We start from the raw sequence: 69228 nt of genomic DNA, 5'->3' as shown, positions 1-69228 counted from the left end.
TGTTTAAACAATTACGTCCATTCTTTTAAAAACAGCAGTAACATCAGCATCCTACTTGCGGCCACGCACCCAGGGAGCAGAGAGCAGGTTCCCCAAGGGTTAGCTGTGCACCGATGTTCATAGCAGCATTCTTCACACAGCCAGAAGGAGCAGGCCACCCGAGTGCCCACTGATGGACAGACAGACAGACGTGTGCGGTCTGCACACACAATTCAGCCTTAAAGAGGAAGTGTAGGGGCGCCCGGCCGGATCCATCGGTGGACTGGGGGGGTTCAGTGCATGGGGGCTGGGCCGGGCGTGGGAGCGGGGCAGCTGGTGTTCGGTGGGGACAGAGCCTCAGCGTCGCAAGATGAGGAGAGTCCAGGGGACAGACAGCAGGGCCGGCTACAGACGGCGTCCGTGTACTTAAACCACTGAGCTCTCGAGAGTTAGGATGGCAAATTCTGCGTTTGTACATGTCTTACCACAGTTTATAAGACCTCATCAGACAACAACAAACGTATTACGTGCGGACATGTTAAAACAGAAACAAGGCCAAATCATCACCCCCGAGGCTTGACTCCCTTCCATCCTTTCCCGAGAACTTCACCTTTGGTTTTGACTTGAACAACAGAAAGGGACTGGCCCACACATTAACCCTGGAGCCCGAGCCCCAGGCGAGTCTGTTGGGTTCCAGGGACCAGGCCCTGGTGTCTTTTGGGGACCGTGACCCCGCCCCCTGCGACGTCTGTCTCCCTGGATCGCTCAAGGCGCGTGGGACCGTGCTCCCGACATATGGATGCGCCCTTGTCTTTGCTCCAGACAGATGAGCCTTATTCCAAAAAGTATTTGTCCTCATAACCTAACAACACAGCCATGCTGTTCGGACTCCTGTAACAAAGGAGCGGCTCTGACGGGACAGGCTCTCACTGGGTGGTAACACCATCTCACGGAGTGACGTCGTATGAGCCCCAGGCCAAGCGAGCGTTGGTCATCTTGTTTAGACTCAAAGGCTCTCTGTGCCGTGGTAATAAGCATCACTGAGCTTGCCATCCCGCTAACACGGCGGTGCCCTTGTACTCTAAGTCACACGGCCTGATCACACGGAACTCGAAATTTGACCTGAAACACCGTTGAGGTACAAGCCTGACCTTCACCGGCACTCGGTGCTGTTTTGTCCAAACGATGTACACTCAGAAACATTTCCCCGAACCTTCTGTTTCCACCTGGCTAAAGGAACTGAGAAATGGGGCGCCTGGGTGGCGCAGTCGGTTAAGCGTCCGACTTCAGCCAGGTCACGATCTCGCGGTCCGTGAGTTCGAGCCCCGCGTCGGGCTCTGGGCTGATGGCTCAGAGCCTGGAGCCTGTTTCCGATTCTGTGTCTCCCTCTCTCTCTGCCCCTCCCCCGTTCATGCTCTGTCTCTCTCTGTCCCAAAAATAAATAAACGTTGAAAAAAAAAAAAATTAAAAAAAAAAAAAAAAAAAAAAGGAACTGAGAAATGAACAACCCGGGGTCTAACGCTCACGTGGCACCTGGCGGGCTGCGAAACCCGGGGCGAGACGCTGGGGGTGGGGGGACAGAGAGACAGAGGCGGGGAGACATGGGTGTCCCCAGACTGTCACCAGAGCCACTGGGGGTGGGGGGACAGAGAGACAGAGGCGGGGAGACATGGGTGTGCCCAGACTGTCACCAGAGCCACTGGGGGTGGGGGGACAGAGAGACAGAGGCGGGGAGACATGGGTGTCCCCAGACTGTCACCAGAGCCACTGGGGGTGGGGGGACAGAGAGACAGAGGCGAGGAGACATGGGTGTCCCCAGACTGTCACCAGAGCCACTGGGGGTGGGGGGACAGAGAGACAGAGGCGAGGAGACATGGGTGTCCCCAGACTGTCACCAGAGCCACTGGGGGTGGGGGGACAGAGAGACAGAGGCGGGGAGACATGGGTGTCCCCAGACTGTCACCAGAGCCACTGGGGGTGGGGGGACAGAGAGACAGAGGCGAGGAGACATGGGTGTCCCCAGACTGTCACCAGAGCCACTGGGGGTGAGGGGACAGAGAGACAGAAGCGGGGAGACATGGGTGTCCCCAGACTGTCACCAGAGCCACTGGGGGTGAGGGGACAGAGAGAAGCGAGGAGACATGGGTGTCCCCAGACTGTCACCAGAGCCACTGGGGGTGGGGGGACAGAGAGACAGAAGCGGGGAGACATGGGCTGTCCCCAGACTGTCACCAGAGCCACTGGGGGTGGGGGGACAGAGAGACAGAGGCGGGGAGACATGGGTGTCCCCAGACTGTCACCAGAGCCACTGGGGAGATGGAGAGACAGAAACCGACTGCAGCACAGTGACAACCAGCTTTCTGTCAAGGGGATGCAGGCCACCTGTGGGGTGAGATTCTGGGAACACGAAATGAGGTCCAGTTTACCAGTGGGGGCAGTGGTGCCCAAAATCACCTCTGTGTCCAGGCAGGGCGGGGCCTTTCCGCATTTCTGTCCCCTCGACTCGCTTTCTTACGGGCTCACTGCTTACTTCTCAGACAAGAATGTCACCTTATAAGCGGCTGAAATTCCCAGACCAGCGCTGCGGGGGTCATGTGGGTGACCCCCTGCCAGGCCCTGGACATCCGTCCCTCCTTTGGGGACTTCCCGCCTCCTTCCTGTAAAACCTCCCACTGGGGACCACACTCTGCTTGCGGCCCTATCCGCGAATCGTTTCATAAAACCAATTCCACCTCCACATTTACTCGGTTGACTGTCGTTTCTCAACAGACATAAAGAGCTCGTTTGTTAATGAAAACTCACTGAATTTCCACCCCCCAAAATAATTCAGTGAGAAAAATGGCATTGTTTTACATTTTTGCAAATCTCTTTCGTGTCTGGCCGAAGCAAAAAACACTGGATTCCCGCGTCTGCTTCCGCGTTCGATCTGTCACACGCGACGTGGCGTCTGGAAAACTCTACGCTCGTGAAAACCAGAGAACGGCCAGTGCGCCAGCGTCTCTCCCTTCATTACACAGTGGTCAGTGTGCGAGAGGGTGGAAACGCGGTCCTGCATCAGCCACCGCCCAGCGCCGTCCGCAGGGCTGCTTGCTGAGCAAATGGACCGCATCCTGCCATTCAAAACGTGCCCCCTAAACCCGCAACGTCAGCATCGCCTGGGACCTGGTCACGAACGCGGGATCTGGGTCCGCCCTGGGCCTCCTGAATCAGGGTCGAGTTTCAGCACCCCCAGGAGGGTTGTTTCAGAAGCCGGGCCCGGGGAATAACGCGCCCAAGCCTCGCCAGGCACACGTGAGCAGAGGTCCGCCCGGCCCCTGGACACGGCCACGTTCACTTCCGTGACCTCATCACCCCCTGGCCCCGCCTGTGCCAACCGGGCCGCGCCGTTGGCCGGCCTCAGTTATGGGACGGTGGCGGGCAGATGTGCCCCCGAAGGCGTCCACGCCCCAACCCCTGGATCCTGTGACAATAGTATGTTGGCCAGAGGGGCTTTGCAGAGTTACTTAAGGTCGTAGGCTTTAAAGTGGGAAGATCAGCCTTATCACGTGGCCCGGCCTAATCCCTAAAGGTAGAGCACTTTCAGGGACAGCCGGGTGGCTCAGTCAGTCGAACGCCCACCTCTGGATTTCGACTCAGGCCATGAGCTCACAGCGCGGGGTCCAGCCCTGCGTCGGGCTCCTGGGGTTGCTCTCTGTCCCTCTCTCTCTGCCCCCCCCCCCCGCTCCTGCTGTGTTTCTCTCTCAGAATAAAAAGAAAACAAGTAGAGAGCTTTCTCCAGCTGGAGGCAGAGAGACGGTGCAGAGGTGAAGTCAGAGAGTTGGAAGTGTGAGAAGGAGGACTCCCCGCCCCCACTGGCTGGAAGACGGTGACGGAGACGCAGGTGGCCTTGTGCTGACGGCCAGCAAGGACCCGGGGCCCTCGGCCCCACAACTGCAGGAAGTAAATTCCGCCCGAGTCTGAATGAGTTGGGGGAAGATTCTCCCCCAGAACCTCTAGATAAAAGCCCAGGCCCACGGACCCCCGACTCTGGTCTTGAGACCTGCCCAGGGGGATCGGCCACGTCCCCCAGAGCCACGGACCTCCAGGATGGGAGAAGATAGGTTTGTGTTGTTTTGAGCCCCTAAGGGCGTGATAAGTTGCTACGGCAGCGACGGGAAGCTTCTACAAGCACCCGCCACGCCCGACCCGCTGTGCGAGTCCCAGGGGCGCCACCACCCCCGCTGCACAGGGAAGGAACCCCGACGGTCCCACGGCAGTGTGCCCCGGGTATACAGTGACTGCCAGCGCGGGGTCTGATGTCAGCTCTGCAGCCCTCGGCCCTGGGCCGCCTCCCGGCCCCCGTCACGCTGTCCCCTCCTCCTGGAGCACCACCCTTGCCGTCCCCTTCCTGCCTCCCCAGACCCCACCCTCTGGCAATGCCCTTCTCTCCGGGAAATCTTCCTTAATTCTCTCCAGTCCCGGGCTTCATCTGTCCCATCTCGGGGTGACCTCTTTGTCATGCCGCAGACCTGTGTCACCACCTCCCACGAGACCCCACCCGGGGTCCCCACCCAGAACCCGCTTGGGATTCTCCCTCTCCCTCTCTCTCTGCCCCTCCCCGCCCTCAAATAAAATTAAAAAAAAAAAAAAAAAAGCCGGACGGACGGCCACCAAGCACCTGAGACAATGCTCAACAGACCGAGTCGTGAAGGAAATGCAAATCACAACCGCCACGCGGCTTCACGCCCACTGCGAGGTCTTCGGTCACATCCCAAACCCCCAGAAGATCACGAGTCCCTGCGAGACAAGTGCAGACCCGCGTTCACCGCTGGTGGGACTGAAACATGACACACAGCCTCTGTGGGGAAAACGGTCTGGCGGGTCCTCGGGGAGTCAGACAGCGCTACCCCGTGATGCCCCTGCCAGGGCCTCACCCCCGGGGGGAAAAAAAAACACGTGTTCGCGCAGAAACCTGTGCGCGGATGTCGCCAGCAGCAGCCTCCACTATAACGCCGAAGCGAGGACCACGCACGTGTCCACGGGCGGGCGGTGGAACAGACGAAGCGTGGCGTCTCCACACAGGGACCGTCCCTCGGCCTTAAACAAACATCGGGGCCCCCGGCCGGCTCTTGATCTCAGGGTGGGGAGTTCCAGCCCCGCGCTGGGGGTAGAGGTGACCCGAAAAGGCATCGATCGATACGTACTACGGTTTGGATGGACCTCGAGACCATGATGCTAAGCCAAAGAAGGCAATTACGAAACGGCACCCGGTAAAGGTCACACGGCATAGAATTCCTTTTATGCCAAGTGTCCAGAGCAGGCAAATGTTTGCAGGCAGAAAACAGGTTAGTGGCTGCTGGGAATTTGGGGTGGAGGAAGCCGGGAGTGGTTACTTAATGGGCGTGGGCTGTTCCGTGGAGATAACAAAGTTTTGAAACTCGGCCCACGTGGTGGTTGGTTGCATAACCCTGTGAACTCCCAAGTGCCACCGAAATGGCTCACTTCATTTTATTTGAATTTCGGTCCAAACAAAAGAGAGAGAGACACAAAGAAACCGAGCGCCGGTGTCGGGAGAAAAGCCCTGCGGCCGAGGTCAGAAGCGGTTTAGATCTGTTCGTGGCCTGCCTCTGCGTGGTCACTCGAAAACGGTGGGTCGTGTGCTGCACAGACCTCACGGTGGTTAGAAAACGGAGCAAGAGGAAGGGGTCGGGCCAGAGAGAGCTCTCGGGGGGGCTGTGTCTCCCACGGGACCTCCAAGGGGTAGAAACCCCAGGTTTCTGGCTGAGAGAAGAGGAGGGGCCGGGTGTCAGAGGAGGAAGGGTCTGAGCGACCGCTGGCGGGACGGGGACCAGGCAGGGGCAGGAGAGGCGCCTGCCCCCCCCCCACCCCCCGTGAGGCTGGCCAGGGGTCGCCCGGGTGCACCAAGCACGGCTACCGTCTCGCCGGTCCCGGCACCCAGCCGGCTCCCTGTCGGCCCTCATCTCGCCACCTGTGACCGCGAGTGTTTGCCGCGTAACTGTCGCCCACGCTCAGGCCCAGTGACTCACGCCCCCCACGAGGCAAGGCCACTCCTCCTTGCCGGGAAGGGAGGTCAGGAATGTCCCGCTCGCACGGCAGGGCAAAGCTACTGGTCCTCTTCTGGGTCGGGGGCCCCCGCACGGCCCCACCTGCGGCTTCCTGCCCCCTGGTTCCCGATGAGCCTCGCGCCCGACCACAAACCCTGACGTCCGTGCTTGTTCCTCTCACGGCCAGGGCAAGCCGCATCGGGGGGTGGGCACAGCACCTCCAAACCCCCCTCAGCCAGACGCCCCTCAGGTGTCACCTGTAACGCCCGAGCCTGTCACCATCTGACCCCGAATAAATGAGGTCAACTATTTCTACGGCTGCATTCGTGCTGTGCTTGCTGTATGCCGGGCCCTGGGCCTGAGCTCCAACACCCCAGCATTTTTATCTTCATTTCACCGTGGAGGGCAAGATACAGGAAACCCGACTTTCAAAATATTTAGCCACCAGGACGGCTTGGGCACTGACCCTTCAGACTAACAGCCAAACAGGTGCAAAGCGGCTGAAAATCGCTCAGTTCCGCAAGGCGCTCTCACGAACGGTGAAGGATGCAGATTATTAACTGGGGGGTTCTGGAAGGGGAAGTTTCTGTAGGGGAGAGAGGACAAGCCAGGAGAGTAGGGAGGGAGCTGGGGGACGTGCGGGACGGGGAGCTCGTCTGTGCATGGTGCGGAGCGCGGTGCGGGCGGACGGACGTATCACGGGAGGTCTTGCGTGACAGGGTCGACGGTGAGAATCTGTGCACAACAGGAGACTGAAGGGGGCTCTGGAGGAGAGATGAGTGGAGGCAGACATGCTCTGGGCTCTGGCCCCCCAGCTCCTGCCTCCCCCAGACGCAAGAGCAAAACGAACTAAGCAGGAGTAAGTTGCACAGAAGTGTGGGGGCTTGCGGAAGATTCCAGAAACTGCTGGTTCCCTCAAGGGGCCAAGATGAGGGCGAATGAAGCGACACATACCCCTCAGGCACAAAATGTAACCGAGCGCCAAAAATTGGAGTAACCAAGATAAATAATATTTTAGGGCAATGTTTTTAAAAATCAAATATTAATGCAAAAAGAAAAAAAAACCCGTGAGCAAAGTGTCAAATTTTAATAACTAAAATAATGATGGATTCTAACTCTTCCCTTGTACATGACATACTGCCTTCGTCCCAGTCCTGGCGGCCTTGATGAAACGCGGCTTCCGGACTTTTCTGGAAGCCTTCGCCCTTCTTCTGGCTGCAGATGCAGCATCTTCACCAAGGGTGCTCGCCAACTCCTCGGGACACTAACTTGTGGCCTCTCTCGTAGTTGGAGGACATCTCCAGGACAACTTCTCTGATCCACAGCACAGGAAGGGACCAAGTTGACAGAGTGTCTCCTGGTGGATGACAGAACCAGCACAAGACCCGAGTTCCTATGAATCTCCCGGATGCAGACTTACTCCCTCCTGCATTCCTTACCTTTCCCGTTTGACAAGCTCTTCAGTCACTCACCTCTGTATCTATCTACCATCCACCCGTCTCCTTCCTCCCTCCCTCCCTTCCTCTCTCCCATCCATCCATCGATCCATCCATCCATCCATCCTTCCTTCCATCCACTCATCTATCCATCCATCCAACCATCCATCCACTCATCCATCCAACCATCCATCCATCCAACCATCCACCCATCTCCTCCCTCCTTCCCATCCATCCATCCATCCTTCCTTCTATCCACTCATCTATCCATCCATCCATCCATCCATCCATCCATCCATCCTTCCTTCTATCCACTCATCCATCCATCCATCCATCCATCCTTCTATCCACTCATCTATCCATCCATCCTTCCTTCTATCCATCCATCCATCCATCCATCCATCCATCCATCCATCTTTCCTTCCATCCACTCATCCATCCATCCATCCATCCTTCCTTCCATCCACTCATCTATCCATCCATCCAATCAACCATCCATCCATTCATCCATCCAACCATCCATCCATCCAACCATCCATCCATCTCCTCCCTCCCTCCCATCCTTCCTTCCTTCCTTTCTTCCTTCCTTCCTTCTATGCACTCATCTATCCATTCATCCAGTCAACCATCCATCCATTCATCCATCCATCCAACCATCCATGCATCCTTCCATACTTCCATCCCCTCCCTCCCTCCTTTCCTTCCCTCCTTCCCTCCCTCCAGCCAGCCATTGCTCCTTCTATCCACTCTACCATACAGGACCCTCTACAGACAGTCGTCCACCCGACCACTTAACCAACGCCCTATCTTCCCGCTACCCAAAGTCAGCACGTAGCTGTGGAAAAAGCTCCATCACTTGCCAGCAGGCCTACTGAACTTCCCCACGTCTCAGCTGCTTTATCTGGGAAGTGGGTACCTGTATGCTCCTACAAACCTCACAGGGTTTATGGGCATTCAATAAGCAAATCCACGTCAGTGGCAGTTACTATGTCATATTACATTGTTAATGCAGTTCCTACTATCACAAGACGCCAGAGGCGGGGTGCAAAAATGAATGTGGCGAGCCCTCAGCTTGTCTGCTAAGAGGTGGACTCTGACAGGTGACCACAGCCGGGGAGGTGGGGCAGGCTGCGGGTGATCCCCGAGGAATCGGAGCTGCGGTTTGGTTGGTGCCCGACCCCTGCTGATGGCTAATTAGAAAGGAGGGCAGGCCTGGGGCTCGCTGTCATTGACCTGCTCCCGAGGCGACCATATCTACTTCGTAGAATTGTGGGTTCAGCCGGCCAGCGGTTCGAACCCCAGCTCCATCACTTATCTGTGTGGCCTTAGGCGATCGCTTAAGTGCCTCGATCATTTCATCTGTAAAATGGGGATCAATAGCGAGGATGAGAAAGTTTGTTCACGTAAAGCCCTCGGAACTGGGTCTAACACATCCATAAAGGAGGTAACGACTCCTCTCTTAGCCCCCAGACCCCAGAAGCGCAAACGAGTGCCAGCCTCTGCATGCCTGGGAACCTGAGAACGTGCCCACCACCTGCCACCAGAGGCACCAGTTAATCTGAACGTCTCACCTGCTGGGTGAGTTTCCTCCTGCTGCGTGACGAATCACCGGCACAGGTAGGGGCTCAGGACAACACAGACATCATCTCATAGTTCTCAAGGTCAGAAGTCCATGTGGAGGTGACGGGCTCCCCTGTTCCCCATCCCACGTGGCCAACATCAAGGGGTCACCCACACGGTCTTCCTTTTTGGAGGCCCTGAGAATGAACCTGCCCCCCCCCCCAGCAAACTCAGGAGCCCCATGGGGTGGCTGTCGGCTGGGTCATTCGCACTTTCTGGAGTCCGCCACTCAAACCCAGCGACGGTGGGCCGTCTCTCTTGGGATTCAAGCTCTCTGACCTCCTCGGGCGCATCTCTCTGCCTCTTCTTCTTCTTCTTTGAAGGGCCCACATGATTGTCCTGGGGCCCTTGGACAATCCGTTAACGTCAGCTGGCTGAAAGCCTTGATTTCGTCTGCAAAGTCCCTTCACAGCAGTGCCTGGACTGTGTCTGAACAAATAACCCAGGACAGAACTTTCTGGCCGCCGCCTGAGGGCCCAGCAGGGCTGTGCTGCCAGTGCCACCTCTGTAGAGGTACAGAGGACCGGAAGCACGGAGAGGCCGTCCCAGAGGTGATTCCCAGCGGGAGCCAGACGTGCAGACAAACCCGCCATGAAAACGAGTGCGGGCAGCAAAGGACACAGGGCACACGACTGAGCCCATATCTGGGGCGAGTCACTTTTATGGTGCAAACCACTTGCCCGGCTCACACCGTGAATCCTCAGACACCGGTCCCCAGCTGACCAAGCCACCGCCTTCCTCACTGCATCTCACACCCTCCTGATCCACACCACAGGGTCACCGGGGCCCCAGCCCAGGGGGCAGGTCTGGGGTCAGAGGTCAGAGGCGCCTGGGATGGGCAGGTGTGGTGTTTCCTGCTGCGGGAGAGGCCAGCCGTACGTCCTCCCGAGGCCGGGGACTTACCAAACCTCACTTCAGGGTATTATCCGAGATCTTGGCCTCAAAGTGCACCAGAGGGACCTCCAGACGGGAGCAAAGTCACAAACTGACAAAGATCCGCTTTACCTGCCCGGACAGTCTGCGGGCACCGATGCCGGTTCTCCTGCAGAGTCGGTGTCCACACGCCGCAAGAGATCACCCTTAGGCCCCTTCCGTGCACGTTCCCGGGCCCCTACCCACCAGCCAGATCCTAGGAGACAACCCTCATCCCCCCCCCCCAACATGCTCCCCTGGGGCCTCAGAGCACAGCCTGGGCTGAGAACTTTGGGAGAGAAAAGCCCTGGGGAGAGAGGTGGGAGCTGAGACAGAACGGCCCCACAGGCCCTGACCACACCCCAAATTGCCTCTGGCTGCAAAAATGGAGAATGACAGACTGCAGTACATCAAACCTGGGTTCAGATTCCCAACACACGCTTCCTGGGACAGTTACCACAGACTCTGGGGCCTCAGTTTCCCCATCCATAAAATGGGAGTGTGGGTGGGGGGTGAACAACCTCTGGCGAGTACAAAGGTGAAGAACATGGCCCCCAACGTGGGCGGGGGCGGGGGGGTGCCTCACAAAACAAGTCCTATTAGCAGCTTCAGGGCCATTTTCTGTATTTGGGAAATCTGCAGAAAGAAGGAAGACTATATATGACTTGTAAGTTCATTCCAACGTGGTTAATGAGGACCGGAGATGGGAGTTCAGGGGGCGCGGGCGGGCGGGAGAGATGGGGGGCTGCGGGGCGGGCAGGGGAGAGGAGGGGCTGCGGGACAGGGGGGCAGGCAAGGAGATGAGGGGCTGCGGGGGGTGGGGACGGACGGTGGAGATAGGGGCATCCGAGGGTGGGGGCGGGCAGGGAGACGAGGTCACGCTGTGACCGCCCCGCAGCAACCCCTGCCCGCGAAGGCCTTCCTTGCACCCCAGGAGGAAGAGGCGGCAGAGCGCGCACCTCAGGTGCGTCTCCTCATCGGGCGCAGGGGTGTCCCGGAGCCCCGCCCCCGGTGCCCCGCCCCCGCCTGGAGCCCCGCCCCGCCGCCCCGCCCCGCCCCATCCCCGGTGCCCCTCCCCCCATGGAGCCCCGCCCCCCGGTGCCCCCGCCCCCGTCCCCGCCTGGAGCCCCGCCCCGCCCCATCCCGGTGCCCCCGCCCCCGCCCCGGAGCCGCCTCCGCCGCGCTCCTGGGCCCTCGGAGCCAGTCCGCGGGTCAAGCCGCTACGATGTGGGCCGTGTTGTCGCTGCTCTGCGCGGGCGCGGGGCTCCTGGGACCCCCGGCCTGCGGCGCCGCCGACCTCTACGTGAGCTCCTTAGGTACGGGGAGGGGGCGCCGCGGGAGAGGGCCCAGGCCGGGCCGGCTCGGGCGGGGGTGGGGAGCACCTGGCTGGGGGCGGTGAGGCAGGGCCTCTCCCCGGCCCCAGGACCCGGGAGGGGTGAACTGCGTTAGGGGAGGGGGCCGGGAGGAGGGGGAGGCTGAGAGGGCGTCTTGCGTGACCAGAGGAGCGGGTGGGCTGGGCGTCCAAGGCCCCACTGGCCCAGGCCTCTGCAGGGCCTGGAGCCCCGGAGAAGCCGCTGCCTCCACGTCCCGCGGGGGGACGTAGAGGATTGGCTGTGCCCCTGCGGGGATGAGCAGGGACTTTCCAGCCTTTCTGGCAACTTCCTGGGGATCTCCACAGTTGCCCTGAGAGTCCTGTAGAATGGGCTTTGCAGGAGCGACCTATTCTAGCCCTTGAAGCCTGAGGGCGCTGCTCCAAGCGCTTTGGTGGACGGTCAGGCCCCAGGGCTGCCCTTTAGGCCGGGGGCACTCTGTTCTTGCACCCCTTCTGCTGCTGCTGCGGCCCTGGGCACCTCCCCAGGCCGAGGGCTCTTCCCTGCGAGCCTGCCGCCCTCCCTGCTGCTGCCCTACTCGCCCTGCACCCAGAGGATTGCCAAGGGACAGCCTTGGGACGGGACAGAGATCACGGAGGCTGAATCTTGTTGGCTCAGAATCTTGCCTCGTTCCTCTGTACACATTTGTGCTAGAAAGCCCCCCCGGTCTTGCAAACCTGGGTGGGGGCGAGGGGGCCAGCTGCAGGTCAGCCCCAAGCTGAGGAGAACCCAGTTCCCCCGGGGGCCAGGGCTGTGCTCTGCCCCGGCTGTGTGGCTGTGTGGACGGTCGCACAGGCACCCGTACTAACTCCAGAGCCGGGCCCCGCAAGTTCTTTCTGTAAGGGCCAGATGGGAAATATTTTAGGCTTTGTGGGTCACACCGTGTGTAGCAACTACTTAACTCTGCTGGTGAGGGTAACCGTAGACGGTGTGTACGTGAGTGAGCGGGGCTGTGTTCCCATAAACCTTTATTTCTGGACTCCGAAATTTGAACTCAGATGATTCTCAGGTCTTACAAAATGTTGTATATGTTTTTCAATCCTTCGAAAGTGTAAAACAAACATTTTCCAGCTTGCCATAGTTGGCTGACCCCTGCTCTTGCTGTCCCGTGCACAGTCTCCCAGACAGGGCAGACGTGAAGATGCCCCCTCCAGAAGTCACAGTGGGTTTGAAATGGGTCTGTCCGAGGCTGGGACTCTGGGCTCACCACCAGCAGGTCCTTCCGGCCCAGCCCCAAGAGCATCTCTGGCTTTTTCTCCCACTGACCTCCAGCGAATGAGGAATAGGCCAGGCTCGTCACACCTGCTTGCTGATTTTGAAATCGCCCAGAGGCAAAGAGGCCAGTCAGTTGTCCTAAACTGCATCTGGCCTCAAACCCTGGTCCTGAGTTGAGGTCTGTCTTCTTCTGAAACCACCTGCTGCACAGGGCCCTAAAACCAGGACTGGGAAGCCTCTGAAACCTTTCACCGGATTGTACTGGAGAAACGGGCATTTCTTTCCCAGGGAAAGTGGCAACAGCTTGGTTTCTGAATAGGCGTGTGACCCACACAGGGAAGCCAGAACGCTGAGAAGCAGTGCTCTTTAACCGGGGGAATTTCAAGGTGGGGGTGAGGGGCGGGGAGGGGCGGGGAGGGACGGGGAGGGATGGCAGTCCCTGGAGGAACACAGAGAAATTCCCAGTGACTTGGGCACAGATAAGGGGTCAGCGTCCAGCCCCTTTACTTCCAAACATCCTCTTTGCTAACACTGATCTTCCGGGAGAGAGCGCCTCTCACTTGTCCTAAGTCTGGGCCTTGTGGTCATAAACACCTCAGAGGCAGCAAAGACAGATGGTAACAAATCCTTCTTCAAGGCTGTTGCTGGTTCTTCAAGGAAACAGAGATGGAAGAGAGGGCCTCACAGAGGTATCAGCTGATGGGGTTGTAGAGCATCATGTGATTAGGAACAGAGGAATTGAGAGCCTTTGCTCTAAAAATTGCCTTCCATTCCCAGAAGCAATCGGCAGTTAAGATCTGCTTACTTAGCAGGATTTCTTAGTCCTTTGATTTATTCCTAGAATTAATGCTGACCCGTTCAAAAAAATAGGAAATATTCACTCATGAATCTATAAATCCATGAGCAGGTGTTGTTAGTAAAGTCCTGTTTATCTCATGAGGGGGTGCACTTCTGATACAAGTTTGTTTTTCATGTTTAACAATTATTTTTCATAGCATATATTTGGAATACTTTTTAAATCTTTTTTAATGTTTATTTATTTTTGAGAGAGAGAGAGGGAGAGAGTGCAAGCGGGGGAGGGGCAGAGAGAGAGGGAGACACAGAATCCGAAGCGGGCTCCAGGCTCTGAGCTGTCGGCACAGGGCCCGACGCGGAGCTTGAACTCGTGGACCACGAGATCACGACCTGAGCTGAAGTCAGACACTTAACCGACTGAGCCGCCCAGGCGCCCCTGAAATAGTTTAATCAGTTGGGGTGTTAATGATGATTATTCAATCCAGAATACGTTCGTATAATGTTCAGGGATGTGTGAGTCACAGGAAGTAAAAATAACTTAAATGCATACTTTCCGTCCTCGTCGCCTGAAAGGACGGTCGGGCATCGAGTGTGAACACGTGCCCCGCTCCCTTCTGTTGCGGATGGCGACTTTCCCACCGCGGTGTTGTACACGGATTCCCTGGCTAACTCTGAGAGAACGATGTGGCCGTCTCATTTTAAAATGGCAGTATTTACAATAAGCTGGAATGCGTCCTTCGCAGCCACTGAAATGTAACGCGAAATTGCAGACAACACAAAACCCCGCGTACGGGCACCGCGGGGCAGCGTTTGTGACTCGCGTTTTACCGGAGCGTGGTCACATGGCAGGGGCAGAGCGGGGTGGCGGTGACGGAGACCACGGGACCCTGCAGAGACCGAGATATCTGTTATCTGTCCCTTGAAGAAGAAACCTGTTGGCCCTCGGGGTCCACATAAACACAGATGCACAGCCGGCACCCACATGGGGTAAAAGAGTACCGGCGGCCCCGAGGACACCCACCGGCCGTTTCCGCTCCCGCAGCCGCAGCAGCAGTGAGAGTTTGAGGGCTTTTTGGCATTCTGTGCGACACAACACCATTTTCGGTGCTTTGAATGTAGCCTAGTTTCCTGAGATGCAAATCAGTTCTAAAGTGCCCTGCCTGGCTGCGGGCCAGCATCATGGCCAGGACCCCGGGGCCTAATCTGTTTTGTTTTTTTTTTCCCTTTCTACAGAGAAAGTTCACTTTAAGGCATGGATGGTCCAGGTCAGTGCCCAGCTTCCTTCCGCCGCTCTTCCCCTCTCTGTTGCCTGTTCTCACGCCCTGCTGTGCCCGATTTGAGGCGACGGGGAGGGATTTTCCAGCCCCCCGCCCCCGGGGCCTTCCGGACAGGGAGCTGGCCAAAGCGGGAAAGATTCAGCGACGTGAGCGCGTTCACCTCCGAGGTGTGTGTTCCGTCCCAATCGCCGTGCGACGCCTGCCGGCCGCGGGACAGTTTGGGGGACACGAGTGCGGGTGCTTCCGAGAGACGGTGATGTGTGACAGGCACCTGACCCGGCAGCGGCTGTGCGTCCGCGGAGGACCTGCACGTGGCCCGTCTCTCCCGGGGCCTCCGGGACTCGGCCCCTCGCCTTCGCTCCGGCCACAGGTCCCCGGAGGCAGCGCCGCGCTTGGCCACCTCCTGACTTCCTCAGCAGACGCCTCAGCGGCGCCCGCCCACTAGCACAGCTCCCTCGAGGGTCGAGGCGGAAAGGAAAGCTCCAGCCCTCCTCTTAGGAAACGAACCGTCTCCTTCTGGCGAGCCGCCGCTCGTCTCCGTGACTTACGCCTGATGTGTTTTGTTTTAGCACCAAAAGAGATACAGCTCGGAGGAGTACCAGCGCAGGCTGCAGACCTTTGTCGGCAACTGGAGGAGGATAAGCGCCCACAACGCTGGGAACCACACCTTTAAAAGTACCGCGGGGCCGCCTTCCCGCCAGGCTCCCGGGGCCGCGTCTCAGGGCCGGACACACGCGCGCTAGGGGCGCCCGAGGGTGGAAGGCGCGCCGGGAGTTAGGGTGCGGCCACGTCCCGATTCCGGGACCCCAGATTCCGGCTCTGCTGGGCTCCGAGAGTCTCTGTGATGCAGGACGGTACCGGGCACCCCCCCACCCCGCGGGTCGTGAGGTCTATAGGAGACCGTGTAGGAGCCCTGCCCTCTCTTGCCCGCTCCTGCCCGCCGAGGGTCCGTCCCGATGCTGAGCCCTGCCCTTGGAGTGCTGGCCAGCAGCCCCCCCTTCGGTGCTCTGCACTCAGGAGCAGCCTCTAGGGACGTCCGCCTTCCCTCCGGGGTGGCGTCACGAGAAGTCACTAGAAGCACGTGCACACGGTATATCCAGGGCCTCAGAAACCACGGCAGGGCCAGCTGACCGTAGTGTGGGCAGCAGGCGTAATACGGGAAAGCCGTGCGTGGCTCTCGTTTCTGCCCACACTGGCCGTGCTGTCCTGGGGGAGCTCGTCGACGCCTCTGATGCTTCACTGGGCTGTGGGGGAGATGGGAGTGCTCCCCGCCCCGTGCGGCGGTGACGGCCGGTGGAAGGCTCTTCACCTAGACGGCCATCGGGCTCTCCGGCCGGGTGTCAGGCGCTGGGTGCCCAGGCCCCCCCCCCCCACACTAACCGCACCCACATCCCTGCCACGCAGCCCACGCGCGCACAGCTGAGACACTCCCCGGGCGGTTCGGAGGCACAGGCACGCCTGACCTTGGCGTGTTAGGTCACGTCACGTTCAGAACACGTGAGGGCACCGGCTGCTGCAGACTTGGGACGCAGGTTAACGTGGGTCTCTTTGTTTTTTCTGTTTCTTAGAGGCTTAGGAGCTCCTCTTTCTTTGGGTTTTTTGTTTTTCCTTCTCTTTTTCAGTGGGACTGAACCAGTTTTCGGACATGAGCTTTGCCGAAATAAAACACAAGTATCTTTGGTCGGAGCCTCAGGTAGGTGTTGTGTGTTGTCACCAGATGGGACTCCTTCCGCTCAGACCTTTGCCCTCCTTTCCCAGCAGAGCCCGCCCCACCCCCTCACCGGGGTTCTTGGGGAGTCAGAGAGGCCGCTCGGAGCAGTTCCTCCGTCCACACCTGTGGCCTCAGCCTTGTGGACCCCAGACTTAGGGTTGCCCCAGAAAATACAGATGCGCAGTTAAAACTCAGTTTCATGCAAACAGCACGTAACTTTTTGGTGTAAATATGGCGTAAACGTGCACAGGGCGTACTTAGGCTGAATAACAGACTTATTCACCGTTCACGTCAGGTTCAAATTTAACTGCAGGAACTGCATTTTTATTTGCCGAACCTGGTTCTCCGGCCGGGGCTCTGAAAGGCACGTGTCTGTTAGCGTTTGGACCCAGTCGCTGGGGGCGGGATGTTTCTTTCTCCTCTGTCAGTGATTCTGTTTTAACTGCACGCTTTTCCCCTGAAAACATTGTGTTTGGCTGTTGCAGAACTGCTCAGCCACCAGAGGTAACTACCTGCGGGGCACTGGTCCCTACCCACCGTTTGTGGACTGGCGCACAAAGGGGAAGTATGTCTCGCCAGTGAAAAATCAGGTATGCGCGGCACCCCCCCCTTCCCCTCCAAATCGCCACATTCGCAGACAGTATTCCCAGAAGAACCCAGAGCATGGCAGGTGTCCCCAGATCTGTGTCTGTCCCCCATCCCCCCGCCTCTGGGAAGCTGTGAGGTGATGCTGGGGGCTGCTCTGGAGGGAGACAAAGTCCCTCCTTGTTAGACTGAAGCTCGGCTGTGCCCCCCACGCCCAGGGTTCCCCATGCGTCCCAGGTCTCCTACAAAGTCCCTCTGAACATCGTATTCTCTGCACCCTTCGGAGATGGGACCCCAGGACCCCGTTCCTGCCGCCCCATGTTGTTTCTTCCCACCCTCCATCCGCCCAGCGAGGCCCGGCCAGCCTCTCCCGCTGGGTGGCTGCAGGCGGTCAGCTCGCGGCGTGGAGCCCGCCCACCAGGCACACTCTGGCCGGCCGCCCCCTGCAGTGGCCTGGCCTCCTGCCCTCACAAAGCTGTGAGGCAGCCGGCCGTGTTCCGGGGAGTCTGCCCCTGCCCCCTGCTGTCCCCTCTGCCCACGATGTCCCTCCCCCAGAAGTCACAGTGCAGCGGCCTTCGGTGGCCTTCTCCAGAACGACACCATCCCCTCACCTCCAGAGAGTATGAGGGGAAGTCCCCACCCCCCGAGGAACACTGGCCTTCCGTTGAGACTCTCGCTGAGAAACATTTTCTCCTTGTCCGTGATAAGGTCTTCTTGACCGGACGGGGTCCTCCCCGAACGGAGGGAGGAAGAGGCCAGCAGGAAGGCCCTCTGCGGGACGGCAGGGCCGGAGGACTGACCCCTGGGCGGTGAGGGGTGATGAGAGGGGCGCTCAGGGGCCGACCAGTCAGGGAGGAAGAGGCATGAGGCCTGAGCCACAGGACCCTGTCTGCGCCTCTCACAGCCCCGCGAGGCAGGCGCGCCGGCCCCGTTTTACAGTTGACGGGATGGAGGTGACCCCCGGCTGGCACAGCGGTGACACACAGGCAGCCAAGCTGTGGCGCCTGACCCGCATGGCGCCCCGAGGCGGGCCGTGACTGTGGCAGGTGGGCGAGGTGGGGTGGGACCATCTGGGCCCCGACGGAGGTCAGGGCCGACACAGGGTTTGGGGAGTTGTTAGTTTGCTCGTGAGGACAGTGGGTGGAGTGAGGTTGGAGGTGGAGAGGTGACAGAGAAGGTTCTGGAAACAAGACTTGGGCGAGTCCTGCTGAGAAACCATGGGGAGTGGAGGAGGAGCATAAGATTCAGAAGGAGGAGGAGATCCAGAGACGGGGGCTCCGGCCCTCGCGGGGCCGTGGGGCCTGGTCAGCGAGGGGCCGGGGCTAGGAGGCACCCGTGGCTGGCAGCCGGTCCTGCTCCTCTGCAGGCCTCGGGCACCCCACCTGTAACAGGAGGGACCCCGCAAGGGCCCGAGGGCACGGGAGCCTGCCGCCTGGGGTCCCTGTGACTGACCCCCGCCCCGGCCTCTCTAGGGCGGCTGTGGCAGTTGCTGGACCTTCTCCACCACGGGGGCCCTGGAGTCCGCCATCGCCATCAAAACCGGGAAACTGCTGTCTTTGGTAAGCAGCCCGCCCCTGGGGCCACCCACGGAGGTCGTGGCTTGGCCCCAGGGCCTGGCAGGAGGGCCGGGTGGGCCTTCAGGCTCCTTCGGGGCTCGGTGGCGATGCTGCCCCAGCTGGCACCGGGCCCCCAGCCTTGTGGACGTTCGGCCTGGGAGTCTCCACGGACATTTTGCCGGAAAGGAATGAGGTTTCCCCAGGACACGGCCAAGGGCCCGTTCCGGGCGGTGCCCAGGTGGCGCTGGTCTTGGCGGCCCGAGGGGACTTCAGAAGGCAGCGCCTGCGGGGTGGGGCACGTCTGGGAGCCATGCTCTTCCGACTGCCACGGCTGTCAACAGGAGGGAAGAGCGGGGCCTGTGTGTGCGACTGCTGACCCCGTGACCCCAGGGCAAGCGGGGCGAGGGGCAGGGCCCGGAGGGCGGAGCGGGGTCTCCAGTGAGGCCTGCCACCGTGGGCACACGAGCCTCGCCGTGCACACCTACGGGCAGCACCCGGCGGCCACCCGCCCTCGCCCGCCGGCCCTGGCGTGCCCCCGCACACCTGCTGTCCCCACCCCGGGTGCTTGTAACCGGCCTCGACACAGTGCCGATGAGGCCACAGGGGTGTGCGCCAGCCCTCGCTCACCGCGCTCGCTCCCCGCGCTCGCCCCTTCCTGCAGGCGGAACAGCAGCTGGTCGACTGTGCCCAGAACTTCAACAATCGTGGCTGCCAAGGGTGCGTCCCTGCCCGGGGGCCCAGAGCCCCCCTCGTTTCCCACGACCGCTTCTGTTGGGTCAGCGGTGGGAGGAGAGTCGTCCCGGCTTCACGGAGGGGACGGTCACATGCCCAAGGTCCCTTAGCCGGAATTCGGCAGAGCTGGGATCCGAGCCCAGGCCTGTCTGGTTCCACCACCCGCCCTCTTTCCATGGCTGTGGCTGAGGGGTCCCTGGGAGGTTGCTCAGCGTCTTTGAGCCCCAAGAAATAACGGTATGGGCCACACGGGGTTCACGGGAGGAGCCGGGCGGTCCTGTTGGCAAAGCGCCTTGCGCTTGGGGGCCCAGCGGGCACGGCGGCGGCCAGAGCAGGCCGTGGGCGGGTCCCTTCTGCCGTCCGGTGGGACTGCTTGCTCTTCCTGGCAGAAGGGCCTGGGCCCGGGGTCCCTGAGACCCCCAAGGGCTCTCTGTGCCCCTGACACATGTTTGACCGTCCTCGGACTCCGGGTGTCTGTCCCGGGGCCAGGGAGCTGGGGCGGGCCTGCCAGCCCCTCCCGCGCCCAGAGAGCTCCCCTGCGCCTGGGCCCTGCCCCGGTCGAGGTCCAGCGCCTGCCGGGGCCGCCGGGGGCGGGGCCGGCTCAGGTAGACCCCTCCGCTCGTGCTTCTCACAGGGGCCTCCCCAGCCAGGCGTTCGAGTACATCCGGTACAACAAAGGCATCATGGGCGAAGACACCTACCCCTACAAGGGCCAGGTAACCCTGGGTGGCACGGCCTCGCGGCCTGGGCTGCACGCCGCCGACCCCTCAGCCTCGGGGAGCGCCTCGTCCTCCCCTCCAGGCTGCAGCACTGCCCTCCCGCCGCTCCGGGTCCCCCCCCACCCGGCGCCAGCCTCGGCTGCTCCCCCCGTCTGCCGTGGGTGCCAGAGCACGCCCTCCAGCACCCGCACCCTCTTTGCCCAAGGCCTGCTGAACACGCCACGGGTCACCGGGCCACGTCCTCCCCGTCCACAGCCCTGTCCTTCCCCCAGACCTGTGGCTCCGCCTGCCACCGGTGTCCCCTCACCGGTGAGCGGCACCAGCCCCCTGAAAACCTGCCGGCCACCGGTGGGCTGTCTGGGGACCGTCCCCACCCTAGACCCTCACTCGAGTCCGCCTTCCAGCCGTCGGAGGTCACACAGCTGCTCCTTCGGCCCACCCGCTGAGTCGTCCCTCCCTTCCCCGGCCGGGCAGGCTCGCGCTCACCTCCGTCCCGCCGAGTGCCCGTGAGCCCACCTCTGCCGAAGCCAGTGCCGGCCCGTCCCGCCCCTGTGAGCTCCTTGAGAACAAGGATGCCTCTGACTCCCTTTTAAGTGACCCCATCACCCGGCCCCGGCGCACGGGGCGTTGGCTCCGCAGACGTCATCAGCCGGCTTGGGGGAGGCCTGAAGTCCCAGCCTGGGGCCGAGCCTCCCTCACCCGTGTTCCACACCGTTTGCCTGAACAGGACGGGGACTGCAAATTCCAGCCCAGCAAGGCCATTGCCTTCGTGAAGGACGTAGCCAACATCACAATCGTGAGTAGCGGATCCTTCCCTCCGACGGGGACTGTGTTCTCACGAGGGGGCCGGGGCACAGCGCGCAGCCTCCTCTCCTAGCACTTTGACTAGAAGGTCTTATCGTTGTGCCCAGTCACCGCGGCGGCAGAGGGTGGGAGGGAGGCGGGAGGGGCAGAGCGTGGGACTGGCATCAGGCGCGGGGGCTCTGACCTGGGTCTGTGCAGGGCTCCAGCCTTGTCTCCGTGTCCTCCTCCGTAAGTTGCAGGCAGCGACTCCCATCCCGCAACACGGGGTGTGCGTGCGTGAGTGCCATCAGCGTGTGCGCGAGAGACTGAATGCAGATTCACCGAGTATGAATGTGCATCGGTCAGGATAGACCAGGTTATGCTGCCGTAACAAACAACCCCACAACGTGAAGTGCCCGCGGCTGGCTTCACGCCAGGACGCAGGCAGAGGGAGAGGTGGTTGATTTTGCTGGCTTTGTGAGGGCAGGGGCCCCGTGGGCAGGGGAGGGGGAGTCATGGAGGGACTGTAGGGGGACCGCAGTGACAGAACGAGCCGGCCCGCCTGCACCCATGGCCCCCACCCTGAGGGTTTCCTTTTTTTTTTTTTTTTTTAATTTTTTTTTCAACGTTTTTTATTTATATTTGGGACAGAGAGAGACAGAGCATGAACGGGGGAGGGGCAGAGAGAGAGGGAGACACAGAATCGGAAACAGGCTCCAGGCTCTGAGCCATCAGCCCAGAGCCTGACGCGGGACTCGAACTCCCGGACCGCGAGATCGTGACCTGGCTGAAGTCGGACGCTTAACCGACGAGGGTTTCCTTATTAGGAAGAGAGATCGCCGGCAGACCGGCCCAGCGGAGGGAAGGAGGGTCACAGGGGAGCCGAGGTTTCAGGGGAGCAGCCCGTAAGCCAAATAAAAAAGGGCAGGAACCGGGCCATTCAGGCAAAACCCCCACCGTCTGCTGGGTGGAGGGTGCAGCCTCCGCCCCTTAGTGGCTTTTTGGCCCGACGCAGTCCTCTCTTCCTTCCTCGTGCACCCACCCAGCCCCCAGCCTCCGTCCCTACCCTGGGACGAAGGAGCACGTTTTGAACGGGGTCAGAGGTGACAGAGGCCGTGTGTCCACAGAATGACGAGGAGGCGATGGTGGAGGCGGTGGCCCTGTACAACCCCGTGAGCTTTGCCTTCGAGGTCACCGACGACTTCATGATGTACAGAAAGGGCGTCTACTCCAGGTGAGCGGGCCCGCGGCCACAGGGCCGGGGCCGGGCGGGCGTCCCCGACTCCTGGCCAGGCCGTTGCTTGAGGGCGCCGCGGGCTTGGCGTTTCCCGCGGCCCACTCGGGCCCCGCGGCTCCGGGCGTGGAGTCTGGCGTGGCGAGGAGTGGGGAGAAGGACAGACTGGGCCGCTCGGCGACAGTGCTTCCTCTGTGTCGGTGGAAGAATTGCCCGTGGCCGAAAACACCCGCGTTCAGGGTGGGAAGCTGCGAGAGAGGGAGGAGAAAGCGGCCGCTCTCGGGACCCCGCGCCGGGAGTCTCCCGACACCGCTCTTCAGAAAACCGAGCGTTTCTGGGACGGGGCTCACCTCACCCTTGCCTCTGGCCGCCCGCCTGTCCCACGTCATGAGCAGGCCCACGGGACCCACGGCCGTCCGGCCAGCTCAAGCGGGTGGCCCGTGGGGACCTCAGGTCCGACACGTCTCCTCCCCACCCTCATAACGCTGCCCAGAAATGTGCTCTGACCCACGTGTCCTTGTGCCCCACCGGCGGGCCGCCCTCCGCTCAGAGCCAGAGTCCGCCTTGTGGAGCGCTCTCCAGCCACGCCAGCCTCTGCCTCCTCAGTGTACCCGTCCATGGTCCAGGGTCGGCTGGGCTGGGGGACCCCAGTGATCTGGCCCTTCTTTCTCTGAGCTCGTCTGCCGCGTGGTCCCCATTCGGCCCTCGCGCCCCACCCCAGCCACACTGAGGGTTTGTGGTTTCAGGCCTGCCTTTCTCGGGCTCCTCAGCCCCGGGTCGCCATCCGGCAGGGGCCTCCTGCCGAGCGAAGCTTCCCTGGGACGGGAGCAGAGCTGCGGGCCCTGCAGGTGCACCGCCACCTGCCCCGGCCTGTCCCAGAGCAGGAACCCAGTCAGGCGTCAGCCCGGTGACGAGTCAGCACCGCCTCTTGTCCTCTTGAGTTTCTTAGGATTTCCTTGTGGAAACTGGTTCCCCGTTGTCCACGGAAAACCTGTGCGTTTGCCCCAGGTACAGGTAGTCTTAAAAATAAACTCAGTGGCAACAAAGCAACGCCCCAGATACTGTTGCGTGCACGGGTGTGGAGGTGCGCAGGTGCGCAGGTGCGCGGGTATGGGAGGGGCGCAGGTAAGGCAAGTGCACAGGTGCAGTAGAAACGGCAGGTGCAGCTGGAGGGTGGTCCCTCCTTGCTGTGAATCAGGCGTCAGAGAGCGTCCGGGCTTGTAGCCGGGCCAGCGCCCCTCGTGCGCTCCTTTGTGTGAACGGAACCGAGAGGACTGGAGGGACTACGTGTCTCGCGCCGTGAGCAGAGTTAGTTCTCCTCCCGTGGCTCCGGTGCCCGCGTTGAGAAACACTGCTTTGGAGCCTCCGAGGACCGCCGCGGGACGGGGGCTGAGCCGTCGGATGCTTTCGTCCTTCCTGTGTGTTCAAACCTTTTTTACTTTCGTTCTCCAGCACTTCGTGTCATAAAACTCCAGATAAAGTAAACCACGCGGTACTGGCTGTTGGGTATGGAGAAAAAGATGGGATTCCCTACTGGATCGTGAAAAACTCTTGGGGTCCCCAGTGGGGGATGAAAGGGTAAGCAGCTGGGAAGGGCATGATCGCTCGGGTCTGGGGGCCCTGGAGGGGTCGCCGCCCCGTCAAGTGTGTGGCTTCTGAGCAGGGGCCAGTTGGCCGAGACCCCGTGCAGGCCCCCGGGGAGGGGCCCGAGACTGTGAGCCACGCACCCCGGAGACGTCCCTGGCAGCCCCCGCCTGCCCTGAGCCCCAGATCTTAACAGTCGTGTGTCAGGAACGGGAACATTGTCTCAGGGGGATCTGTGGCCGGAACCAGAACCAGCATAGAGCCCTGCTGGGAGGGAACCGGGCTGGGAGGGCAGGTTACCAAGGCAACGAGCTTATCCCTGACCGTTAACAGCCAGGGGCTGGCACCAGGTGCCCTGGGTACATGCCCTGAGGGGACTCTGTCCTGCGTCCTAGGGCAGGGTGGGGCGGGGACAGAGACCATACATAACTATGTGAGGGCCTAGGCCAGGGCTGAGGAGGAGCCCCGGAAAATTCTGGGGAAGGTGGGGTGTGGACACAATATGTCAGCCGAAGAGAGACAAGGAAAAGGTCTTCGCAAAGTCAGGTCAGGTTTTGTGACCATAAAGTAAGCCCAGCGCTCCTGTTTTATGAGTAAATTCAGACGCCCTCACCCCCGGAGCCAGATCTTGGTGAGCGGTCAAACCTTCCAGAAAGGTCTGTGGGGAGGAAGCTCCAGCCAGGCCCCCGCCCACCCTGTCTGCCCAGGTACTTCCTCATCGAGCGCGGAAAGAACATGTGTGGGCTGGCGGCCTGTGCCTCCTACCCTATCCCGCTGGTGTGAGCCTGGACAGACGGACAGACGGACTGACGGAGGGAGTCCTGCCCTGGGCGAGGTGGCAGGGACACCACCTGGGGCCTCGCCCCCGGGCCCTGCCTGCAGGCCTGAGGAGGAGGAGTCCCACCCGTGTCCTCTGACGCAAAGGTGGCCGCCAGCCCTGTGCCTGTAACGAACTCCAACCCACGGGGCTGCGAACATTCTTTATCTCCCACAGGGCCGCTTCTCACGTGTGGAGAGCGCCCGTGACGGTCTTCCCTGCGGTCTTTGTTCAATAAACACTTGGCGAAGCCTCCCCGTGCGGGCTTGTGCTGTGTGCTGGGGCCACACAGGGCGTGGCCCCGGTCTGTCCTCCAGGCACACGTCCCCCCAGAGGGAGGCCCTGAGGGGCTGCCTGGCCGGGAGGACGGTGAGGGCACTGGTGTCACCGTCACAGGCTGGCTTTGAGACAGGTTGTCCCCGGCGGGGAGGTGCGAAAACGTGCCGGGCTTGGCAGAGTCGGCACTTGGATCCCCGCTGTTGGCCCGGAAGCCTGCCTGTCTCTCTCAGTGGCTTCTCTCTTTCAGTGGCCTCCCTCCCCAGCCACTGGCCTCCCCCCAGGACTGTCCCACCCCCCCACCCCCAGCCCTGCCCCTCAACCTGCCTGACGCTCCTGCCAGCCCCACACCACCCCTTCCCCTCCTGCCAGCCCCACACCACCCCTTCCCCGTTGAGAGCTCCTGGTCTCCGTTCAGAAGGTGGCCACGGACTCGCTGTTGTGGCCCTTGGCCTCAGGGAGCCGGGTCCACGGGAGGAGCCGGGGCTCCGCTCTCTGTCCTGCAGTTTATGGTTTCCTTACCGTGAAGCCTTTCGCGTCATTTGGGCCTCCTGGAGAGCTAAAGGCTTGAGGATATTTGGGGGGAAGTGGGAGGGGGGTTGACAACAAGGCTTATTTAGAAGATACCAGTATGGGGGCACCTGGGTGGCTCAGTGGGTTAAGCATCCGACGTCGGCTCAGGTCATGAGGTCAGGGTTTGTGAGTTCGAGCTCCGCGTCCGGCTCCGTGCTGACGGCTCAGAGCCTGGAGCCCGCTTCGGATTCCGTGTCTCCCTCTCTCCCTCTCAAAAATAAAGATTAAAAAAAGTAACAGAAGTTATAGATACAAGAAAATGACAAAATTATTAGCAGCAAAAGTAGGGCTTGGGTAAACTGAGCAGTAACCACCTTCTCCATCAACATAAATGAGCGAACTCTTGCGCAAAATAAAAACACGGATTTGGTACGTTTCCAACTAAACTTTCAATAAAGCTGCTTGACACTTTTCTATTCACCTGAAGGGAAACAAGGCCGAGATGTGCTAAGATTTTATGAATGAGTGAAGGGAATGCACACTGGAAGGTGCACCAGCCAAGAACAAACAGATGTACCACCCAGAGTCTCCAGAAGGAGAATTCGGTCCGTGAGTAGCATATGGACACGTTAATTTTTACTACTCGATAAAAGGTGCTAGACTGGACACCTAGTTGGAAAAACAATTTAACCTAAATCTTCACCCAGAACATAGTCTTTTTTAATAAGCCTTTTTTTAAACGTTTATTTTTGAAACAGAGCACAGGCAGGGGAGGGGCAGAGAGAGGGGGAGAGAATCCCACACAGGCTCCACACGGTCAGCGCAGAGCCCGATGCGGGGCTCAAACTCACAAACCGTGAGATCACGACCTGAGCTGAAATCAAGAGTCGGACGCTTAACCCACTGAGCCCGCCAGGCGCCCCTGCGTGGTACACTTTGAAAGTGGGAATTTTACGGTATGTGAATTGTACCTAAAAAAAAAAAAAAAAAAAAAAAAGTCCAGGGTGAGCCCCTTGCGGGTTCGTGCAGGACGCCACCGGGCTCTGTGCCCAGGAGACGGGGCCCCGCAGGCGGAGGCCGTTGGAGCTGAGCTCTGAGGGACGAGTGGGCCTCGCTAAAGGACAGTTAAGGGAGAGGCGTGTTGGAAGGCGCAGGGGGCGCCGCGACGTCCGCAGACGAAGCTGAGGCAGGGGGCCCGTGGTCCAGCGGGTGGTCGCGGGAGAGGAACCAGGGTGATGCGCCCACTCTGCCCACCGGGCGCCGTGGGAAGGGCCGCACCCGCCAGCCCAGGAACGTCCCCTTCAGGCCAAGCGCCACCTGCACGAGCGCTCGGGCTCCTGGGCGAGGACACCCCTCCTCCAGAGTGGGGGGGGGGGGCGGGGTGCCCCTTCTCTGGGTCCAGCCGCCTCCGGAGAGCAGCGTCCACGCACGCAAGCCACCCTTCTGGGGACAGGCATGAAGCCCTTCGGCAGCCCCCAAACCTGAAAACGTCAAGCCTCTCCCCTACTCAGATGCGGTGTGCGTGGGCAGGAAAGGGCAGGCTCCTGTTCTGTGAAGTGTCACAGACGTGCGTGTGCACAGAAGTACAAGCAGCTTCCCGCCTGCGACACCGAAGAACTCGGGCCGGGCTTGCCCTGCCCCGCCCGGCACTCGGGCTCCTCCCGAGACCGGGGATGTTTAGTGCTGAAGTTGCGGCATTCCCCGGAGAACGGGCGGGCGGGTCTGGCTTGCCGAGCGTGTGATCGGGGAGACCCCGTCTGAGTCCCCGTGCTTTGCGAGTGCCCCGAATTCCAGCCCGGCCTCTGTTTACCTGACGCCTCGGGCGGGAAGGGACGCCTACAGCTGTGTGCCGCGCCGGACGGAGCTGCGTCACACTCGTGGCCCGACGCTCACAGCCGCCCCACGAGGGCGGCAGGTGAGGGAGGCCGAGCTCCCAAGGCCTACTGGGGCAGCAGAGTGTAACTGCCCCCACGAGTTTCGGCTGGAGGCTGCGTCTGTCGCAGGGACTGATGGAGCAGCTCAGGGGGCCAGGGGCCCCTGGGGAACGGCCACCGAGGGGGACCGGCAGGGAGGGAGTCCACTACCGCGGGCGAGTCCTGGTGGAGCCCCTGGCCCCGCACGTCCGGCGGGAGGACGAGTGACCCTGCCCCTATAGCCCCCGCGGGGCCCTGAGGGCCGCGCCAAGGGTGGGGGGCTCCCTTCCGGGGACGGGCAGCTTAGCTCGACGCCCCGGCACGCTCTGCTGCCACTGTCACCGGCCAGGCTGCCCCTCCCAACGAAGGGCACCCCGTGAGCTGGACGCGGTTATGACCCCATTTTCAGAGGAGGAAACTGAGGAGCCGCCTGGTTGAGCAACACGCCCCAAATGACAGAGTCGGGAGGCGACACGGCGCGGCTGTCACGCCAGCTCTCAGTGCCCCCCTCCCCCGCCTCCGCAGACCATCCTCGGGAATCTCCCAACCTTGGGAAGGAATCCGGAGCGATGGAAGGTGCCCTCGGGGCCGGACGGTCAGTCGGTCGCGGGCACCACCGACCCGGCTCCTCCCCTTGTCTGCGGTTCTGGACCCGCGTGTCCTTCCCCTGCTGGGTCCCTGGCTGCCACCGGGGCGTGGCTGGGGGGGAACGTTAGCGGGTGCCTATTTTGCCCAGTCCCTGGCGTGTTTTGAAGAAGTGGAGAACTTACGGCGGGTCTGGGGACAAAGAACAGACAGATGGTGGACAGTCGGGGAAAGGCCCTGGGGCAGCCTCCCACGCTTTCTGCGCTCGGGCTGCGGGTAGACGAGACGCCGTGTGTGGGCCTCGGAGGGCCTCGCCAGGTGACGGGCCAGAGGACGGAGGCAGGGATGGCCATTGCGGTGGCCCGGGTGGCCCTGAGGCAGGCTCACAGGGGAAGGCAGGGGCCCCCCCAGGGGAAGGGAAGAGGTGCTGGCAGCTGACCCAAGTTCAAAGTCTAAGGGCTCCCGGGACAGTCCCCACACCAGGAAAGACTGACTGATGAGGGCTGAACACATGGCAGCCGAGAAGGAGCCATTCAGGCAAGTTGGGGTGCAGGCGTCCCCAGAGTGGGCCCGGCCCCGTGCTCCGAGGGGACCTGTGGTCGCCACAACCCGTCAGCGCACACGCTGACTTTGGGGCCCTGCAGTCCTGCAGGAATTCTTGGATGGCCCGGAGGCTGGTCTCGGGAAAACACCCCTCCCTCGTGGGAGTAGAGGCGGGAGCGACCACTGGGACAGCAGGCCCCACGCTGGCGACACGGGCCAGCCTCCCCCAGGGGCTTCCCTCCTTCCCTCGCACCCTCGGAGGCTTGTCCCCCGGCGCCCACGCCCGCCCGCTCAGGGCTGCCTTGCAAAGCTGATCCGCTCTCCTGAAACCATCCGCCCCACGTCTCACATCTTCTTTCTCATTTTCAATTCCCTTTTCCTTCTTAAGATTTTATTTTTTGTCACCTCACAACCCGAGGTCGAGAGTTGCACGCTCCGCCGACCGAGCCTCCGGGTGCCTGGGTTCCTGTTTTTCTCACTCTGCGAGCATCCTCAGGGTCACGATGCAGATGGGCCACAGAGCCACACGCACAAGGGCCGCTTGACTCTGGTTTCGTTTCCGCAGCCGCCCCACCCCCACCGTCCCGGAGGCGCCGGGACCCAGGGGCGCGGGTCCCTGCCCTGCACACAACCGGGCGCGCCCGCGCCACAGCACCCGTCCGTGCTCACGCGCACGCGCTGGCTGTGCTCCGGCTCCGGGCTCTCCCCTGCCCGGCCCCAGTGGGACTCCAGCGGCGGCGTCCTCAGGAAAGTTCTGGAAGGACCTGCGCCACCACTGGCAGTAACCGGAGCGGGTGCGAGGAAGAGGAGCTAACAGACTTGCGGGCTCGCTCTCTCCGTGGCTGCCGCTCTCTACCCGCCCGCCCCCTGCGCGCAGAGCCCCTGGACTCCCACATGGGTCACAGGACACAGGACCTGCCCCCGAAGGCCCTGCCGGTCCGAGTGGGCACCGGGAACACGCAGGCGTCTGGGGGATGCCTCCTGCCGCACATGGCGGGGGGGGGGGGGGGGGGGGGGGCAGAGGGGCAGACACCTCCTTCTGGCTAAGTGCAACTGCCCGCCTGCTCCCGGCCGGCTCGGCGGGAGGGGAGGATGGAACCTTCCAGAGCTGTTGTCTCATCACACATGTCGACAGCCTGTGACGACCGTCCCTGTGTGACACTCCTCCTGCAGCCCTCGCTCCTCCGACGGGGAGACTGAGGCTCATAGGGGTGAAGCCGCGGCCGGGGAAGGGCCGAGCCCGGCTCTCCAGGCCTCGTGGCCCAGGGCGTGCCCCTACACCCCTTCCTGAGACCGCGGTCGGCCAGGGGAGCCACACGGGAGCCACAGCGGACCTCACGGAGCACCGCCGGCCAGTCCCCCTGGGCCTCTGAGGCCCCTTCCAGCAGAGGGCGCCACGACCTCGGCTGACAAGGGTCTGGACCCGTTACCCCGCACCGATGCCCCTGTCCCCACACCCACAACTCCGGACCGGCACACACCCCTCCCCTCCCTCTTCCCCAAGCTGACACGTGCCACTGCTGGACCCCCCACGCCCCTCCCCATGCTCCCCTTCAACCACCACCCCTCCTCCAGGCCCACTGCTCACCCTGCAGGCAGAGGAAACTGCTCAGGGTACGAGTCCGATCACGCGCCCTCCCTGCCTCCGCCCACCTAAGTCGCCCGGTCCTCCCCAGCTCCTGGAATGAACAGAACACAAGGTCCTGCACTCCCCTCCCAGCCAGGCCCCTCGGTCCTCTCCGCACCTGCCGGGTTCTGAGACCCCAGATGCCCGCACTCCCTCCTGCTCTGGAGCCTGTGCTGTGCGTGCTCAGACACCGCTGCGCTTTAGACTAGGGTGGGGATGTCCTCCGGGCAGCCTGTCTCTCCCACCTGCCTCCGGTTTCCGTCGGAGGGGCCACACCTGCGTTTGTGTCCACAACCCCTGCCTAACGCCTGGCACGCAGAGGCCTGCCACAGACGTTCTGAAATCAACACCCAGTAAGCGAGCTCATTTCTCAGCCTGGGCCCAGGAGCCCGGCCTACACCGACTCCCTGTTGACAGGCCTGAGGGCTTCTTTGCTGTCACTGGGCCCCCCTTTCGCCGAGCCCACGGTTCAGATCCGGACAGAAAGGTCACTGCCGTGGGTCAGCCTCAAGGCACGAACGGTCCCACGCCTGCTCAGAGACGGCACCAAGGGGAGCCACGCACCTGCCGGGCTCCAGCCTCCCACAGCACAGGCGCTCACGCGTCACACGCTCTGGATAAAGTTCCCCGGATCGGCAGGACCCAGGGCTGCGGGAATGGGGCGCAGACACCGGGCACGTGGTGTGAGAGGCCCCTTGGCTCCCACGGCAGAGACCCAGGCCCGGGCAGGCCGCGAGCACGCGGTGCTTAACGCAGGGACAGGAGGGAGACCCAGGTCTCTGAGTCCACCGGCCACACACTGGCAAAAGGGCGGCAGGGAAGGCCAGCCCAGGTCTCAGTATCCAGCACGGACAGACTGGTGTCCCCTCGATGACGGGAGGGACCCAGGTCGGTCACCAGGTGCCCAGACGACACCCGGGAATGCGGTCTCGGCAGGGGGCAGGCGCCACGACCAGCGGTGGCAAGTAGCCAGGTGCCCAGGGCACCCGTCCTCGCACACCACGCCGGCACAGAGCGGCGGGAGTCTTTTGTGAACCTGTCCTCCGCTCACAACCTGTAATTCGGGCAGGAGCGTGTGCAAGGGACAGCTCGGCTGGGAAGGCTCGAGGGCAGCGAGGACCTTCGCTGGGACGGTGGCCGGGACGGCACGGGGGAGCCTCGTCTGTCAGGGAAGCCCCCTGCCACCTCCACAGACGCAAACACCTTCGCTCCGGGCCTATTCAGAGGCGCGTCTACATAACTCACCTCCACGTTGTGGAAAGAGCTGCTTAACATCGGGAAAACTTGCGTAAACTCAGCGAAACAATGCTTTCCAAACGACCGGTGCCCACTGATAAAAAAACTATGCAGGAGCACAGTATCCGTTCAAAGACGAAAGGATTTAAAATCAAAAACAAGAGGGGCGCCTGGGTGGCTCAGTCGGTTGAGCATCCGACTTCGGCTCAGGTCACGATCTTGCGGTCCGTGAGTTCGAGCCCCGCGTTGGGCTCTGTGCTGACAGCTGAGAGCCTGGAGCCTGCTTCTGATTCTGTGTCTCCCTCTCTCTCTGCCCCTCCCCTGCTCATGCTCTGTCTCTCTCTGTCAAAAATAAATAAAAATTAAAAAAAAATTAATAAAATAAAATCAAAAACAAGAAACAAAGACTAAAGGGTTTTAATGTAGTAAAAGTAAAAAAAAAAATCTTATATAGTTTCACATTCCACTTTGAAATTAACCTTTAGAAAAGTACCACTGCTTCTTTTCACAGACCTAGAATAAATAATCATAAAGTGTGTACGGAACCACAAAAGACCTCAAAATAGCCAAAGCAGTCCCAAGAAAGAACGAGACGAGAGGTGTCACCAGCCCGGACTCCAAGGTGGACCAAGCTGGAGCGGTCAAGACAGTATGGTTCCGGCACAAAAAGACACGTAGATCAGCAGAACCGAACAGGGCTCCGGCCCAGAAATAAACCCACATTCAGAGTCAATTACTCGATGACACAGCAGGAAGGAACATCCATTAGGGAACAGACAGTCTCTTCAAGAAATGGTGCTGGGAAAACTGGACAGCCACATGCAAAAAACAAGCAAAACAAGATCACTTTCTTACACAAAAATAGATTCAAGACGGACTGAAGACCTACACGGGAGTCCTGAAACCACGAAAATCCTAAGAGAACACTGGCGGTCGTCTCCTGGACGTCGGCCTTAGCGACATATTTGTAAGTACGTCTCCTCAGGCAAGAGAATAAAAGCAAAAGTAAATTACTGGGACTGCATCAAAGTAAACGGCTTTTGCACAGGGAGGGGAGCCATCAATAAAACGAAAAGGCAACCTACAAGTAGAAGGTATTTACAAATGACTTACCAGAGGTTAACATCCAGAATCTATTCAGAACCCGTACAACTCAACACCAAAAACGCGATACGTTTAAAAACCGGGCAGAAGAGCCGAATATACATTTCTCCAAAGACATCCAGATGCCGACAGACACGTGAGAAGGCGCTCGACGTCGCTCGTCATCAGGGAAGCGCAAATCAGAACCACGAGATACCACCTCACACCTGTCAGAACGGCTAAAACCAACACCACAAGAAGTAAGCGTTGGCGAGGCTGTGGAGAAAGGGGAACGTTCACGCGCTGTTGGTGGAACGCAGGCTGGCCAGCCACCCTGGAGAAGAGGGTGGAGGGTCCTCAAAAAGTGAAAAAGGAGGGGTGCCTAGGTGGCTCTGCCGGTTGAGCATCTGACTCTCGGTCTCAGCTCAGGTTATGATCTCAGTTGGTGGGTTCAAGTCCCGCATCGGGCTCGGGCACTAAAAGCGTGGAGCCTGCTTGGGATTCTTTCCCTCCCTTTCTCTCTGCCCCTCCTTCACTCGCGCGCTCTCCCTCAAAACAAACAAATAAACTTTAAAAAATAATTAAAAATAGAAACATCCTTGGGGCGCCTGGGTGGCGCAGTCGGTTGGGCGTCCGACTTCAGCCAGGTCACGATCTCGCGGTCCGGGAGTTCGAGCCCCGCGTCGGGCTCTGGGCTGATGGCTCGGAGCCTGGAGCCTGTTTCCGATTCTGTGTCTCCCTCTCTCTCTGCCCCTCCCCCGTTCATGCTCTGTCTCTCTCTGTCCCAAAAATAAATAAACGTTGAAAAAAAAAAAATAGGAACATCCTATCATCCAGTAATCCCACTACTGTGTATTTACCCAAATAAAATGAAGACACTAATTAGAAAAGATATACGCACCCTTGTGTTTATTGCAGCATTATTAACAACAGCCAAGGTATGGAGAGAGAGTGTCCGTCGACAGAAGAATGGACCAAGAACATGTGCTATATATATATATATATATATATATATATATATATATTTCATTCTTTTCGATGGTTGAGTAATATTCTACTCCTTATGTGTATATATACCATCGAAAAGAATGAAATCTCATCATTTGTGACACGGATGGACCCGGAGGGAATCAGGCCAAGTGAAATCAGACAGAGAGAGACAAATACTATAATTTCACGTATGGGAATCTAAAGAACAAAATAAGTGAGCAAACAGATTCTTAAATACAGAGGAGCAACGGGCGGTTGCCAGAGATAGGGGGTGTGCTGGAGACAAAGCAGGTGGAGGGGAGTAAGGGGCACAAACTTCCAGTTACACGGTAAGTGTAAGGGGAGGAAAGCACTGCTGGGCCCCGCCAGACTGCTGTGGCCGACGCCTGAACAGGACACTGCATGTTAGCTATACTTCAGTAATAAAATAGGAAAGAAATTCAAATGGCCGATTACAAACAAAAACAACCACCTGTCGAGCTTGGTATCGTCTCAGAAAATATCCACAATTCTCTGAAACAACTATTAAAACACTCCCTTTGCTGTGTGAAATTGGATTTTCTTCATGGACCTCAAGCAGAACAAGGCACACAGACCGAATGCAGGACGTCTGAGAACGGGCTGTCTATTATTTGCAAAACTGTAAAACAGTGCCATTTTTCTCACATTTCTTTTGGAGAATAATTAATTAGAAATACGGTAACAATGTTTTCTCATGAGTAATTTTTGAAGTTCTCAACTTAATTTCTAAGATGGTAGATAGCAGTACATATACTCCACATAAACAAGCCTTCTGGAACCCTCCACGAGAACAAGAGGGGCACCCGTGTTTCTGGGTTGCTCTCTAACCGCGTGAGCACAGGACCTTCAGATGCGGTCCAGGGTTCCAAACACACAGGCCCGCGGCCAGCGCCTCCTGCACCAGGCGCCTCGGTGGGCAGTGCAAGGTGCAAGTAAGGTGTGAGTTGGCCTCCCCCTTGACCGTGACGTTCCAACACGGCCCGCACCACCGCACCCCCAAACACATCGCCGAAGTGGCCGGCCCCTGAATTTCCATGGGGTGATCTCCCCTCTGGCTCAAGTGACCCCAGCCGAGCCCAGCAAGGCACGAGGAGACATCACTCCCGTCACAACCTACGGTGGGAAACCCACAACCTACCTCCTTCTCGAGTGCCACCCGGCGTGTCAGCTTCGTCCCTTGGGACAGCAGAGTCAGGTCTGTTCCTTTAACCACTGCCACGATCTTTTAAGAAGTGTTTAGCCATTTGCAATTATTAATATATTAAGGTCTGAAAATACCTTACTATTTATTCTCCCTTACATTTAAAAAATTAACCCATTTTCTGTCTGCATTCCACTGTGTGCCTCGTTCCTTGACAACAGGAAAACTTGTAGGCCCTGGTCGCCACGGGATGGGATTTCACGTGTGGACAGGATGGCGTGGTGGTGGCGACGCCCCCGTTGTCATCTCCTTCACTGGCCTTCGCTGCTCCACACCAAGTCCCACTTCCCGTACTAAACAAGGGAATTTTGTCTCCTGTTTGGGTTGCTGGTAAATTTTGATGTATTTTTCTGGTTTTGTCTGAAATTTTTGTTTCTTTTATTTTTGGGGGTGGGGGAGGGACAGGCAAAGAGGAGACAGGATCTGAGGCCGACTTCCAATTCGCTTGGCATCATCACCTGTGTCCAGTCTGAGACCCCCCCCCCCACCCCCCCCCATTAAGCCCCTGCTTCAGCTATTGCAAGCCTCAGTTCTTGAACTCTCATCTAGTTATTTTAGGTCCTCTGCTGGACTCAACCGAAACCCCCCTCTGAAGATCGCAACTCCTCTCTCTCTGAAGATATAGTTCAAGTGTCTTGGTGACTCCCACGTCTGCAGGAGTCTTGTGAATCGGCCTCAGGGTGCTTGTTCTTTGTGAAAAGGAAACTGAATCCAAGAGCTCATACCCTGAGTTTTCTCAATTTTTTTTTTTTTTAATATTTATCTTTGGGAGCACACACGTGGGGGAGGGGCAGAGAGAGGGGGACAGAGAATCCGAAGCAGGCTCTGTGCTGACAGGCCAACAGCAGTGAGACCAATGCGGGGCTCGAACTCACGAACCGTGAGATCATGACCCGTACCGAAGTCGGATGCTCAACCGACTGAGCCACCCCAGGCGCCCCACGATGCTTTTTTTTATTCTTCATTCTCTCAGGTAATGATGCATTGCACGTGTTATTTACAAGAAACAGTTATGTCTCCTCCCAGAACCTTAAGGTATAACCTCGCGGGGCCCTGATTCTTGGCAGGCCCAGACTACAAGTCACATTCCTCGGCCCAAGACTGTCAAGCCCACCCCACCCCCCGCCCCGGACAAGCACCTGCAGGACAAGAGCAGGCCTTCACTCGGGCTTCCAAGCACCCGCCGGACCGTCCCCCTCAGGGGCCTGGCCCCTCGAGTCCCCCCCACCCCCCACCCCGCCTGCTGGGCCCAGGCCCTCAAGCAGAGGTGGTTTCCAAGAACCCCCAGCGGGAGACCGCCTCCGTCACCAACCGTGTCGCTTTCTACTGGGCTCTTTAAACGTCTACCTTGTTCCTTTTCTCGTGTTCACAACTGTTTCTCTAACTATTACTAAAGGTATTTCCTACGTGGTTTCTCTGTGCTAACTACACTGGGGGCAAACTCTGGGGACACTCAGCTTTGTGTCTCTCCTTTTTGTGCTCACCTATGATTTTTAGGGTTTTATTTCACCTTGCGTTTCTAGGGATCTGCGGCGAGAGCAATTTCAGATCGCCGTCTACTGCGCTGCAACACCCGCTGATCTGCCGTGATACTCTTCTCCACTCGCTCTTTTATTCAGCTGCCGAACGTCACAGCAAGGTCAGAAGAACTTTCGAAGTGGCTGAAACAGAGCACGGCAAGGGAAGGGGTTGTCTCCAGAGCTTGGCCCTTAACCCAACCTGACCGCACGTCGGAAACTCAATCACTACCGAACAGGAGAACATTAGTGCTAAGGAAGGAAGCGGCAGGAGAAGGGACCCGTGCAGGGGCAGAGACTGGTGGCGGGTTAAGGCCAGGACACCATGGAAAACACGCTCTGTAACCGACGGCAAAGAGGCCCGTGGGAAAGGCACACAGTGTGTGGGGAGCATGTGGTAACCGATGCCATCGGCCAACAGAGGCATGCCTGGTGGGGGAGTGGGAGGTGGCCTGGGGGTGGGGGGTGGCCTGGGGGTGGGGGGGTGTTGGGCAAGTTCCTTCCCCTGCGGAACCTTCACTTCCTGTTTGTAACAGACACTAAAAACGGGAGCAGCTATTATGAACGAATGCCCAGGAGACACGGCAGGACGGGGCTGCACAAAAATCATGCTCCGTAAAGGCAAAGACGGGGTGGGGGATGGTGGGTGGTGAGAAGGAGCAAAGTTTCTCCATTCTGAGGAAACAATGTCAAAACCTGGGCAATCCCACCACGAGAAGACAGATACAAGTCAAAGCGCGAACCCGTGAACAAGGTGCCGCCAACACTGCTGCACTGGGCGCCGGGGACGCGGTCACAGCCAGACGATGCAGCCCAGGGGCTGGCACTCGACTGGAGCCCATCGCTCCACGGGCGCGGTCTTACACACACACACGTCCATCAGGTCCGAAGACCGTGCCAATGCAGGACCAAAACGTGCCGTTTCACCAACGACTTGGAAACTGCTGCCTTTAAGAAGTGATGCGCTACTTATAAAGGGTCCCGAACACCGAAGTCACGGCAGGAACGAGGGAGAGGAAGTGAAAGCGACAAGGCCTCTCCTGTCCTTCCAGTGGGTTCAGTTCCTAGTTCAAGGAACACACTTAAGACTAAGGGATTCTAGACTGCCTCGCGAGGGAAGCTGGTCCAGAAGTCTCCACGGCGGGGGCGCACAGACATTTGGAAACAAAGACCTAGGTTTAAAAAATTAGAACAAAATGTTTTTAAAAAGTTTGTATAAACACGTATGGTGGATGTTAACTAGACCTAACTGTGGTGATCACTTCACAATGTATACAAATACAAAATCACTGTGTTGTACATGTAAAACTAACAGGTCAATTGTACCTCAACTAAAAAAAAAGATTTTACCATTAACACTTTCATTTTTCGGTAAGCATCAATTAATAGCTATCAGTTCAGGATCATCTTGACTAGATTTTATTCGAGCTCCTCTGACCACTGCACATCATGTTCTGGAACCACCTTAAGAATTACTAGCATATGGGGACACCTGGGTGACTCAGTCAGTTGAGCCTGACTTTTGGTCTCAGCTCAGGTCATGATCTCAGGGTGGTGAGTTCAAGCCCCACCTTGGGCTCCTGTGCTGAGCATGAGTGAAGCCTACTTTAAAAAAAAACAAAAAACAAAAAAACAACTAGTAAATGAAAACCTACTCAAAATGCTTAATAGAGTTAATGTCCAGGCAAGATTACTGCCTCTAGTATCACCAGGTAGACCTATCAATGCTCTGCTCTTTTTTAAGTTTATTTTGGGAGAAAGAGCACAAGCAGGGGAGGGGCCGGGGAGAAAGGATCCCAGCACGGAGCCCGGAGCCTGAAGCAGGACTCAAACTCACAAACGGGGAGATCATGATCCACGCTGGACCCAGAGGTACCCAGGCACCCTTTGCTACTCCGTTCTTCCGCTCTTTACATGGGTGGGGAGAAGTTAATGTCTGATAAGGAAAATCCTGGATTTTAGGCCCTGTGAATGTCAGTGAACATCTTAAGATAATGAGAAAGCAAGAGGTCACAGTGGTAAAACTTCCCTTACTGCTCAAAATTAACAACAGTCAACGAAAAGCAGAGAAACGGTCCTGTGGCTCTCTAACTCCTTAGCGAGAACTCGAGAGCAAATTGCCAAAGCGTCCGTGGATTAGAGGGAGATGCTGCAGCCAACCACCTCCTTCCATAAAAGGCCAAACAAGAAAATCAAACACCTCCCTGCTCCCTGAAGTACCACTGCCTAGACGTGAAAAGGGATTCACAGTACAGAGGTCTCAAAATGTACCCACACAAGCACATTGCTCTTTGAAATTTAAAGAAAAAATTTATTGAAGATCTGAAAAACAATTCCTAAAAGATTGGCTTTTCCAGAAAACTGTAGCTACACAACGCATTGCGTCTATCATGTTAACACGTGCATTAGACACAAATACAAAACCATGAAACAAGCCACCATTCTTCAACAATCGGAGCAAAGGGACGATGCCTAAGGAACAGCATGGACGGCCTGTAGGATGGGCTCTTTACTTTAAGCACCATAAAAAAAGGAGCACAGACGGATGAGCGTGTTCAGGTATATACACTGAATCGAACCTTTGGCACTAGGAATCAGAGCAGTTTGTCATACAGCATTAACACATATTATAAAAGTGCGGAGTGTCAAAGGGATAGAACCACCAGCATTCAAAAGCAGCTTTGTCGACTAGGCAATAAAACACTCTACAGTATGTCTCTCGTCGTCCATCACTGAATACACTGGTAGCGACTTTGAAATGAAAAAAAAAGAAAAGAAAAAAGGAGCTATAACCCCTTTTATTTTCTCTGTTTAAGATCAAACAGAAAACAAACATCAATTCTGTTATACACTAACATTTGCAAAGTACATCATTTGTACAAGAGGAGGACTAAACAAAACTGTGTTTACAGAAATCCAAACAGCGTCAGCGCCTCGCCTCACACAGCTTTCCGATGGTACTCAGGCGGGGCGACTTCATAATCGCTGGCACTAAACAAGGTTGCAGAATTCTTTGCCAGGTATCTAAAAATAAAACATTATTCATTACGAAGACGACAAAGAATCGTACACCTTGATCCAAATCAAGGCACAGAGCTGCACAAAACAATTTCTCTTAAAATACACTAAAATAATGGCAACCTCACAGTGAAACCAGAGTTACAACTCAGTCAGGGTTATGGACCAAACAACAATGCATAAAGGTCCAGAGTTGCTCCCCCATTTCAAAACAGGAATAGCTGGCTGTCTTCAGAATACCAACTTGACAGCTTGGACTATCTTCTCAAAACAAATGTTGTACCCTTTTTTTTTTTTTTTTAAAGTTTATTTATTGAAAGTGAGAAGTGAGCGTAGGGGAGGGGGGGGGGGGGGGGGGGGAAGGGAGACAGAGAGAGAGAGACAGAGAGAGACAGAGAGAGACAGAGAGAGAGAGAGAGAGAGAGAGAGAATCCCAAGCAGGCTCCGTGCCGTCAGCACAAAGCCTGATGTGGGGCTCAAACTCCTGAATCGGGAGATCACGACGTGAGCTAAAATCAAGAGTCAGATGCTTAACCCACTGAGCCACCCAGGCGCCCCACAAACGTATCCTAAAACAACATCTAGGGGCGCCTGGGTGGCTCAGTGGGTTAAGTGTCTGACTTCTGCTCAGATCATGATCTCACAGTTCGTGAGTTTGAGCCCTACGCTGGGCTCTGTGCAGACAGCTCAGAGCCTGGAGTTGCTTCAGACTGTGTCCCCCCCCCGCCCCTCCTCCACCCTACCCCCTCCAAAAATAAACATTAAAAGAAAAAAGAACGTCTAGATGTTTTCCTTAGCTCTTTGAAATTCGTTACATTAAATACAGATTCAGAAAGTGACACTTTCGGGTTTAAATTTGAAATGAACACCATAAAAATCAAAGGGACCTGAAATGAAGTATCAAGTAAATAGTACGTTTATTTCACAAAGAAACCGAGGCAAAGAGAGGACTCTACGTCTCACTAGTAGAGCAAGGACTGTAGATTTGCAAGCATGTGCTGCGGTTTTAGAATTACAAAATACATGGTATCATTTTAAGAAAATTCAAATACAGAAATATGTGACCTTCCCTCCCAAAACTACGCCCAAGAAATAACCCACTGTTTGGTATGATCCACACTTTTCTAGGTCTTTTCCAAACACTAAGGATGTTTCTCCATGAACGAGAATCGTACCACACATATACTCTTCAGAGCAACTTGATTTTCTAAGTGGACACGACATGGGAATCTTCCCTGATCGGACCGACATGCCTTCAACAGCAGTTTGGCTGTTTAGCATTCTTCGTTATTATACACACAGAGTCTAGGGGCGCCTGGGTGGCTCAATCAGTTAAGCATCTGACTCTTGATCTCAGCTCAGGTCACACATGATGTCACGGTTCCTGGCTTTGACCCCTTCATCAGGTTCCGCACCTGCAGTCCGGAGCCTGCTTGGGATTCTCTCTCCCTCTCTCTCTCTGCCCCTCCACTGCTCACGCGCTCTCAAAATAAGCAAACATTTAAAGATTTTTGTTACACACATACATTTTAAATCCTCATGTATTTGGAAATCTTTGTGCACTTAAGCATTTCTACCAGCTAAGTTCCCACTTGAACTTTCAACAGGCACTGCCAAAATGCCCTCTAAAAAGGTGAAGAAACCAGGACGGCCCCTTTCCTCAGTACGTTCAATCGTAGCCACTGAGACACAGCTATCTGGATCGTCGGACACTGAACGCATTTCTGACAGCCCCCCGTACTGCCAGTTCTGTGAAACCCCAATGTCCTACTTTTCACTGGTCTGATCATCTTTATTAAAAATTCTTCTTCGTGTGTTACTTTATCACAGAATTTTAACTTTTTACATAAGTTATTTCCTATATTGAGTTAAAAGAAATTTTTTTTTAATCTTTATTTATCCTTGAGAGACAGAGTGTGAGCAGGGGAGGAACAGAGAGGGAGGGAGACACAGAATCCGAAGCAGGCTCCAGGCCCCAGGCTGTCAGCACAGAGCCCGACGCAGGGTTCGAACTCATGAACTATGAGATCATGACCTGAGCCGAAGTCGGATGCTCAACCAACTGAGCCACCCAGGTGCCCCTCCTATATAGAGTTTAATATTTGTTTTGTTTTGTTAAAGTTTATTTCTTTTGAGAGAGAGAGACAGAGACAGAGAACATGGGTGTGCAAGCTGGGAAGTGGGGGAGAGAGGGAGAGCGAGAATCTCAAGCAGGCTCCACACTGTCAGCACAGAGCCCAATGACGCGGGGCTCCAACTCCCAACCCTGGATGACCCTGGGATCATGACCTGAGCTGAGATCAAGCGTCAGACCCTTAACCGACTGATTTTACTATTTACAAAGACTTTTCTCACTATAACAAAAATATTACCACTCTTCTTGATCTTAATAGTTTCAATGTTAAATTTAAACTTGTGATTCATCTAGAATTTCACTGCCTGACAGAAAGTGTGGATCTGATGGTTTCCTTCCAGAACACTAGCCAGCGGTCCCCGTCTTTCCCCAACGGCTCCAAGGCGCTGCTCCACCATGCGCGGTGGTCCACATCGCATTCGTGTCCCACTGACATCTCTACTCACTCCTGTACCGACCGCTCTGTCCCGTTTACTCGCGTCTTCCCACGTGCTATGATCTACAGTGCTGACAGGTCAGAGCCAGTTTCAGGGCACTGTACTAATTCATGTTTCCAATTTCAGGCATACTGTTACACTTACTTTAGGAAATCATGAAGATAATTCAGCAACAATGCAAGACTCTTCTCGTCCAGAGGAGTATAGGCCAACATGGCTCCAATTCGTACTGTGGAGATAAAATAATGTAGTCAAAATTACATCCAAGGGAGCACCACGGGCATTACGTGACCAAACACAATCATCAGATTCCTTTGAATTTTTTTTTAACATTTATTTTGAGCGACAGAGCACGAGTAGGGGAGGGGCAGAGAGAGGGAGACACAGAATCGGAAGCAGGTTCCAGGCTCCGAGCTGTCAGCACAGAGCCCGACGCGGGGCCCAGACCCACGAACCGCGAGATCATGACTTGAGCCGAAGTCGGACGCTCAACCGACTGAGCCCCCCAGGCGTCCCCATCACAGATTCTTTTAAAATACATGGTCTCAGAGATGCTAACTTTCAAACAGATTTAGATAACATTTTCAATAAAAAGCTCAAATTGAGGGGCGCCTGGGTGGCGCAGTCGGTTAAGCGTCCGACTTCAGCCAGGTCACGATCTTGCGGTCCGTGAGTTCGAGCCCCGCGTCAGGCTCTGGGCTGATGGCTCAGAGCCTGGAGCCTGTTTCCCATTCTGTGTCTCCCTCTCTCTCTGGCCCTCCCCCGTTCATGCTCTGTCTCTCTCTCTGTCCCAAAAATAAATGAACGTTGAAAAAAAAAAAAAAATTTAAAAAAAAAAAAAAAAGCTCAAATTGAAATGGAGTATTTTAGAATGTTATTTTCTGTAACCCCTTCAGATTAATTAGGAAAGACAAAAATATCAAAAACCCAAAGAAAAAAGTTTTTTTCTCAATGGCACATTACCAAACAATCTCAGTAGATGTGGCGCCCCGTACACCTGGGACATGGGCGCGTCTGGGTGGTCTGCGAGAATCTCCGCGTACTGCGGCCTCTCAAATTTGTAGAGCAGCTGAGTCCCCAGCATCACATTGAAGTACTCCTTTATGCCGGCCACCACCTCATTCACAGCGTACTCCCTGACAAAGACAGAAATGTGTACTTGCAAAGCAGGTCACGGACAACTGAGAAATGGGGATTAATTCAACCCATACAAGAGCAAGGGACCAGAGTTGAAGGCTGAACTAATGACGATGAATTTTTACCCAACAGGTTTTTTTAAACAAGAGATTTAAACAAAAGCACAAGAGAAATCAATTCCAAAAATAAACCAGTGCTAAGTAAACCACAGCCTTCAGGCTGAGAATGGCTTTTACATTTTCAAACAACTGTATTTTAAATGGTTATATTATGCACTTAACACATAATAGCTTCACTTTTACCTAAATGTTTACCATCTGCCCTTTAAGGAAAAAGTCTGCCAACCAAACTCCAGGTCAAACCAATGAAATTCTATTTTGCTAGTTTCTGATGGCATTTAGAGGAAGTGGACACTTCAAAAGATTAAGATTTGGAAAGAAGAATACTTAAAATGTCTTTCTATGCACTTGAAAGATTTGTATATTCTTACTTATTATCTGTGTTTCCTCGAGATTTCTTGTAATTTGCATAATCCTCTAGAATGGAATCCACGTTCTTCTTGGCAGGAAGATAAAACAGCTGTGAAAAAAAATACACCTGAATACTAGTGTTCTTTTTACAGAAAAATTACGAAGGAAAAGTCTTGAGGCAATAAAAGACCACCTAACAGTATTACAAAACAGGAAATGGCACTCTCCAGCCCTTAAAACATGGGTAATGTGGCTAAGGAACTAAAAATTTTTATTAATTTCAAGGAAGGAGCGAAATGTGACCAGCAGCTGCCGTACTGGACACCACAGCTCTAAAGACTGGCATCTGTCGGACACACACACACCATTCACTACGGAGGGAATGCACCATGCAGAAATGCACCTCCAAGACACCGTCATTATGTACCCTGTGTGTACCATGTGCCACACCCCACTTGAAGCATACGTGAACTCTGAGGTCGTGCTCACATCTTTAGTGTGAGGCAGAGACCTACCGAGGCCGAGTAACTTGTCCACACTCTAAGTGGTAAAACCAAGGTTTGAACGCGGTAGTTCAGCTCCAGAACCGAATCAAGAACCAAACGGAGTTCACATTTGTATACGATGGAGGTCTCGTAAGTCTCCTTATCCCCAAATCTTCACATCCCCACTCCCGCCCATGCTGTTCATTCTAAGTACTTGGTGCATCTGTCCTATGAAGTTCTCCACTTGAGGTCTAGGACCGCACTCTTGCAATGTGACACACGTACCTCACAAAGCCCCGATTTCCTTTCCACTAGTAACCACACGTCTCGGCCAAACACTCAGGTTGTCTGGGAGGCCATGAATACTTGGCAGAGAACTGTGTGCTTCCTACAGCCCAGCAGCAGCAACACCACGTGAGGACACCCCATTTTCAGTGACAGAACAGAAACTACGTGCTACTTCATCTTTACCAGTTTTCAGGGCTTCCTATCCTAGAAAGCTCCAAAACCGAGTTATTGCCACCTCTTCTCACTAAAAACTCATGGATTTCTTCTATCCTTTCCAAGACATGCCTTCTGATGATCAAACTATTCAGTCTCTGAATTAAAATAATATTCATCAATCACACCCCTTCAAGAGCCAAGTCTATACAACTTTTTCCTTAAAATTTGTTTCCACATCAGCAAGAACATACCCTACAGGTTACAATCTGTGTAGCTTTCAAGGTACCTGTTTTTGCCGGGTAATTAAGTCCCAATCATCAACAAGCCACGGTTTCAATTCTTCAGGAATCTTTACTTTCACTTCAACTCTGTTCATGAATGTTTCCTCCTGAACAGAAAAGGGAAGGGCATTAAAAATCTGTCTTTTCTCGCTCAACAGCAACACCAAAATTCAGGGTTTTTCTCAATATTTAGAGGCACCAAGTACATACGTATATATTTTTTAATTTTACAGAGAGAGCGAGTAAGCGCACAAAGAAGGGGCAGGAGGAGAGGAAGGGAACAAGGGAGGGAGGGAGGGAGGGAGGGAGGGAGGGAGGGAGGGAGGGAGAGGAAGGGAATCCCAAGCAGGGCGGCCTCTGCACTGTCAGCTTGGAGCCTAATCTGAAGCCCAGCTTGGGCCTTGATCCCACAACCCTGGGCTGGGATCATGACCTGAGCTGAAACCAAGAGGTGGACGCTCAACCAACTGAGCCCACCCAGGCTCCCCTGAATTAGTTCAAGTACTCAAATGGACTGCCAGAGTTGGCATTTCAAAAATCGTAAATGAAAAATCCCTACAGCTAAGCTGCTGGGAGAAAAGAAGCTTCTCTTAATAGCCAAGGACTATCCCATACAGATTAAAGTTACTTCTTTATACATAAAATTAAGTGTCCTGACTTCTAATGAAGTCTTCAATAACTGCCTGAAGTTGCCTATTTTCAAAACATACACTCTTTAGGAGTATACCATTGCTTCCTAACCTCAGCTTCAGAAATATAACTGTCAGTTGAAAATTAAAACCACACTTCCAAATTCCTAATTTTGGAAATCAGAAACAAGACATTTTATCACTTAAGAATTCTAAACTCATATTCACACACACATATATGCAGGCTAGATAAAGCTTCTGTGGCATTTTTTATGGGTTTATTAAATCATCTTGGGACATACTAAACCATTTAACGTGAACTCGTAAGTCTATACAGTCGAATACCAATGAAGTATTTAGTCCTGTACATGAACGTAGAGCTTACAGACGAATATTTGATGATGAGCTGGGGAGGACATACACAGCAGGGACACATGCAGAGCTACATGTAAAACAGAAGATGTATAAAAAAAAAAAATCCTTGATCCAAAAAAGAGGAATGTTTTCATCGCAGTAGTTAACCATGTTAACAATGTTTTCAAGACTGAAGTTCTGACTATTTTATTGCACAGACTAGAAACACTAACATGCTATTCGTGATGTTAAAAACTCACATTCTCAACGGTAGGATCCACTCGGGCCCTTTTCTTGCGAGGAGGCTGAGGTGTCTCGCTGGTACTGCCACCATCTCCATTTCCAGGTGCTAGACACATGCAGGACAAGGACAGGAGGTTCTCGGCTTAATACAGGAGACACTCTTAAGGAAAATACTTTCCCGATAAACCCTCTTTCTTATTTTTCCATTACACAGGTGTTACCTGAATCTAAAGAATCGTAGTCCTACCAAAAATACAACTTTTGTAAATTGTTCTATCATTTAGCATTAAGCAACATTTAGTGGGGCGTCTGGGTGGCTCAGTCAGTTGAGCGTCCGACTTTGGGTCAAGTCATGATCTCACAGCTCGTGAGTTCAAGCCCCGCGTCAGGTTCTGTGCTGACGGCTCGGAGCCTGCAGCCTGCTTCAGATTCTGTGCCGCCCTCTCTCCCTGCCCCAACACACTCGCATTGTCTCTGTCTCTCTCAAAAATAAACATCAAAAAAAAAAAAAAATTAAATAAGTAACATTTAGCAACATTATCTTACATTTATTAAAAAATACTATCTTCTCAATGACTAAAACTAAAGAACATGAAAATAATAAACACTTACAAGGTTTTTCCATTGTAAAAAGAATTCTCAAAGTTGGCTCTCTACTACTATGTACCTAACTATGTACACTGTTGTGAGTCATCGTTGAGATCACCAAACATGGTAAGCTTACTCTCAAAACTTTCTAACTCTTAAAGCTTAACACTGATTTCAAAATGTAAATGTTACAAAGGTAAAATAATTATTTTTAACCAAGTTAATATTCTTACTTTTCTGCTTGTTCTTTTTGGTTTTCCTAAAAGGAGAAGGAAAAAAAAAAGAAAAATATGTGATTACTGCTAGTACACCCGCCCCCACACAGTCCCTTTTACCAGGGTTAAGTTCATAGAGAAACACTGCCTTGGATGAGAAGATCAGGCTGTAAATATAGTTTCCCTGCTCAGACATTAAGAATTTTCATTGACAGTTGGCTAAATTCACACCTCCCTCCATATAATAGAAAAATAAACCAAAACCACATCGGGAGACTTTTAGGATTATACTCTTAATTTATAAGCTCACAGCATGTAAATTATAACCATACTGTTGTTTATGTTACCCTACTAGTTCCACAAAATCCAAGTTCCAAAAGACAACATTCGCCGTTACTTCAGTAAACTGGTGAATGTGTATGTTCAGTGAACTGGTAAATGTGTATGTTCCACCCTCACTGGCCCACAATGTTCCACCCTCTTTCTCCCTAGTACATAGTCCTTCCTTTTTGACACCTAATAAGCTCTTTCCTTCTGAAACCAATGTCTTCTTCCTCTTAGTCATCATCTCCAATAGCAACTTCACTCGTTTATTTACCAACCGGCAAACAGTAAACTACTCATTTTAATTCCACATACAACTACTTACAGAATGCAAGGAAATGGTTTGCAAAAAGCCCGATTATGGACTCTATCTGGTGAGACCCAACCATAACACTGGAGTATGCTGACCCTTCTACACCTTTAGAAAGTATTTATAGGGGCACCTGGGTGGCTCAGTTGGTTAAGCAACCGACTTTGGCTCAGGTCATGACCTCGCAGTTCATGAGTTTGAGCCCCGTGTCCGGTTCTGTGCTGACCACTCGGAGCCTGGAGCCTGCTTCCTGCTTCAGATTCTGTGTCTCCCTCTCTCTCTGCCCCTCCCCTACTCGTGCTCTGTCTCTCTCTAAAATAAAATAAACATTAAAAAAAAATTTTTTTTAAGTATTTATAAGTTATTAACTGTACTCATCTAATTTAGAGCAAAAGGTTCATTTTACAACTCAAATTAACTTATGTTCCGTTACAAATACAAAAAGCTGGCCATCTATCTGAAAAGTACAGGTTTTTTCCTGTTTCTCTAAGTTTAACTTCTGGAACACAAGTATCTGTGTTCAGTCTGAACAGTATTTCCGGGTCAGACTAAACTATGAACTTTTACTTAATTGATGTCAAGAACATGTGAGGACCGGGGCGCGTGGGTGACTCAGTCGGTCAAGCGTCCAACTTCAGCTCAGGCCATGATCTCACAGTTCGTGAGTTTGAGCCCCGCGTCCGGCTCTGTACTGACAGCTCAGAGCCTGGCGCCTGCTTCGGATTCTGTGTCTCCCTCTCTCTCTGCCCCTCCCCTGTTCGCACTCTGTCTCTCTCTCTCAAAAGTAAGCGTTAAAAAAAATTAAAAAAAAAAAAGAACATGTGAGGACCAAGAGCAACCAAGAGCTTTTACACACACATTCCTGACCCACTCATTCTACCATAAAAACAACGAAACAACACGGACAACTAACCCTAACTCGTAACATCTATCAACTACACTTGAATGAATCCCAACAACAGACTCTGACATTCTTGTTTCAACTTTCTTGCTTATGTTAATAAGCAAGCTAATTTCTCAACCTACGCAACGGATTTCACATAATAAACTGCTGGTGTTGTTTGCAATCCTTTCTCTAAGCTCTTCTCTGCCAAAAAGGTAACTGAGAAGACTGTCAAAGCAAAAAGCACTGTTCCAGCCTCGGATGACACCTATCCTGAAATAGAAAAATTCTTTCCCTTCAATCCTTTAGATTTTGAGAGTTTTGACCTGCTTGCAGAGCACCAGATTGCACATCTCCCCTTGAATGGAGTGCCTCTCATGATCCTTGATGAGGAGAGGGAACTTGAAAAGCTGTTACACCGGGCCCCCCCCCCCCCACTTCACCTCTGAAGATGCCCTCTCAACCATGGGAGTCTAATCTGTGGCAGTCTCCAAGCGTTCTGTCGACCCTGGATGTTGAACTGCCACCTGTTTTGCTATGACTTAGATATCTGAATTTCTTAGCACTTAATAGTTTGTACGTTTTGTATTAATAAAGCAATTCTTTAATAAACTCTTCCTTAAAAAAAAAAAAAAAGTGAGTGTATTCAATGCTGCTGAGTTATACACCTAAAAATGAGTTAGAGGTAAACTTTATGTTATGTATATTTCACCATAAAACAAAAGGGGGGGAGGGTAGAAAACCTGCTAAGGGAAATTAAGGGATACGTAATTATTATGTATTTTCAAACAACTGAACGCTTGAGAAAGGAGTGCTCATTGGCATTTTTCAAGTTGAATGTTCCAGGTTCCATTTTCAATGAACTCTTAATACAGGACGATGGGTATACGGAGCTTGAAGCTCACTTCTAGAACGATCACTTCCATAACGATACGCCAAATTAAAACAGGTCTGCTTACACTTCAACACTTTTCTGCTGCAGGCCGGCGGTCTTCTTCCCTGGGGCAGCGCCTCTCATCTTCCCCTCTGCATACTGCTCCCTTCAAAGAGAATTCCAACGAAGTTGTCATCAAATGAGTACTTACGTGGAAAAATAATTGTGCCAGCTTGATCCCATTTTGAAATTTATATTCAAACTGAGATCCCCTGTGCCCTTCCCAAGTAGAACTCCCGCAGAGTCCGGGAGCCAACAAGATCACAGTGCATTTCCAACTACAGAAATTTCCAACATCCTGATGCTTCCTACCTAACTCTATGGACAGACTAGAAATGACTGGTCTGCTACTCCTTCTTTTTTTCTAGGAAAGGCTTCTCTGATTGCAGTCAAAGCCACAACACGGCAGCTGACAGATACCAAGAATCCTTTTTTTGGCAGGCAAGCCACAGGATTTCTACTGTTCATTCCACTTCCCAGAACTAATATACAGACATTTCTCTTCCTACTCATGTTGCCAAAACAAACTTACTGATTGGCTTTTTGAAGTTCTCGCTGTTTCTGCAGATTGGTGTCCACATACTTGAGTACTCTGCTTTCTGGAACCCATTCGTCCCAACTGTAAAAGACAAAAGTTAAATTATCATTCAAAGACATTTTTACTACTATTCAGACCCTGCCTCCAATTACTTGTAGAGATCCAAGAGGCAAGACTCTGGATTTCTCTGAGATTTAATTAATTGGGACTACAAATCCGTTCTCAACTGAAATGAAAATCCAGTGAAAATCTGTGCTGTAAGAGAAAGAAACTACATCCTCAAAAGCAGCACCCTAAACCTTAACTGCCAGATTCCAAAAACAGATTATTCAAATCCTTTCTTAAAAGGAGTACAGTATGGCACTTAACATTAAGAGTCCCTAAGCAGAGACGCCTGGGTGGCTCAGGCGGTTAAGCATCTGACTTCTGCTCAGGTCATGATCTCACAGTTCATGAGCTCGAGCCCCGCTTCAGGTGACCTCGAATCCCACTTTGGGTGAGCCCCGCTTCTCTCTCTGATCCTTCTCTCTGCCCCTGGCTTACTTGTGCCCTGCGCCCTCTCTCTCTAAAGAGGAAAAAAAAAAAAAAAAAAAAGTCCTTAAGTAATTATCCTTACAGAATAAAGAGATCTTAAGAATTTTAACTTCCAAAAAAAAGTGAAGCATGGGAGTCCACAAGAAGCTGCCATCTTAAAGAAGGAAAATTGATCAGCTACTTAGCTAACTATGTAACAGCAAAGTTACAGAACTAGCTGTGCCTCACTTTCATCACCTATAAAATGGGAGATAACAGTGCCTACCCTTACAGTATCGTTACGAGAAATAATACATGTAAAACAGTTCAGAGTCCGAACCATAAAAAGCACTCAAGGTCTGTCAGAAATCTATCAGGTCTATCACAAATATCATCCACACCAACTCAGCAAATACTGTAAATCAAATGATTACAATGGTTTATCAGACTACATCATCCTCAACCTTCACTCACTCATGAACGCACAGAACCAGAGATGGCTTCCTAAACATCAAAAGGAAGAACCGACCACTCTTTAAATAAGCATTCTGGCAATTAGAAAAGCTCCTTCCTTCAAGATGTCCGAGTGTCGGGGCACCTGGGGGGCTCAGTCACTTGAGTGTCCAACGTCGGCTCAGGTCACGGTCTTGAGGTTGTTGAGTTCGAGCCTCACATCAGGCTCACTGCTGTCCATGCAAAGCCTGCTTCTGATCCTCTGTCCCCCCACCACCCGCCCCTTCCCCGCTTGCGCGCACGTGTGCTCTCTCTCGCTCTCTCAAAAATAAATATTAAAAAAAACTTTTTAACCACAAAACAAGATTTCTGATGTGTTTTTTTCCAAAGGGGAAAACAAAAACAAGGTATTTTTTAGGGAATGCTTAACTATTCATGCAAAGTGCCTTTCTCCTGCTGAGGGAGCTCCTTTAGTGACACAAATAGATGTATCCAAAGCAAATGATTTCCCACCTGACCTCTTACAAAAGAAGAATAAATAATTAAAAAGCAATCCTCAACATGATTTCCTAGAGAAAACTTTAAAACATGCATTTACCTAGAGGTCAGGAGGGGGTGGTGTACTGAGGGAGCTCCTTCAGGAACAGGAAAAAGGGCTACAATATCCTCACGTGTCTTCAAAGTTTTTTCAGAGCGCCTGGGCCTCACAGCACTTCTGATACAGACAGCATAGTACAAAGTAATCTCAGTAACTAGGTGCAGAATTTAGCTTAAGCTTTATTAAGATTTATTTACCGATGGAATATTTAAATGTCTGTGTCACCGAGTTCCGGTAAGGTTTTTGAAAATTTAGAAATATGTTATCTACTGTGCAAATATGTTATCTACTGTGAAAAAAGTATGTACTTAACTAAAGTTTTAAAAATTCCAATTTGCAGATTGGGCTTTTGTTGTATGACTTTCTAAAAGAATCTTACAAACCATTTTCAAAACGAGAATCTGATTTTTATTTATACATCTATCTATTCCAACTCTCTCTGAATTAGGCAGAGCTGGAAAATTTTTTATTTACCACCTAACTCCATGGTAGTTCCCGGCAAATCCCTTCCCCCTCTGATAAAAAATGCATCTAAAATAACTTTGATCTAAAAACCAAATCAAGGGGCCCCTGGCAGGCTCAGTAGGTAAAGCATACGACTCCTGATCTCAGGTTTGTGAGTCTGAGCCCCATGGTAGGCACAGGGTTTACTTAAAAAAAAAAAAAAAAAAAAAAAAAAAAAAAAAAAAATTAATGAAAAAGTAAAGACCAAATCAATCCTCGTTTCCTTTATGTGTCAGAAGCTAAAACCCTTGCTGAACCACAGGAAAATTAAATGACATTTTTTTGTTCTGAGGAACATCACTACTAGGATAGTAACTGAAAGCCAAACACTCAGAAATTTTTATAGGTCACAAACATTAAACAAGTTCAGAATTTTCTAAAGGTAGCTTGTCACTAACCCCCACAATCACAATGACCGGTGACACTGCTTACACAGCACTAAAAAAAAAACCAACAAAACAAAACACACACACATAACACACTTGCTGGGCTGCTGAATAACTGCTCCCATTTCAAAATGGGCTTCAAGGCTTCTCTACTCACAAAAAAAAATCAAACTTTCCAACATTATGTCTATTTATCTATGTTCCAAATCAACTACAAAAAACACATCTACCTTTGTTCATTAATATCCTCAATTTTACACCTATGAAGATATGAAATATCTCCAATGTTGAGTGCCATTTTTAAATTCTTTTTCCAAGGAATTAATATATAAAATTCGCTTTACAAAGAGCAAAACAAAATCTATGCAGTCTATCATTTACCTGTGTTACTGAACTCTAACAAAGGGAAAAACATTATTTTAAAGCTATAAAATCAGGAAATACAATCATTTGGCACTTTCAATTTCTCATAAGCTACAAATGCCACTCAAAATCCAGTCTTTAAGCCATACACATCTACATGTAATTTTATACAAAATATTATACATAGAAGAATTAAAACACAAATCCTAAAACAATTATTTAAATGGCAATGAGGGCAAACCTATGCCATGAATTTACTACTTGTTTTTCTTTGATTTCCTGGATGAACTTTAACTTTCCTATACGTAACATGCATAAAGTCGACATTCTATTACCCGTAGAGAATGGAGATTCTTATCACATGGTAATACTCTCAACCTTACCAATGTTGACATAGTATCGGTGTGTAAAGTAAGTCTATTACGAGACTGAACTAGAGCTTAAACATTTTCTCAATAGGAAACTACAACATACACTAGGAGCCATATGGTAAACTCTCCTGGATGTTAGAAATAATTTAGCATTAATACTGAAATCACATTTAAAAATCACAGTTTACTTCTCCAAGACAAAAGGATAGTTTTGGGGGCGCATGGGAGTTTGAAGCATCCAGCTCTTGATTTCAGCTCAGGTCAGGCTCTCTCAGAGTCAGACTCTGGGCTGACAGAGCGGAGCCTGCTTGGGATTCTCTCTCTGCCCCTCCCCCACTCATGCTGTCCGTCTCTCAAAACAAACAAAAAAACCCAAAACGATCATTTTCTCCATTATTTTCCCAATTTCTCAATGTTTAAAATCTCATCCGCCGTTATTAGAAGTAGTTTAATTATTAAATGGGAAAAAATTACAAGTTGTCAGGAATGTACTTTGACACATTTTAGATTTCCACCTTTCTACAACTATCCTAATGGAAAAAAAGGGTCTGGTATTTCTTCTCAGCTAACAGCATTTTGTGAAAAAAAATTCTTCTAACAAATAAAACTGGGCTGGATCACCTGGTAAAGGACCACATGAAACGAGACCAAAGTCACAGGGCCAGTAAAAGTCATAGACAACAGCTCCTTCCATAGCAACAGAGTAACCCTCCAACCTGACAGCCTGTTCACACGGAGAACTCGGTACCGGAGCACAGCTCAAGGGACACAAAAGCCTTCAAAGGTGCCAGAAAACAACCCCCAAAAAACTACTTTCTGGCAATTTTTGAAGGACAAAACACACCAATAAAAGTAATTTAAAACCTCTCACAGTACAAATTACAGGATATTCCATTTCAGGCATCAGAAACGAGTAAATTATTAGATGTGCCGTATCTGTGGGTCCCAAGAAGAAAGACCCATCGCTGAAAAAGAGCTCCCCACTGGCTTGATATTATTCTAGAACGCGTTCAATCTGTGACCACTGTCTACTCGCCATAACGGATCAATACACCACTCCTTTAAAAGAAAAGTCTAACTCTTCAAGGTGAAAAATTAAGTTTAATTAGGCAATTAAATCTCTGTATCTGTATTAAACCATATGCTAAAAAATGAACCACAGGAAATCACTCTCTGCCAACATTTATGTTACCAAAATTCAGAATACAAGTTCGTCACTACTTCCTAATGAGGCCACCTTTTTCCTTTTCCAAGCAGAATAATCCAACTAGCTCTGAATATAACTAATTGCAGTAACATACATACGTAACTGCGTGGGTGCTAAGGCAAAAAAACTCAAGCTGTCCTAAAATGAACCAAAACCAGAAAAAAAGAGCAGTTGGTTGACTAACGATGAGACATTACACTAGAACACAAGAAATCATCCAAAGACTTTAAAATGAAATGGTGGGTACCCTTATTTCTATTATTTTCATCATACCACAAATGCTTCACCCTTGCTTCAATATGTAGTAAAACCATCCAAAAATTAAGAGGCATGGGTGTGCAGGGCACCTGGATGGCTCAGTTGCTTAAGCATCCGACTTCAGCTCAGGTCACGATCTCACGGTTCATGAGTTCGAGCCCCGCACCAGGCTGTGTGCTGACGGCACGGAGCCTACTTGGGATTCTACCCCCCCTTTCTCTGACCCTCCCCCACTGGCACTTCATCTCTTTCTCAAAATAAATAAACCAACTTAAAAAATGTTACAAAAATGTTTTTAATAAAAATTTAAAAAAAAGAAAGCAGCATGCGTTTGTGACACACACGACCCAAGCTACCTTGTTAAGAGATACAATTGCTTTTAAAGATCTAATACTAATACTCACTTTTTATTCCAACCACTGTAATGTATAAAGTATTTCACTTGTTTGTCCTTTATGGCAACCTTTACACACTGAAATAAAAAAGAGAAAATTCACTCAGAAATCGTTTTTGAAAAAGGCGACAACTACCTGGATGATTTTCAAGTATGCAATCTTTCAGACACTCCACTCAAACCTTGGGGACCAAAACGAGCACAAGAGAGCAGGACTGCCAGACAGAAAATCATCCAGGATCTCGGGTTACTTGCATACATTGCCATTCTACAGCTTCCTTAGAGTCACAATCTGTGGAAGTCAGCCCAGCAAAGCTGAGAAACTGTAATAAAAGATCCCCCGACCCTTAACTCAATGGGCTGGGAACAGCTAATGAAAGTCATTTTTGCACTTTCTCAAAGTCTAGCCAGCCAGAAACTAGTACTTATTTCAAGAACCAAATTCAGCCAGAGAAAATTATTTAGACAGTGCCTTCTATTAGTACACTAGACAGTGCCTTTCTATTATTAGAAAGCGCCATTAACTTATGGAAGGCAAACTGTTTTGCTGCAAAATATCAGCAACCAGCAAAGTGACAGATGAAAAACATTTTATGTTCTTCTTAAAAGCAGCCAAATAAATTAGAACAAATCATTAAAGGTATTAACTATGACAAGTGAAAGTGACGACTCTCCGTCATGGATTAAAAGTCTTTATCTGAGACAACCAAGAGAATCATGACAATTTAAGTTATTCCAACCACCATTTAAAACTTGTTCCCTGGAGTTTCAGCTGTCAGGAGAAAAGCGGAGTGTGCCACAGTTGATGCAACAAAAATAACACTCCAGGATATAAAAAAGAGGACTCACAACTTACTTAAAACTGTATTAGGATTACATCACGAGGACTTATGCACGTACACATGACGTTCCTGACCGGATTCTCCATGAATCCAAATTCAGCCATTTTAGAACTTTAAAAACACACATCTATATGTTCAAAACAACTGAAAAGTAGTGAAGCTGGTTATTATTTGGAGACACACTTCGAAATTGTTAAGACCATTTTCACAGACACACATAAACTACCCACCAAGAACGCTGCAGAAATTGCATGTAACAAGGCTGTATTGCTATGCAGACCATTTTTAAAACCACTATTAAAAATAGTCACACCATAAATATCTACGCTAAAAATTACCAGAAACAAAATACTAAAAATAAAAACACTTTTTACTTGGGAATTCACTATTTCATTTACCTCTGGCTAAACGTAAAACCAGTTTTCACAATTGGGATGACACTGACAGAGGAAAGGAAGCCCCCTGCGATTCAAACTCTGACAGAGGAGCCAACAGAAAGAAGTTAAATGTCCTCACATTTTTACCATTAGGTTTTATCCTTAACGTAATAGATCCCTCGGTGCTTATTCAACAACTACTTACACATGAAAGTGACTGGCCAGATGTCCTCACAAGTCATTAACAACACAATGCAACTTGCTCCCACAAACCTGTCTTTTATCTCCCCTCAAATACTCCAACCACTGGGCCTTCCGCAGGTCACTGAGACAATGGCAAGGTGGCAATGCTTTGTCTGGCCCACTCAGCAAGCAGTTAAGACACCCAGAAAGAGAACACGAGGGGTTCTATGAATCAAATGCTGGAACAAAGCAACTAACTCTCTTATGACTCAAGTCATCTAACCAATAATTTTAGCTAACTTGTCAAAGGAAAACAGGTTTCATACCTTTGCTTCATAGAGAAGAGGCCCATGAAAGCACAGCACTCGCTCACCTGTAAAAGTAAAAAAAAAAAAAAAGAAAGAAAAAAAAAAAGGAGTTAATTTTCATTTATCTTCGTATCTAAGAGTCGCACGTGAGGGCCATCACAGCTGTACTGTTATTGCTGGCAAAACCGGAAGAGTAAGGCTACGTACAGAAAAACACTTCAGATCAAACTTCAACAGTACCCTACAACAGAACACACCTTAGGAAGTGATGTAAACAGCAAAAATCAATGTATTAGACTATCAATCTATTTGGATCATCAGATAGTCTACCACCTACTAAGCCAATAAAATCTACAGTAACTACCTACTGGCAGGACTGGGTGTTTCAATGTGCGTCTGAAAATAAGACTTTTAAAATATTTCCAAAATGAGGACCTTATGCTCTACCTATTATCTCTGGTTCCAAACCTTTTCCTGGGCAAGTGAAACAGATAAAATTCTAACTTTTGGAAATCACACTCTATGTTGAACCTACCATTCAGACTTGCAAGAATAACTAAATGGAAGGGACTAGAGGATGACCTGGAAGCCAACTGCTCATCAGACAAATCAAGCAGGTAATTCCTGACAGTACCTGAAAATTACATTTGATTACAGCAGAAACCAATTTCTTGCACATTATTTTCACTCTACTTGGGCTTCATCAGACCCAGAGGTAACAAAAGTACTCCACCACAGTTAGCTCTTTTAGCTCTAAAACTACGAAAACAACCTACTAGCTCAACTTTGAAGAAACTACACAGCAATAAGATTTTCACTATTTTATTTTTTAACGTTTATTTATTTTTGAGAGAGAGACAGAGAGTATGAACGGGAGAGGGTCAGAGAAGAGAGGGAGACACAGAATCTGAAACAGGCTCCAGGCTCTCAGCTGTCAGCACAGAGCCCGACGCGGGGCTCGAACTCACAGACCGCGAGATCATGACCTGAGCCGAAGTCGGACACTTAACCGACTGAGCCACCCAGGCGCCCCAAGATTTTCACTATTTTAAAAAATAACTGCTGCTTGTAAGTTTCAAAAACTGACCACTATGGGGCAGCCAGGTGGTTGTTGGTTAAGCGTCGGACTCTTGATTTCGGCTCAAGTCATGGTTCATGAGTTCAAGTCCTGCGTCCAGCTCTGTGCTAACAGTGCGGAGTCTGCTTTGAGATTCTCTCTCTCCCTCTCTCAGCCCCTTCGCTCATGCTGTCTCAAAACTAAATGTTAAAAAAAAAAAAAAAAGTTATCCTAAAGCAAATCCGTACGTTCATTTTCAACATATTTATACCCAGTCTTTCCTGTACCTGTTTGAGCACCATCAGATCAATGGGGGACACAGATATGGAAGCAAATAGTTTTCGCACAATTCGCTGAATTTCCTATTTTTATCTTCACATGCAATAGGAGCGATGAGCTACTAAGGAAACAATGGGTACAGCAGCACAGAAACATGACGAGGTGACACTATCACACTCCTTACCATTTGAATATAAATAGTTCACTATCACTGGAGCACAAGATAAACACGTAAAAGTAGAAATAAATGTTAAACAGATCATGGTGTGCCTGCCTTCTATGTCATGTAATGAAGTGTGGACTTTATCCTCTAAGAACTCCCAAATCTGACCAAGAATCTCTTGGAGTTTTTAAAACTACAGATTTTTTGGGCGCCTGGGTGGCTCAGTCAGTTAAGCGTTGACTCTTTGACCTTGGCGCAAGTCATGATCGCACGTTTTGGGAGACTGAGCCCTGAGTCAGGCTCCGCGCCGACAGCTCAGAGCCTGCTTGGGATTCTCCCTCTCCCTTCCCCCCACTCCCCAGCTGGCTCTCTCTCAAAAATAAATAAATAAATTTAAAAAATAATAAAACTACAGATTCTCAAGCTTCACCAGAGACCTGTATTAGAACCTCCCGAGCAGGCTGAGTAATGTTACTCTGCTCAAAGTTCTCTGTAATTCCCGTGCAGTGGTTCCCCTCTGAAGAACGTGCCAGAAGATGGGCCTGTGCAGAGCTTCAATGGAGACTGGAAATAGGGAAACAAATCAAAGACTTCTGCCAGCAGTCCATGGGAAGAAATAGATCTGAACCAAAAGCAGTGAGAAATTAAGGACAACCAAGCAAAAACAGAAAGTTTAAACTGACTTCCAGGCTGGTGGGAATATTAACCAAAACAGGAACTGGAAGGAGGGGGGTTTAGACCAGCTTTGGAGTGTGTTCCAGTGGCTACGGCCCATCCAAAGTGGAGCCACCACTGAATACTGAGACCCTGGGGACATGAAATAAGGTGTAGCAAACAAACAGCAGCAGCAAAGATTGGACCTGTGTCTCCTAACCTCGCTCTTCAGGTACATTTTTTTTTTTTTTTAACATTTATTTATTTTTGAGACAGAGAGAGACAGAGCATGAACGGGGGAGGGGCAGAGAGAGAGAGGGAGACACAGAATCGGAAGCAGGCTCCAGGCTCTGAGCCATCAGCCCAGAGCCTGAAGCGGGGCTCGAACTCACAGACCGCGAGATCATGACCTGAGCCGAAGTCGGACGCTCAACCGACTGAGCCACCCAGGCGCCCCTCTTCAGGTACATTTTAAAGACACCGTGGAAAGGGCCTTATTCCTCCGTCTTCCTGGCTGCCTCCAAAGACAACTGTACTGGGGCTGGGGCCCTTCTGACCTCCACTGCAGCTACTAGTGCATTGACGGATGGCAGCCTGCTTGGAGGCATTTGACTCACCAGGATAACAAACGCCGATGGCCTACTTCTCATAATAAAACTGGAGAAAAAGACTGGTAATTGGGGAAGAGAGCAAACCATGGTTATCAGGCTTTTGCAGCCTTTCTCCACTCTTAATGGTTCTAGTATCCTAAGACGAAAGTAATTCTACCCAATGCTCTCAAATTCAAGGTTGAGATTCCAAGGCGCCATCCTCCCACTGGTCTATGCTCACCAGGAACACTAACAAGCTACCACCAGCCTGTGAATTCCTGACAAGGCCTAAACAGTTTTCTTTACCATGTGCTGGAAGAGAATTTGAAAGAGAGGATCAAGTCCAGTACAAAATAGTCACCACGGGGGCGCCTGGGTGGCGCAGTCGGTTAAGCGTCCGACTTCAGCCAGGTCACGATCTCGCGGTCCGTGAGTTCGAGCCCCGCGTCGGGCTCTGGGCTGATGGCTCAGAGCCTGGAGCCTGTTTCCGATTCTGTGTCTCCCTCTCTCTCTGCCCCTCCCCCGTTCATGCTCGGTCTCTCTCTGTCCCAAAAATAAATAAACGTTGGAAAAAAAACAAAACAAAACAAAACAAAATAGTCACCACGCTTAAAAACCACTTATCTAACATATGCTGAGCATTATTAAATGAGAAAAACCTCCAAGTTTAAGGGAATCATGAAAGAAGTACTATTTCTGATAATTCACATTTCCACCATCACATACGCTCAATTCTTCTGCAGTGTCTTAATTCAATTCTGTTACCACCAACAGGGTAGTACTTTTTCCTTTCAAGGCATTCCCTGAACACATCTTATAAACAACATTTAAAAGTTTATTTAGAAAAAAAGAGAGAGTAAGTGTGTGCAAAAGGGGAGGGGCAGAGAGAACTCCAAGCCATGTTGAGCTCGGAGCTTGACGTGGGGCTCAAACCCAAGGCCATGAGATCAGGACCTGAAATGAAATCGAGTCCGGTGCTTAACCGACTGAGCCAGCCAGGTGCCCCCAAACAACTTCTTAAAGATGGCCCGGCAATTCAGCGTTAACACAAGAGTAGAAAACACATCTGGAAAGTGATGGTAAGTAAGGGCCAACAACACTCTGGTGAGCAGCTTTCCAACCTCACTACTGGCACCTTGGTTCCTACTCTTGTCTGATTCAGCACTACAGCAGCACATGGCTTCTCCTGGGTGGTTATCCCCCTACTGGCTCTCTCCTCCCTCTAGTTCAGAACTAAAGCACTTTCTCCAGAAAGCCACCACTGTTCCAAACCTCAGTGATCTTCCTTCCATGTCCTACAGCAGGGATGGACCTTCTGCGCCACTGGCGAAGCCTATGGGTCATTTCCCTGAATGTTTTTGTAACTACCTGAAACACGTGGTATTACAGAGGAAACCAATTATATTGAGATGGTTATCAAAGCATTTTAACGGTCACGTTCTGATGTTACATGACCTCCTTAACTGATGGAGCAAACTCTTGGTTAATCCAACAACTACCGTAATTTTGACTGAGCAGCTGAATAGATGTTCCACGCTGCACTGCCAACACTACTGTGCAGGGGGGCGGGGGGGGGGGGTTTAAGAGGAGGATGGATTCGTAATTGAAATACAGAATCTCACTCGGACAAAAAAAAGAAAAAACAACAAAAAAAAAAACCTCTTCCTTTCAGATAGACCTATATTCTACCCACTAACTTCTAGACTAAAAATCCCTGACCTAAAACATCTGGAATAAAAAAACCTAAACCTTAACCCACAGGAGGTAGTCGCAACTTTTCACGGCAGGAGAAAGCAGGTACTGAGACAGTCCTTATAAAAAATACCCTTGATAACTTCTCAAATAGTCCGTAAAGTGACAGCATGCTTGGTGTGGGGGTAAGGGGTCTACAAGTTTGAAAATCCCCGCAACGACAAGTGCTTTTGGCAGACGTCTGGACGTCTATGGTGACTCGCAGCTCCACCGACCGCGATGAACGGTACTTTGAAGGTGTCCCTGCTCGGCTAGGAAACGTTACTTCTGTTTTACTTTACCGTGAAGCCCCCACTCTGATGTACGCGAACAGACGCGTTAACCATAAACACTAAAGATCTCCCAACAAAGTCTGCTTCTACCGTCAGCCAAGGCGTATTCACCAAAAAAAAAAAAAAAAAAAAAAAGAAAAAGAAAGCGCCAATTAATAAGCCAAAGGAAGCCAGCGTCCGAGTCCCCGCACGTCCAGCGTCGCTGCACTCAGCCTCGGGGCGGGGGGGGGGGGGGGGAGTCCGCAGGCGCACCGGGACCGGGTCTCCGCACAGGGAGCGCGCCCGCACGCCGGAGGATGCGGGCGGCACAAAGCCCCGCGCGCCCCTCCGGCCCCGCCCCGCCCCGGATCCCGGCTGCGCGCCTCGCACCGCCCGCCCCGAAGCGCGCGGCCGCCGGGAGGGGGCGCTGCGCGCGCGGCCCGCGCCGGGCGCCGGCGGCCATGATGGCGCGGCCACCTCGCAGCGGCCATTTCGCAGCAGCGCGCCTCTCCCGCCACAGACGCGAGGCCCGGCCAGGCCCCGCCGCGCGGCCGGGCGCAGCCCCCTCGGCGGCAGGCGGCTGGGCGCCGGCCGGGGGCTGCCCGGGCCGCGCGGTCCCTCGGCGCGAGCGCCGCCTCCCCTCCCCCACGCCACATCACCGCCCGGCCGCCGCCATGGCGCGCCCGCCGCCTCCCCACAATGGGCGGCCGCCCGCGCCCGCTTCCCTCCGGGCGGCCGGCACGCCCCAGGCCCCGCCGCGCCCGGCGCTCCTCGGCCGTCGCCCGCGGCCGTCCCGCCCGCGCCGAGGGAGGCCCGCCGCCGCAATGCGCCTTCCCGCACAAAGCCCTGCCCGCCAGCCCCGCGGGTGCGGCCCGCGTCGCCCCCGCCCCGAGCCCCCGAGCCCCCGCCGCCCGGCCGGGCCCGCCGCTTCCCGCGCCGCCGGGCCGCCTCTCCCCGGGGGCCCGGACTCACCCTCCTGAATTTGGGCTTCGGTCCTGTTCGGCGGCCATTTATAAGTGATTCGCCGCCGCCTCCTCCTCCTTCTCCCACCACCCCCGACTACCGCCCCCTACTCTCTACCCCACCCAGCTCCGCGTCAGACGCGCCGTCAGGCACCGCCAGCTCTACATCCCGGGCCCGATTTGCCAGCGCCCGCAGACCTCACCGCGCCGCGACCGCGCAGCCGCCGCCCCAGCCAACGGCCGCACGCCGCGCACGCGCCGCTGCGCCCGCGCCGCCCCGGGGCACGCCGGGAGCCGTAGTTCGGAGGGGAGGGGGGGGGGGAGGGGGGAGGGGAGGCTGCGCGGGCGGGGAGGGGGGAGGGGAGGCTGCGCGGGCGGGGAGGGGGGAGGGGGAGGGGGAGGGAGGCCGGGGGAAGGGTCTTCCGGTCAGGGCTCCCGCGGGGGCTGGGGTCTCTTTGTGAGCCTGCCCACCGCCCTCCATTTGCGCTGCCTCAGTGTCGCCTGCGTCAGAGTAATTCAGTGGTTGAATGTGAGCCCTGTTCCCGCCTCAGCCCCTCACCTGCCGCCCCCAACACAAGTGACCACAGCCCCATCTGTGCGCGCGTCCTGCGCTGCCTGCACCCCGGCACCCTCTCTGCCTTCTCCATTCATAGCGAAGTTGTGGTTGTTGCCTTTGTGTTAACTACACAACTCATACTTGAATATTTGGCTTGTTCTGACCCAGCAGCCGGAAGTGTAAACACAGCGCACGCCGTTAGCAATCCTCTTACTTACCCTCATTTATTATCCCTGTGGGTTCTTCGTTCCCCGTAGACACACTGTACATGGTGTTCTGTGGCTTCTTTTTAAACTTAACGGTATGGCCTAGAGATGACTCCAGTCACATCTGTCCATCTCAGGAGGTACCTCGGTATAAACAGACCCTAGTTTATCTGACCTTGGTTCTGTTGCCGGACATTTAGGTTGCTTTCAACTTTTCACTGTAAAAACAAACAGAAAAACACGTATGTCTTTCCACCTAAACCACTGCACACATTGGGTTTTTTTTTTTTTTTCTTCTTTTTCTTTTGTTTTTTTAAGACCCGAGATGTAGAATTACTAAGTCAAAGGCTGTGGGCATTTAAAACAGCCTTATGGAAGCCTCATCAGTTTACATTTCAACCAGCAATTTAAGCGAGCCTGCTTTCCCGCATCCTTGCCAACCATGGTATCATCAGCCCTGCAACCTGGTCTTAATATAGGGGGAAGTCAGGTTGTGCAAAGGGAACCAGACACCAAACAGAATTTCTTCCAGCAATCAGGGTAGTGGACGGGGGCTTGAGGGAACTTTGGGGGATGCCGGATGTGCTCTATATCTTTGGTGTGGCTACATGGTGTTTACATAGGTACAGATTCATCACGTTGTGCAGTTAGGAGTGATGCATTTCACCCTACCTACCGTATACCCTAATAAAAATATCGTTACAAGTCACTTTCTTTTAGATATTGTGAAATTTTCAAACACAAAGAACTAGAAAGGGGTGCCTAGATGGCTCAGTCAGTTGAGCATCTGACTTCCGCTCAGGTCATGATCTCACATTGGGCTCTGTGCTGACAGCTGGGAGCCCGGAGCCTGCTTCCCATTCTGCATCTCCCTCTCTCTCTGCCCCTCCCCCACTCATGCTCTGTCTCTGTCAAAAATAAATAAACATGAAAAAAATGAAGAAAAAAGAACTAGAAAGAACAATATGTTACCTACCATGCCTGATTTCCTCATTCTGTACATCTAAAATACAAAGGCATTCTCTTACATGCCACAATACCATTATCACACACAGCACAATTAACAATGATTCCCTAAAATCATGTAATTCCCACTTCACCTTTCACTTGTTCCTAAAATGTTTTTATATTTGAATGCTTGTGGCTTATTTTCTCAAAGTGGAACACATTAAATGACATTTGGGGTTTGGTTGGTAAATCTCTTAAGTCTTTTATTTACTTGTTTTTTTAGATTTTTTTTTTTGAGAGAGAGGGCGAAAGTGAGTGAGGGACAGAGAGAGAGCAAGAGAGAGAGACAGACAGAATCCCATGAGGGGCAAAGAAAGAGAAAGAAATGGGACTCAAGCTCACCCAGTGTGGGGCTTGAACTCACGAACCATGAGATCATCACCTGAGCTGAAGTCAGATCTTAATGACTGAGACACCCAGGCGCACATAAATCTTTTTTAAAAATGCATTTGTATTTTATTATTATCATTATTATTATTATTATTAATTATTATTATTATTTAGTGAGAGAGAAGCCATGAATGGGGGAGAGAGAGAGAGAAAGAATCTTAAGCAGGCTCCACACTCAACTCGGGGCTCGACACAGGACTCGATGCCACCACCCTGGAATCATGACCTGAGCTGAAATCAAGAGTGTTGAATTTGGCTCAGGTCGTGGGCTCGCGGTTCGTGACTTCGAGCCCCACGTCAGGCTCTGTGCTGACAGCGCGGCGCCTGCTTGGGATTCTCTCTCTCCCTCTCTCTCTCTCTCTGCCCCTCCCCTGCTTGCACTTTCTCTTTCAATGTAAATAAAATAAACTTTTAAAAAAAAATCTTTTTTAAAATCTAGGCCAGAAGTTCTCAAGACAGGAATCTATGGATATAATTCAAAGGGTCCATGGACTTGGATAGGTAAAAAATTACATCTTTACTTTCATCACATTCAGAATGAAATTTAGCATTTCCCTTCATTGTAAATGAAGGAAACAAGCTACAGTAACCACACCCGTGGCTTTGCCACAAGATAAACTGGCTGTTTTCATGTCACACTGTAGTTCTTGTATATATCTCTAAGTTATCATTTACATCCAGCATTATTTTGAAATCACTGTACTTACCAGACCTGCTGCTAGAGCGTTAGATTAGAAATGAAGCATGTACATTACCATGGCATATTTTAGGATATTTTGATAACTGTATTTCAATATAATTGTTTTCCTTTATCATCCTATGTGGTTTTGTTTCATACATTTAAAATCACTCTGAAAAGAGCTCATTGACCTCACTAGCCTGCCGCAGGGTGGGAGGGAGCCCTTGGCACGAAACGGTCCACCCACACACATGCTGAATTATCAGTGGTATTAGCGCGAGTTCATGACATTTGCTTTCTGAAGAACCCGAGCCTTTTTGAATGTCTGGCATCCTGGATTTGTCAGATTGTTCACTCACGGTGTTCCTTAACTCACTTCTCCTTATGCTTTTGACAAGCTTGAAGTTAGGTCCAAAGCCTTGATCACATCTAAGTTGAGGGTCTCGGACAAGAATATCTTAGAGGCGATGCTGTGCACTTCTCAGCGTTGTCACATCAAGACACACGTGATGTCTAGCTGTCTCATCAGTGATGTTCAATTTGATCACTGGGCTAAGGAGGGTAAGACAAGTTTGTTTTCGCATAATCAAATAGCATTTAAATGTATGAAGATTTAAAAACATGTACAAAAGTAGAGGGGATAGCACAATGAACCAGGGTGTAGCCACCACTCAGCCCCTGCAGGTATTGACGTGGCCCATCTTGTTCCGGTGGTGGTACGAGCATTCCTCCCTCCACCAAAATCCACAACACGAATCCCAGGTATCATATCTATCTCAACCATAAACAAGTTAGTATGTGTCTCTAAAAGATGAGTTATCTCTTTAAACACAACACCATTATTAAGCTAAAAATAAGAAAGTTCTGGGGCGCCTGGAGGGCTCGGTGGGTCAGGCATCTGACTCTTGATTTTGGCTCAGGTCATGATCTCACGGTTCGTGAGTTCGAGCCCCACCTCCGGCTCTGTGCTGACAGCATGAAGCCTTCTTGGGATCCTCCCTCTCCCTCTCTCTGCCCCTACCCCTGCCCTCTCTCAAAAATAAATAACAAAACATTTAAATGAATCAATGAAAGAATGAATGAATGAAAAATAACTTCCAGGGCGCCTGGATGGCTCAGTTGGTAAGGCATCTGACTCTTGATTTTGGCTTAGGTCATGATCCTGGGGTCCTGGGATCGAGCCCCACATCAAGCTCCATGCTCAGTGTGGAACCTGCTTAGGATTCTCTCTGCCTGCCCCCCACCACCACTTGCACTCCGTCTCTCTCTAAAATAAAAGTTATAAATAAATAAGTAAATAAATAACTTCTTCATATCTTCAAGTATACGGTCAACGTTCAGATTCTCCAGATGGTGTCATACATGTTTTCATAATTGATGGGTTCAAATCAGGATCCCAACATGGTTCACACATTTCTTTGCATCTCATTTGATTGAGTTATCTCTTTTTCTTGTCCTTTACTTGTTAAGGAAACTGAACCACAGAGAATTAGCAAGCTTTCTTAAAATGAATCATTCATAGAATAATTGAATACTGGCTTCAAATATGAGTTCCATGAGAGAGTGAAGCGTGTTTGATTTGATATATCTTTGAATACAGCCTTTCAGTAAAACTAGTAATAAATCATTAGTCAACATAATCAATCACCGGCCAGCAAGAAGAAAGTATACCTTGAGATCGAGGTCATTTTTAAATGTTAGTTCTCAAGAAGCTGTGACCCTAACACCCTCGCCGGAGCTGAATGTAGGTCCACACCCAATCAAACCATTGCTTTTCCCAACACTTTTGAAATGAAATGAGATCAGATGAAATAAAATGAAATGGATGGCAATTACTTAATGCCAAGCATAAAAAAATCTTTTTTTTAATCAAAATCACCTCCTAATAGAACACGGATTATATTAGTGTCCTGGGGCTACCATAACAGGTGCCACAGAGTGGCTGGCTTTAACAACAGACATTTGCTGTCTCACAGTCCGGAGCCCAGAGGTCTGAGATCCAGGTGCTGGTTCCTCCCGAGGCGGGTAGGGGGAGCCTGCTTTTCGACTCTCTGTAGCTCTGGTGGTTTACTAGGAACGCTGGCGCCACTCAGGCTGGAGAAAGCGCGGCTCTGCTCACCATGTGTCTTCACGCGGCCCTTCCCCCTTGTGTCCAAATGTGCATTTCTGGGTGTGCGTCTGTGTCCACATTCCCCCTTTTCATAAAGACACCAGTTATGCGGGGGTAAGAGCCCATTCGACTCCAGTACATCCTCATTTTGACGAATTACATCTACAAAAACCCTATTTCCGAATAAGGCCACCTTCTGGGGTACGAGGGTCAGGGCCTCAACACATGCGTGTTATGGGAACACAATTCGCCCCGTAACACCAATGTTCGGTTTCAAATGAATGCATGATGGGGGCACCTGGGGGGCTTAGGTGGTTAAGCAACTGACTTCAGCTCAGGTCATGACCTCACGGTTCATGGGTTTGAGCCCCTGTATTGGGCTCTGTGCCGACTGCTCAGAGCCCGGAGCCTGCTTCGGGTTCTGTGTCTTCCCCTCTCTCTTTGACCCTCCCCTGCTCACACTGTGTCTCTCTCTTTCTCTTTCTCTCTCAAAAATAAATAAAACATTAAAAAAAAATTTTAAACAGATGCATGATGAAGACTTCTGGGGAAAAGAGTGCACTTAGCATAATGAACACTGAGTAGTGTACAGAATTATTGAATCACCGTATTGAACACCTGATACTGACATAACACTATGTTAACCACACCGGAACTAAAAATTAAAAATCAACCAATCAATCAATAGATGTGTGCCACTTCATTGACTTCTTGTCAATTCACCAGTTCGCCTTTTCTCCAACAAGGTTTTTGCCTTTTGAAAAATTCTACGTCACCTCCCATCACCTAGAGATTTTTTTAAGTGCTGTAATGATAGAGGTATTTAGGGATCTTCATTTCTGATGCTGAAATTTTCTGTGCCTTCCTTCCAAAGTCTGAAATTGTATCCTGAATTGATAAGAGCATCTGGTAGCTGTGGAGAATGTTTGGGAATTGCTGCGAACCATGGAAAGGATTTAAGTCCTAAGGAAAACATTTGCAGCTGTCAACATAAAGGCCAAGTTTTGCCCTCTAAGAAATTGGGTTCTTTTAGGAAAACCTATGCAGGGGGAAAAAAAAAAAAAACAAAGTCTTTGTCGCTCTTGAGATACGTTTTCAGACTCCCAAATGGGGGACGGAAAAATACTCTATTTGAATCGCTAACTTAGGGGGGAAAAGGTGAAAACAGTCCTAACTGGTGTGTTGACAGCGAGTAGCTGATCACTGAAGCGGCCCCATAGCCCTTCCCACACGCAAAAAGCAAGTTGATTCACTCTAAGGGATTTAAGAACAGGAAATTAATATGCATAAAAAACCCCGTGAGTCACAGCTGGTCTCCAAACTAATCAATACCACACAGCATTCCATTAAATACTAATTAATGAAATATTAATCAAGGCCCACACATCTCAAACGTATTGGCAGGACGCCACAGTTTCATTACTGTTGGAGTCTTCTCTACCCTCGCAGTCGAGTCCCGGCCTTCTCAGGGGGCGGTCAGGGAGAGGGCGGTCAGGGCCCGTGTCTCTCCGCATCAGGTAACCTTCACCTGTGCACTCAGAAGATGAAAACAGTGAGCTCCGAGTCGGCGGTCGAACGGGTGAAGGCAGAGCTGGGGGTCAGGGTTGGGGAAGGGAGATCGGGCCCATCGGGAAAGCAAAACCACAGCCGCCCAACGTGGGGCTCGAACCCACGACCCTGGGATTAAGAGTCCCATGCTCTACCGACTGAGCTAGCCGGGCAGGCGGAAGCAGAGCCTTTTCCGAGGCTCTTCAAAGGTGTAAGCTTATTTCAACCTCGTGCACCACTTCTCTTTTCTTTTTTTCTCACACTTTTGGGGGTAAAGTTTTTCGTTACTGCAGTTCGTTTCTGATTCTGCGCACGCAAACTTTTATTGCCCAATAAAAACGTGGAAACGGCCCTCTAGCGGTCGGCGGTGAGTTGGCCACGCCGGCGACCCCCGCTCGGGCCTGGACACCCGAGCGAGTGTGGCGGCGGGGCTGCGGCGGCGCCGGAGACCCCGGGGCACCGCTCGTCCCCGACGCAGGGGACCTACGAGGTGCCGGACGCGCACAAAGCAGGCTCCCCGGGGAATGGCCCGAAAACCCTGCGGAAAAGCTCAGAGCCCAAGGCACGGTAGTAGAGGTAGCTGGCCTCTCGCGACCCCCTGTGCGTTTGAGGTTTCTGGAATTTTTCTGAGGTTTTATGGGATTTTTCAACGAAGCCATGCCACACTGTTCACACAATAGAAGGTTATGGAAAAGCCAACGCGGTCTCCAAAATTAATTGAAAATACCACGCAGCGTTTGCTCCCACGCAGATCTAAAAGGCGAAGACCTCTTTCCCGTAGACGGGCAACACCTCAGTGTGGGAAGGGACACTACTTCAAGCTTCGCCCCCACTAAAACTGAAAAATGAAAGACTTACTTTGCTTCTCCAGCGGGCACTGTAGTTCCCAGTCACCAACTAGTCCCAGTGGATGAGGGAGCGCTCTGCTTTGTAGGGAGAAAAACCGCACAAACGTGTAGGATTGGAAA

The 69228-nt window shown here is 52.4% G+C and overlaps 3 protein-coding genes and 1 non-coding gene across 6 annotated transcripts; 2 read left to right on the top strand and 2 right to left on the bottom strand.

Moving 5' to 3' along the window:
* The first annotated feature begins 11179 nt into the window (after window positions 1–11179).
* On the top strand, window positions 11180–25904 carry CTSH (cathepsin H). Of its 2 annotated transcripts, none has more exons than XM_030317211.1 (12): window positions 11180–11307; window positions 14605–14636; window positions 15218–15323; window positions 16271–16341; window positions 16845–16949; window positions 18417–18503; window positions 19162–19217; window positions 19867–19948; window positions 20679–20747; window positions 21862–21968; window positions 23421–23546; window positions 25646–25904. In XM_030317211.1, the coding sequence occupies exons 1-12, from the start codon at window positions 11217–11219 to the stop codon at window positions 25677–25679; spliced, it is 966 nt and encodes a 321-aa protein (XP_030173071.1). In that variant the 5' UTR covers window positions 11180–11216; the 3' UTR covers window positions 25680–25904. The 2 variants fall into 2 exon arrangements, with proteins under 2 accessions (XP_030173071.1, XP_030173070.1); XM_030317210.1 differs by lacking the exon at window positions 25646–25904 and adding an exon at window positions 24260–24630 and having other exon boundaries at window positions 11184–11307.
* Window positions 25905–38164: 12260 nt separating this feature from the next.
* MORF4L1 (mortality factor 4 like 1) lies at window positions 38165–61984 on the bottom strand. 2 transcript variants are annotated; one of them, XM_032593545.1, is made up of 12 exons: window positions 61774–61984; window positions 56074–56120; window positions 54356–54423; window positions 49293–49379; window positions 48786–48866; window positions 46328–46353; window positions 45524–45612; window positions 44286–44387; window positions 43091–43179; window positions 42427–42599; window positions 41608–41692; window positions 38165–38898 (listed from the first exon to the last, which is right to left on the bottom strand). In XM_032593545.1, the coding sequence occupies exons 5-12, from the start codon at window positions 48842–48844 to the stop codon at window positions 38814–38816; spliced, it is 708 nt and encodes a 235-aa protein (XP_032449436.1). In that variant the 5' UTR covers window positions 48845–48866; window positions 49293–49379; window positions 54356–54423; window positions 56074–56120; window positions 61774–61984; the 3' UTR covers window positions 38165–38813. The 2 variants fall into 2 exon arrangements, with proteins under 2 accessions (XP_032449436.1, XP_030173069.1); XM_030317209.1 differs by lacking the exon at window positions 54356–54423 and having other exon boundaries at window positions 61774–61943.
* LOC116738114 (basic proline-rich protein-like) lies at window positions 60742–62344 on the top strand. Its single transcript, XM_032593468.1, has 3 exons — window positions 60742–60776; window positions 61096–62059; window positions 62315–62344. Exons 1-3 carry the CDS (start codon window positions 60742–60744, stop codon window positions 62342–62344), a joined length of 1029 nt encoding a protein of 342 aa, XP_032449359.1.
* Window positions 62345–68360: 6016 nt separating this feature from the next.
* On the bottom strand, window positions 68361–68433 carry TRNAK-CUU. Its single transcript has one exon. It is a non-coding gene; the product is annotated as a tRNA-Lys (tRNA).
* Window positions 68434–69228: the final 795 nt, after the last annotated feature.

Source organism: Lynx canadensis, chromosome B3 (genome assembly GCF_007474595.2).
Source record: "Lynx canadensis isolate LIC74 chromosome B3, mLynCan4.pri.v2, whole genome shotgun sequence".
Classification (NCBI taxonomy): Eukaryota; Metazoa; Chordata; class Mammalia; order Carnivora; family Felidae; genus Lynx; species Lynx canadensis.
The sequence above is the reverse complement of the archived record's forward strand: the minus strand, read 5'-3'. Positions and strand labels throughout refer to the sequence as shown.

What these genes read in the sequence shown, in the direction of transcription:
- CTSH (XM_030317210.1), top strand. Translation starts at nt 11,217, where the DNA reads ATGTGGGCCGTGTTGTCGCTGCTCTGCGCGGGCGCGGGGCTCCTGGGA. An exon ending in TCTCGCCAGTGAAAAATCAG is followed by an intron (nt 16,950 to 18,416) that starts GTATGCGCGGCA and finishes CGGCCTCTCTAG; the next exon opens with GGCGGCTGTGGCAGTTGCTG. An exon ending in AACAATCGTGGCTGCCAAGG is followed by an intron (nt 19,218 to 19,866) that starts GTGCGTCCCTGC and finishes TGCTTCTCACAG; the next exon opens with GGGCCTCCCCAGCCAGGCGT.
- MORF4L1 (XM_030317209.1), bottom strand. Translation starts at nt 56,099, where the DNA reads ATGGGCCTCTTCTCTATGAAGCAAAG. An exon ending in CAGCAGAAAAGTGTTGAAGT is followed by an intron (nt 46,354 to 48,785) that starts GTAAGCAGACCT and finishes TTCTCCTTTTAG; the next exon opens with GAAAACCAAAAAGAACAAGC. An exon ending in CAAAAAGAACAAGCAGAAAA is followed by an intron (nt 45,613 to 46,327) that starts GTAAGAATATTA and finishes GCATGTGTCTAG; the next exon opens with CACCTGGAAATGGAGATGGT.
- LOC116738114 (XM_032593468.1), top strand. Translation starts at nt 60,742, where the DNA reads ATGGTGACTCGCAGCTCCACCGACCGCGATGAACG. An exon ending in TCCACCGACCGCGATGAACG is followed by an intron (nt 60,777 to 61,095) that starts GTACTTTGAAGG and finishes GTCTCCGCACAG; the next exon opens with GGAGCGCGCCCGCACGCCGG. An exon ending in CCCGGGGCACGCCGGGAGCC is followed by an intron (nt 62,060 to 62,314) that starts GTAGTTCGGAGG and finishes TTCCCGCCTCAG; the next exon opens with CCCCTCACCTGCCGCCCCCA.